The 72,089-nt window shown below is 38.3% G+C and overlaps 2 protein-coding genes across 2 annotated transcripts; both read left to right on the top strand.

Annotated features, from left to right (window-relative positions):
- The first annotated feature begins 10,545 nt into the window (after positions 1–10,545).
- LOC139138023 (sortilin-related receptor-like) lies at positions 10,546–42,663 on the top strand. Its single transcript, XM_070706243.1, has 11 exons — positions 10,546–11,165; positions 11,953–12,023; positions 12,480–12,632; positions 13,755–14,079; positions 24,323–24,393; positions 37,585–37,774; positions 37,968–38,179; positions 38,658–38,804; positions 39,771–40,046; positions 41,050–41,127; positions 41,783–42,663. The coding sequence occupies exons 1-11, from the start codon at positions 10,783–10,785 to the stop codon at positions 41,821–41,823; spliced, it is 1,947 nt and encodes a 648-aa protein (XP_070562344.1). The 5' UTR covers positions 10,546–10,782; the 3' UTR covers positions 41,824–42,663.
- A 135-nt stretch (positions 42,664–42,798) lies between these two features.
- On the top strand, positions 42,799–58,566 carry LOC139138788 (uncharacterized). Its single transcript, XM_070707317.1, has 8 exons — positions 42,799–43,044; positions 50,508–50,589; positions 50,973–51,161; positions 51,689–51,873; positions 52,693–52,839; positions 54,035–54,308; positions 56,722–56,799; positions 56,962–58,566. Exons 1-8 carry the CDS (start codon positions 42,955–42,957, stop codon positions 57,132–57,134), a joined length of 1,218 nt encoding a protein of 405 aa, XP_070563418.1. The 5' UTR covers positions 42,799–42,954; the 3' UTR covers positions 57,135–58,566.
- Positions 58,567–72,089: the final 13,523 nt, after the last annotated feature.

Raw genomic sequence — 72,089 nt, forward strand, 5'->3', positions numbered from 1 at the left:
TAGACGATGGTTAAAACATCTTTTACAATTTTTACAATAGCTGCACAAAACCTACGGCATCATGCAGTCCATAGGGCGCCACCTCTCTAAATAGTAATCGTACCCAATGGATAAGATTTAAAACGTGCCAATCTTCTTGGTACTTTTAATGCATGCACAGAATATGCCGTAGGTACTATGAACAGTTTTTCCCATGATTTCAATCTATTTACAATCCAGCTAAGTTTGTTGTACTTTTCAAAGTTACTTTTAGCATCTCTGTGACATTTCATACAAATAGTATACACACAAAGGGCTAAACGTTGCGTAGGGAAAGGTACTCTGTAACGGTACTCAAATTTTGCTCGATTTCGACTATTAAATCACCAATGGCATTATCGAACACGTGATTTGAAATCTCACAAAAGTGTCAACACACAGCATTGTTTGTTTGTTTGACATCATTTCCTAACTTAGAAATAGGTAGTCCTTTTCCAAAAGTACATCTTTATTCCTTTCCATTTTCTTTCAAGACATAACATATAAAAACTGTACACCTAGTGTACACCTAGTATATAGAGGAAGCTGTTGTTGAGAAGTGAGTTGCTGTTGACATCACATAAACTAGTGAAATAATTATATTTAAGTGTACCCATATAATCATTTTGGTCTACAGTTATGCTTTCATACATGTTCCAATTGTGTGTGACGTTGGTAAGACTTTTCTTGACTCATTTTACAATCAAAGTGCGAGAGGCAAGTCTGTATTGAACAATCGCTAGAAGTACCATGGATTGGCTAAATATTCGTGGTGTATAAAAAAAACAAAAAACAAAAAGAATAATGCCGGTGTACAATTTTTGATGACTGCTGCAGTTGTCAGAGAAATTTTGAAAACTTAGAGAATCAATAGAGTGATAAACGACTCACAATCATACCTTGGATTCTTCATCCTGTGCTGGCTGTTCGGTAGGCGTCATTTTCATGAGGCAGTAAAGCTAATGGGCGAAATAGAATGAGCATGGCCTTCTGTTTGTTTCGCGAGGCGTGTCATAGAATGAGATCTTATTGGATGGAGATTAAAGTACACGTCCCTTGCAATACCTAGATATCCAAACTCTGTGAACGGGCTCCAAATATTCAGCGTACTCTCGTCATACCATAACAATCCCAATATTGTCGCGATCTGGGTTTTATTTCTCGGGATTACTTTCATTCAATACATTCAATGAGAAAAACGCCCATCGCCCTGGAGAGATGCAAATATTTACTGGATACTTTCATTCATAAATCCGATCAAGTTGAAATTTTTAACACTGAATGCCATCTTAACCAATCAGACATACAGATTCGGTCACATGAACTTGTCAATAATTGTCTCGCGCTGTCCCGACGCCAAAGAAGTCTGCATCGGCTGACATGGGTATTTCATGGCGCTAGCGCCTGACAGCTATATTTTCAAAAATATTTATGCATTAAATTCAACGACAAGATCGAAACAGTAATTCTTATTCCAGGAGGTGTTTTGGCTTCAAAATCCATAACAAGCTTACAATCTTGAATTTGCGAGCCTGAAAAGTTCCGTTCGATGGCACCCACTGTGACCAAAACTAAGTATGTGACTACAACGGGCCGTCACCAACGGTCTCTGCCGGTGTCAACAAGCCAATTCCGTTCGTCAATATTTATGACTTGCGAACTTTGATGTTTGCATTGACACATATTTCGCCGGTAGATAGCTACAGATTTTGTCACTTGACGGAAACTCTCTTCTGTTGTCCGAGTCAACTTTCGATGATACACATCCATAGCTGCACTGCATTGTTCATGCTACATCCCTCTGACGGCAGCTGATGTCTCCGCTATAGGGTAGGGTCAGGATGCAGATTGCGATCGAGAATTTACGGAATTGTTATATGATGAAGGAAATATATCGCTGTTCGTCGAATGATTTGATATTTTTAGCATTCTATATCGCTTTTCAAAGATCATACGGTAATTATTTCTCCCGTTGAACCACAGGGATATATTCAGGGACAATAAATACTAATATGATAAAAACCAAATAAGTTTCGTTGTCTATAAATTATTTTTTCTGTCTGTCTTTCTCTTTACTTATATGCTCTGCTCGCTTGAGACGTGAAATCTTTGATAGCACATTTCAGTGGCCCTCCTGACAAAAAAGGCAAAAAAACTGCAAATATACACAATTGAAGATTTCATCATAATTGAACATATCACATTAAGATCATCCCTGAGAACATGTCAACCTAAGCTATTAGACGAGTACTTTTTTGAGAAACAAATTTTTTGACCAAAAAGGGCAAAAATTGTCCTCAACATACAAAATTGCAGATTTCATTATTATTTCAATACATCATAAATAGGATAAGCCCTAGGAACCTGTATACCAAATATCAAAGCTATCAGACGAGCAGTTTTTGAGAAACAAATTTTTTGACCAAAAATGGCAAAAATTGCCCCAAAATACAAAATTACAGATTTCATAATTATTTCAATGCAGCATAAAGTGGAAACCTCTAGAAACCTGTATACCAAATATCAAAGCTATCAGACGGCCGGTTTTGAGAAATATATTTTTATCAAAAGTGGTAAAAATTGCCCCAAAAATATAAATTGTTGATTTCATGATAATTTCAATACATAACATGTAGTTTATCTGTAGGAACCTCTATACCAAATATCAAAGCTTTCAAACAAGAAATTTTTGATATTCTTGCATATATCACATTTTGATTATCGCTATAAACCTGCGTACTAAATATCAAAGCTGTAGGACAAGTGGTTTTAGTGAAATAAATTTTTGACCAAATATGACAAAAATTGCCCCAAATACAAATTTGAATATTTCTGCCCAATTTGAATAAATCTGAAATAGGTAATTACTGGGGACCTCGAAGCTATCTGGGTTTTAAAGAAGACGGTTTTTAAAGATTTTTTGACCAAGAACGACAAAAATTGCCTTAAAAATACAAACTTGCATACTTAATCATAGTTTAAACAAACCTGAGTCAGGTCATCCCTGGCGACCTGTATACCAAATATTAAAGCTGTAGGACCAGTGGTTATGGAGAAGAAGATTTTTAACAAGAATGGTTTCTTTTGACCTAATTTGCATATATTTGACATAATCATTAAAATGAAAAATAATCGATAGTTCCACATTCCCCAATACAACTTCACACAAATGTAAAAGTAACTTGTGCACCACGTTTCAAATTTATTGCAGTGGACGCACGGCCGGAAGTTATACAGACAGACATAGGAAGTGGGCTAATACCCATATATACCATCCTTTTATATATATATATATATATATATATATATATATATATATATATATATATATATATATATATATATATATATATATATATATATATATAAATGGTAGCTAGATGGCCAAATGGTTTCAGAACAATGAGTGTATGAAACGGAACTCAGTCTTTTTCTCGCAAATATCCATCATTGTGGACGACCAAGCGTGTAGCTCAACTGTGACAAGCAAGTACAAAGTATCAAAGTTACAAAAATCATCTTCTCTCAGTTTAAAGTCGAAAAGGGTCCAAAATGTATCCGTAAAAAAATCAGGTCAGTCACTGTTCCTTGTTTACGTACGTCAGATTGGTAAAGTTTGCAAGATCGATGAGACTATCTCTTTTCTTTATTAGTCTGTCGTAGGGGCCTGTCCAGAATTGAAAATCAACGAATACCAGGGATTTGCACAGTAGGAAGTGAGTATCACGATGCCTTAGAAAACTTCAAAAATCTTTGTCATAGATTATAGGTCATGTGTTTTGCTGTAAAAGCTTTTAATAGTACGCCTTGGTGGGGGGTTCATCGATTGCTCTAAAAACCAAAATATGAAAGTGATAGAATGGGAGTCCCAACGTTTTATAAAATTATTGCCTAGGCCTTTCTTTTGAATCCTTGCACATTTGATGAAATATTGGACTTTTAAAGAGACAGTGTAACATTACATGGATGGCGATATTCCTTCCACGCTGCTCAGGGTACGATTAAAATAACTGCATATACTCAATAAAGATTTACAGTATCAAATATCAAAGATTATGCCAGAGATCCTACATTGATTATACCTTGCGAGTTTTACACCATAGTAACAGTATAGAATGCCTAATCCCTTTGTAGCAGAAGTCCACAAAGCCATGTGGATAATGTAAAAATATGTTGAAGTAGCATTCAGCGTTTCATTCAAATCATTAATGGCTTTTAAGAGTAGCTGAAAAAATTATCGCATCTTTACGGTACATTGGACATTTTCAGTTGCCCCAAACATTTCACGTAAAAGCCCCGGGGAATGAAACAAAGGCCTGTAAATAAAACCTCCTACCACTGCGATCAGTAGTTCAGTATCCTTCTGACGATGGCCTCCACCGTGCATCCCGCACAGAGCGAAGATATAGAGGTAAGATATCCCATCTTTTATAATTGTGTTATTTCTATTCTTGTGGAACTTCGATAATTACACAAGAATGTGGAAGTGTATTAATGATTAAAAACTTGACGATTCGAAAAAAGCAATGTAGACACGTAATTTTCTCATTACGCCGACCGACTTCTTTCGTCAAAATGAATTAAATTTGATTTATTACCACAGTGCTAAATATGAAAGGTCCGTTGGACAGGTTGGTTTCAGGATAAATGATGTTATTATTATTTTTTTTCAAACTAAAAGGTTAAATGGTGCAGACTCATCTGTGCAGACATACTATATTCTTGTAGCTAAATACTTTGTACTGCACCGGAGAATTGTTTCTCTATCCAGAGCTTTCGACAAATCACGCCGTCTGTTTTCAATGATGTTGATTAGCACCACTGCGCATGCGTGATCTTAAAACATTATCCCAGATGTGAGGTAGCTCATACCGTCCACCATCCCGATTCAACGTTGGTTTATGTGTTCTTATGTGTATCACTTCCTTGATACCTCTCTTGTGCCAATCCGATTCCCGATCCAAGATTTTCACATTTTCTACCATGAAATTATTACCCACGGAATCATTGTGAATGTGTTTAGTTCTTTCACTCGGGCTTGCAAGGATCGTTCTGTTTCTCCGACATAGTCCATTTTGCATTCATTATCTCCACAACCCTCCCATCGGATGTGATAAGTAGGACCATATACGCCTTTCGACGATATGGGATCATTCAGAGATACCAGTGGTTGTCTAATGGTGTTAAAGGGCTTAGCGTGTAACTGCTCACCATATGTTCTGAAAGTGCATATTTCTGTGAGGTTTCTGGTATATGGAGCTGTTATATGCATTTTCTTTTGATTTCTATTCCTCTGTACTGAGTTAGTGTGGACCTTCTCTCTGGTACGGGTTGCCTGCTTAATTGCTAAGGATGGATAACCACAGTGATGAAGGGCATTGTTGATGTGGGTTTTTTCCTCCAACCTATCAAAAGGATCGCTGCAGATGAGATCTGCCTGGCGATGGAGGGTTCTAACTACCCCCATTTTATGAACGAGAGGGTTATTTGAAGTGAAATGTAAATATTGGTCAGTGTGTGTTGATTTCCTAAATACCTTGGTTTTTATCTGGCCATCTGGGCGTCTGATCGTCTGAACATCCAAGAACGTTGATGCGTTATCGTGCTCCTTCTCCGTTGTGAACTTTATGTGTTGGTCCAAACTGTTGATATGATACGTAAATTCATCAGCCAATTTCCGTTCTAACTTTGTGTGTGTGTCATCTACATATCGGCACCACCACGACGGCGGATTAAGCTGTTGTCAGAGCTATGGATTCTAAGGGCTTCATGTAAAGATTGCATACTATCGGAGACTGGAGATCCCATAGCTGCCCCATGACTTTGCTGATAGAAAGTCCGTTAAACGTAAAATATGTACATTGAACACACAGCTCCAGTAATGTGATAATTTTAGCCGGGATCATGGATTTACGTTCGTGCACAGTTGTATCACTTTCCAGGCGTCGACTTATAATCGGAAAAGATGACATGTTCTGATGATACCACAAAACTGTTTGGAACTATTCACGTGATGGATAGAAGTACCGACTAGTGGTGCCAACACATCCGCTACGTGCTTTGCACAATTATATCGAATGGAACCAATGCAACTTACTATGGGTGTAAGAGCTATTCCCTCTTTATGGATTTTCGGCAAACTTACGTCCCCGAAGGATCCCACACCATCAAAAGACGTATGTGGTCCTATTTATCATATCCGATGTGAGGGTTGTGGAGATAATGAATGCAAAATGGACTATATCGGAGAAACAGAACGATCCTTGCAAGCCCAAGAGAAAGAACATAGGCGTCCAAAATGCGTCACTTCGTAGGTTTCTAAACATATTCACAATGATTCCCCAGATCATAATTTCATGGTATAAGATGAGAAAATCATGGATCGGGACACAGATTGGCTCAAGAGAGGTATTAAGGAAGCGATATACATAAGAACACATAAACCAACGTTGAATCGGGACGGTGGACGGTATCAGCTACCTGACAGCTACCTCACATCTGGGATAATATTTTAAGATCACGCATGCGCAGTGGTGCTAATCGACACCATTGATAAAGACGGCTGGCTAGATGTCGAAAGCTCTGGATGGATAAGTAATTCTCCGCTGCAACGTATTTAGCTACAAGAATAAAAGGTTCAAAATACATCTTGTAAATGTTGACATAAAACTTGACAGAAATTAATTCCGTGATTTTTCTGAACCAAAAATGCATTTCTTACTTAACATGCAAAGACAAACCCACCCGTAATAACTGAACCATAAACCAATGGCGTTAAAACGTGACTCTCAGAAAACATATGAACATCTTTTGTTTCGCATAGGAAGTTCAAAGACTAAGTCCAATGTTCAGATGTTATCAATCCGTCGTCTCTCATTTCAAGTTGTTAACATCGTATAGTAGCATAACAACTGGCCTTTGCTCTTTCGAGGGACGACCAGTGTGTTGATGGTTACGTTGTATGATACGTTTATATTATTTACTCGCAAATATAGAAGTGATCTTCATAATTGAATAAGTAAACAGGCTGGAAGACTGCTCGAAAGTTGATTTGGTTAGTTTTAAGATTGAAGAGATCCTGTATAGGATAAATATACTCAGAGATATACATTGAAAATCAAGGATCCAAGAAGAGATAAACTTATGTATGAAATGACACTACTTATAACTGTAACTTGTAGATTTTCCACATCAAAGGGAAGGCTGAAGAAAACGAAGGAAACGTGACAATGTATGGATATACGCTTGAGTATAGCAAGAGTTGGTAAACAAGACAAATTCATTCTACCTACCGTTGTGCAGTAGATAAATTACTTGACTAAATGGCTCGATCTCTAAAAGCAATTGTACACTAGGATAAAGATATGTTATTTAACTCACTTTAATATGTTTATAACATATTTCACACATATTAAACATGCATAGTCATGCCACTATGTAATTAATTTCTCTCCATCCTTTACTTTGAGATGCCTGATGAAGACAAGAAACGAAGGAGAAAGTTAGCATTTATACTAGGTTCGGTGGGTCTGATCAGCGCCGTCACAGCCATTGCAAGTGCCTCATCTTTGGCGACATACAACGATGGCACACCGACTGAGCCTGGTAGCCTCTTTCTGAAAAATATATTAACCCCCGCAGGTAAAGATGTCCGAAATATATTAGTATCCATTCTTTGCAGCAGGTATATTCACCATGAGAAATTTTAGCAATAAGGGAAAGGTTGGCATTCATGATATGATGACGTTATCGGGCAGGTTTGCAGATACTGTATTTCAAAGCTTAGAAAAAATTGCAAACTTTCTACCCTTGTGCCTTTTTCGTATAATACGTTTATTATTATATCACTACAGAATCAGATTCTTCTGCAATGAGAATTCTTAACTACTTGCTTTTTGCAAATTTGAACTATTGCTCTATTCCATCGTATTTCAGTTCCTGACAAGCGCGACATGCAAACATTCAACACGGACACTTCTGACCACAAGAAATTAAAAAAACATGTGCACAATTTGTTCAGCAACGATGAACGTTCAGTGATAAAGTATCGCATATATCGCTTTCTTTGCATATTACCGACTGTTTTATGCAGGGACACACAGGCATACATACATACATACATACATACATACATACATACATACATACATACATACATACTTAAAAACGATATACATACATGAAATACGGTGGTTTCAATCGGGTTCGAACTCACAACGTACGGTACCCAGTCACCTAGCGGAGAAGCTACAGACAAAACCGCTCGGCCAAATCTCATAATAGATTGGTTCAGTTGTCGAGCTAAGTTGATATATATTTTTATAATTACGTATTTCGTATAGAGCCTACCCATGTGACAAAAAGTTCACCGATTCCCTCTGAAAATACAACTGTCGGAGTTTCGAGTGAAGACGAGCCTATAATGACGACAATTAACGATATCATGGTCACCGAGGAGAGTACAGAACGTATAACAGCAACGAATCCAAATGCAGCGTTCACTGTTTCAAGGGTACCACCAACCATGACCCTTATGACCACAAATCAAATGAGTACAACCAAGATAACGACACCAGGTTATATTTTCTAAGAAATCATCTCAGCACAATTTTGTTTTCATAAAAATGTGACTTAAAGGTATACAGTCACCTGTAATCTAAATATGCCCATATACGGTCAAAGGGGCGTTCCTTGGTATTCAAAATGCCCATGTGAGGGCGCTGTTTTTAAAAAGCGGCCACCCGCTTAAAATCTGTGATTGGTTAGATTTTCTCTTTCCATGGTAACTGTGGCAAAATTGGAACGGGTGACAGTATACCTTTCAAGGAAACAGAATCGCCAGAAAATTATGTCTTCCTCAAGAAAACAAGACGGGTGTGATGTGACTTCTCTGTTTACACCAAAGTCCATATCAAAATTGATGGCGAATTTCTCGCGGATCTACCTACCAAGAATGTTTAGTGTTCGGTTTTTTTCCTTGATCAGGCCTGCTTAATGGCTTCAAATACGACACATTTAAAGACTCGGCGATATATTTCATATGATGCATGTTTGTTTTTTTTCTGCTGAAGCTCCGTATTCCTGTGATATTGACAATGGAGGATGTGAACAGATTTGTGTCCAAGAGAGTCATCATGAAAACACTTGTTCTTGTCACGATGATTATGAATTGAACGAAGACGGTAGAACTTGCAGGCTTATTTGCCAAATATTGGAAGGTGGGGCCAATAATGATTCCAATGAATGACGTTGATTGGCGTTTCATCACTTCTTAAATAACAATGTACCTTATTGTGTGACTGTTTCAACCTTCAAGCATTTACGCACATTCTCAATGAAACACTTGACCTCCTGTTAGTCACTTTTCATGTCTCAAATGAACAGAAGTTACAACTGAATTAAATGTTTGTTTTTTCTTCTGAGCAGGCAGGTTTGAAAGTGTGCATCAGAAGTGTTAGTCAATTGTAATGTCTTGCGGTCGGGCGTACACATAGATTAACGACTTGTAATCATGCATGATCGAACCGAACAGAGTTGCGCACGAGATGGAGTTTAAATGAAGACGTAATTGCTTTTCATGTTGGACGCTCAACATTTTGAATTCTGCCAAGGTTCCACATACATCATCGCGTTCTACTGACACAATTTTTCGTTGAAGTATATAATAGTCAATGTGCGGTTCATATGAGGTGGTGTCAAAGTAAATGGAACACTAATTTGTTGACAAACAGGCTGATATAACTTTGTACTGAGCTGATTTTAGCTTTTGTTCCTATGTACAATTAGAAGCATTGCTCATGGATATGTCATGTTTCTATAATTTGCACCGGTACTGTAAATCTTCATTCTAATAATTCGCCAAATTTCAACATTTCGCCACTTGGGCTTGAATTTCCACGATTTACCGGAGGTGTAATTCTTCAAAATTGGCGGCAAATTTACATTTTCAAGTCTCTTCTGTTTAAATTCAATGGCAGCGCCATTCCAGGCACCCGCATGTCTCGTGAATTCCTATGATTATGCATGAAATGTCTCACGCAAGGTTGGACTACATTGTCTTTCTATTGTCCAACCTTGCGTGAGACATTTCATGCATAATCATAGGAATTCACGAGACATGCGGGTGCCTGGAATGGCGTTGCCATTGAATTTAAACAAAAGAGACTTGAAAATGTAAATTTGCCGCCAATTTTGAAGAATTACACCTCCGGTAATCGTGGAAATTCAAGCCCAAGTGGCGAAATGTTGAAATTTGGCGAGAATGAAGATTTACAGTAACCGGTGCAAATTATAGAAACATGACAGATAAGTCACTCCAACTTGTTTAAATTGGTTATAGCGCCCACGAATATTTCTTGTCAGCCGTAAATTTCCACAAATTCATATAAAATGGTATCCTGACGCAGTGTGTATGGTGTTCAGCACTGTGAACAGTAATTTGCCTAATGTCAATCATAGTTCAAAATGTTTAGCAATTTACATGTAAATTCTGGGCAGAGTGTCAGAACTTCGTTAAATATTCGTTCATCTGTATGGAATTACATCTTGCAACTGGACTTCACTGCACACATTTATCAAAAAGCAATAACTTGACAAACACGCTTTTGTGTTCATCACAAGCATAGTTGGTCTAAATCGCCTCTCGCAATTCCATCGGCTAATTTGTGTGACATAAATATAACGTAGCTGAGCAGATAATTACCTTGAATAAAGGAAAACATATACAAATTTGCATAGAGCGTGTGCTTCATACCCGGGATATAGATGACACAAGTTTACCTAAAAGTTACTCCACTATCTCGTCCCACTTGTATGTTAACAGTTCAGCCACCGGCTGTCGTTGTGAACTGTAGGCGGTATGTGTTCTTCGAGCACCTTGCATCCTGGTCAACGGCAGTATCGAATTGCCAAGGTTCAGGTGGCGTTCTCTGGAGCATTATGGACGAGGTAACCGCTCAATGCGTCACTGCCTTGATCGACCGTGCAGGGACAAGTGATGTCTGGGTTGGACTAAAGTCGAATGGCACCGCACACTTTCCCACAAGTTATGTATGGCTAGCAAACGGGCAAAATCTACTGAATGACAGCTATCAGAACTGGGTATCCGATGAGCCTAACCCTGGCGATCAATACTGTATGCAACTGTGGCAAGTACATATATTTCGTAAAACATGAACATAACTAACCGTCATCATCATACTGTATTTGTATCCGATGTCGTATAAATCGATTTGGGTTTTCCCTGGTCTAAATGATATAGTTATTGTTAGGTTTGTAAATATGGCTGCTGCATCTACAACGCAAAAGTACATTATAATGGAAGCGATTTAAGGTTGTTTCCGGGGGTAATATATCAACTTGTCTCCCTGGGCCCTGTGCTCAATCATGGAATAGATTACACCTATTGCATGCATCTAAGTCTACAAAATACTTTACCTTACATGAAGGTAGATTACTCCACAGTTGTTACGGGCTTACCAGCCGTCAATAATGTTTGTCGAGCTGTATCAACTTGAACGACGAAGAAATCGACGTTTAAAACAAAAGTTTTCTTTCAGTTTGCACTGTACTGATATGATATTTCTGGTGGTGACAGCAACTGGAACAGCTGCCGTATGTTTATATTATCTTATACGTAATTGGCTTCACTTCAACCTTTCCTTATTGCTGTATCGATTTATTGTGAAAGTAATTGGGACGACGATGACTAAACTGTCAATTCGAAATAACTCCTGTAAACAATAATGGAAGTAAAAATAGATAGGGTTACGCGGTTTTTTTCCCCTATCGTCTTTTCGTACTAAATTTCAAGGCAAACATTGTTGAACGCTATGCCGAACAAACCATGGAAGACAGACATTGTGTTTCAGTAAAACGACAATTTATTCATTGGTTGTGTTACACTGGTCTAACAACTTAAATGACATTTTTCAGGGCCGATATGAGTTATCAATGGGACAATGATCATTGTGTCAAGACTAAAAAGTACTTGTGTGAATACCAAGGTATGATCGGCTTGTTTTAAAGGATTTTTTCAAATACACCTTTGGACGACCAAGACCTAATCGAGGTTTTTACTGTTGACATTACTATATTGTTCTTTTAACCATTTTCAGCGCCGCTCGTTTTTACCTTTTTGTGACATCAAGAAAAGTAACATGGATGTCTGATTGAGCTGTTCGTTGTGCAACATGGTGTTATACGGGTTCATGACCGGACAGCAAAATGGCGTCCCTCACTGACTCTCATGTTTTGAAACTTTTTAAGGCATACTTGTGCATTCACTATTAAAGGTATACTGTCACCTGTTCCAATTGTGCCACAGTTACCATGGACAGAGAAAATCTAACCAATCACAGATTTTAAGCGGGTGGCCGCTTTTTAAAAACAGCGCCATATGGGAGATATAAAGACTGGGCGATATATATCATATTATGCATGTTTGTTTTTTTCTGCTGAAGCTCCAGCTCAGTATTCCTGTGATATTGACAATGGAGGATGTGAACAGATTTGTGTCCGAGAGAGTCATCATGAAAACACTTGTTCTTGTCACGAAGATTATGAATTGAACGAAGACGGTAGAACTTGCAGGCTTATTTGCCAAATATTGGAAGGTGGGGCCAATAATGATTTGAATGAATGACTTTGATTGACGTTTTATCATTTCTTAAATAACAATGTATCATATTGTGTGACTGTTTCAACCTTCAAGCATTTACGCACCTTCTTTATGAAACAACAAAACATGACCCGCCCTTAATCGCTGTTCATGTCTCAAATGAATAGAGATCAAAAATTGACTCATTGTTTCTTGCTTCTGCGGTCAGGTTTTGAAAGTCTGAATCCGAAAGAAGTGTTTGTCAATTGTAGTTTCTTTCGGTCTGGCGTACACATAGATTAACGACTTGTAATCATGCATGATCGAACCGAACAGAGTGTGAGCACGAGATGGAGTTTGAATGAAGATGTCATTGTTTTTCATGTTGGACGCTCAACATCTTGAATTCAGTCAAGGTTCCACATTCATCATCACGTTCCACTGACACAAATTTTCGTTGAAGTACATGGAAAGGGTCATTTCTACAACAGTATCTTGTCTCTTTCATAGTAAATGTTCGCTTCATATGAAGTGGCGTCCAAGCAAATGTAATACCAATTTGTTGACAGAACGGGCTGATATTTAGCTTTTGTCCCTATGCACAATTAGGTGTATTGCTCATAGATTGTCCACACAGTTGATTTAAATTGGAAATAGCGCCCACGAAGATTTCTTGTCAGTCTTAAATTTCCACTTATTCATATAAAATGGTTACCTGATGATTCCCTCTATCAGCATGTATGATTTTCAGCACTGTGAACAGTAATTTGCCTAATGTCAATCATAGTTCAAAATGTTTAGCAATTTACATGTAACTTCTGGGCAGAGTGTCAGAACTTCGTTAAATATTCATCTGTATGGAATTACATCTTGCAACTGGACTTCACAGCACACATTTGTCAAAAAACGAAAACTTGACAAACACGCTTTTGTGTTCATCACAAGCATAGTTGATTTAAATCCGCTCTCGCAATTCCATTGGCTTATTTGTATCACATACATGTGCACGCAGATGAACCTTGAATATTTACCTTGAATAAAGGAAAACAATAATAATACAAATTAGCATAGAGCGTGTGCTGCATACCCAGGATATAGATGGCGCAAGTTCAACTAAGTCCCACTTGTATGTTTACAGGTCTGCCACCGGCTGTCGTCGTAAACTGTAGGCGGTATGTGTTCTTCGAGCACTTTGCATCCTGGTCAACGGCAGTATCGAACTGCCAAGGTTCAGGTGGCGTTCTCTGGAGCATTATGGACGAGGTAACCGCTCAATGCGTCACTGCCTTGATCGACCGTGCAGGAACAAGTGATGTCTGGCTTGGATTAAAGTCGACTGGCAGCGGACGCATCCCCGCAAGTTATGTATGGGTCGCAAACGGGCAAAATCTACAACCTGACAGCTATCAGAACTGGGCACCAAATCAACCGTCTGGCGGTGGGCTACAATGTTTGCAACTATGGTAAGTATTTCATACATCATGAACAAATCTAATGTTTTAAGAAATGAATTCGAAAATGCATCTTGTTTAATATATAATACTTCATCGACATCTTATATCGTATAAATCGATTGATTTTTTCTGTCTAAGTGATGTGGTTATTGTTCGGGTACTTTGTAAATAGCCTATGCCTGCTGCATATAGGCCTACGACACAAAGGTATAGGCTAAAGTATAATGCAAATGTTTCAAAGTTGTTTCAGGCGTAACACCTGTTAATAACTTTGTAAAGGTATATTTACTCGTCGGTCTCTCTTAGTCCTGAGTAGTTAATGAGACGGTAATGAACACTTGGGTAAGTTAGGGGGTCTTTTTAGAGGGGAAAGATATAGAACAGTTGGGTAAGTTAGGAGATCTTTTTTATGAAAGATATAGACCACTGTCATGCATGATCGACTGGTACAAACGTACGTCTCCTTGGTGATGGAAAGACCCCCTAGCCTAGTGAAAATAGATATAGACCCCTTTGGAAAGAATAGACCACTTTGGAAAGATGTGGACCACTTTTTGCATGGGCTTATAGATCACTTTTGAAAAGATATAGATCACTTTTAAAGAGTATAGACCACTTTTAAAAAGATATAGATCACTTTTTATCTTGGCTTAAATATCACTTTATAAAAGATAAAGACCACTTTTAAAAAAGATATAGATTACTGTCATGGCCGCCTGGTAGAAACGTACGTCTCCTAGGTGATGAAAAGACCCCCTAACCTAGTGAAAATAGATGGACTCGATCACTCTGTGCAGGAGCCTGCTGTGTATATACGAGTGTTTTTCGCGGAGCAGCACAACTTCGAGCCGAACAAGAAATGTAGCAATGTGGCACATAGGTTATTTGCTTCAGAAGTTGAAAAACTTGGGAAAGTAGCGCACTACCTGGTCCTCATTTGATGAAGATAAATCCTATGGCTGCTTTTACAGCAGGGTAGTGATGTACACCGTACGTACGGCAGTCACATTGGATACGAGCGAGTCTTCCCGACCTTGCTGCAAATAACAGGGAACAATTGACATTCTTTGCAGTCAGCATGGACGATAAGATGTCAAGAGATATGTGGTAAGTTCATTTACTATATATTTAATTAATTTCCATTTTCTTCGAACTAATACATGTATTTTTTGTTCTATTTTTTTTTATTCATTACCGTGTTCACAATAATGACATTGGCTCAGAAAGAAAGAGAGAAGGGGAAGAAAATGTATAACACTGAAAAGTTTTCAGATTCACTTCATTCACATTAGCTCAAAAGTAATTAAACTTTCTGACTGAAAATCTGTAACAATTCATTCATGTATTTTGCAACAACATGAACAATGCAACTGTCAGTACATGACAAAAAGTACTTAAAAAGAGAATCATTGTCAAAGCATTTTAGCTGGTTCTGAATGTTAAAAATTATTTCTAAGTAAATTGTTCGTACAGTTTGTGCTGGTTTACTTGGACATAATAAAATACAATGGATTTCATCACCAACACCAGAATGACAAAGGGTACAAAGTCTAAGATGTCTTGGAATGTTTTTAAAACGACCAATTTCTATCGCAAAAGTATGATCAGAAATTCTTGCCTTTGTCAAAGCAATTCTGTGAAATGGAGACTTAACAAGTGATAGATAATTTTCACATTTAAACATGTTTTTAATACTACAGTATACATTTAATTTGTTATTTTTTGACAAGGCATTTTTCCAGGCTTCCTTAAATTTAGACTTTAAAGACTTTTTCACAAGTTCGATAACTGTTGAAGGTTTACATTTCTCACAATTCAAAATGCTAGAATTGCACAGTAGAAGAACAGACTCAACAAAATGTAAGAAACACGAGAAACCTTTCTTGTGTAAGCTTTTTTCGAGTTCAAATGCAGTATACAGCATGAACGGTATCAGTTGGGTTACTTCTAGTGCTGCTTGCAAAATGATGTTATTCTATCGACTAACGTTATGGATATGTCAGTTCTCTTTAAAATTGATAGATTTGATCCATTGAACTTGAGAAATTACAAAATTAAACACTGTTTTCAACCCCTTCCTTCAACTCGTATTCGTCGCTAAGTGTAATGTGTTCACGGACAACATGCACTGTATCATGCCTCCAGTGGCCTGCGCTAGCGCCGCATATACTGGACGGTGCAGTACAGTACGGCATCGCTCCTTTAGTTTACATTTTAAAAGGCAAAATTTCACATTTCTCACACTACCTACTCCTTTATCGAATGTTACACAATGATAATATATCAATACAACTGTTGAAATCGTGAATCTATATGCCCCCCCCCCCGCTTCTTTGATAGACGAAGCCAGGTCGGGTCGATACTGCATATCAACATAGAACAAAAAATACATGTATTAGTTCGAAGAAAATGGAAATTAATTAAATATATAGTAAATGAACTTACCACATATCTCTTGACATCTTATCGTCCATGCTGACTGCAAAGAATGTCAATTGTTCCCTGTTATTTGCAGCAAAGTCGGGAAGACTCGCTCGTATCCAATGTGACTGCCGTACGTACGGTGTACACAACCTAGTCTGGCAGAGACCCTGCGATTCGCGTTCTTCCCTGTTGGAACACGCGCGCGCCCTTCATAGACGCGACGCGAATCCCAGGGTCTGGACGTTCTTGCAAGCGACCGGTCGGATTTCTGCCTGATCCGGGTACTTTATAGAACTCCACTTATCCGTAAAGGCCGAGTTACACGAGGCAACTCGTTGAGCAACGCGACGAGCAACACGACAGGCAACGCGAGTTGCCCGCCGTGTTGCTTCGTTTGTATGATATCGTCGCGTCGCCCGAGGTGGTCAGGCGACGTCGCCCGGAAAACCGACATGTCGGTTTTTCAGGCGACGCGTCGCCCGTCGCTTGGACGAGTTGCCCCGTGTACACACTGCGTCGCGTCGCCTGAAGAAACCTTTGACCTCTACTCATGCGCAGAACAGTGATCCTGTTTGCGCTCATCGATTGTAACTTGTTAGTACATATAAGGGATGGACCATTAGACCTTGGGAGGGGGGGTGGTCACAATGAAATTGTGAAAATTTTTTTTTTACTATTGTAAATTTCTGAATTTTTTTTTTCCAATTGAGATTAGCTGTGCAAATTTTTTTTTCAGAGTAAATTTTCAGATTTATAATTTTTTTAGTTCGTCGCTGTCTGAAGATAAAGAGGGCAAAGATGTGGTGCCAAGCACCACAAGCGGCCACGCAAGCGGTCACGGGGGGGGGGGAGGTCAGGAGAGGGGTGTCCCCCTGCTGCTGTTGGAGCTTTTGAAAACTAGAGATTAAAATGGTGTTATTTGGTGGCACTTGGGGAGTATTTTTGCGGGGGGAGGTCAGGAGGGGGGTGTGCCGTTGGAGCTTTTGAAGAATAGAGATTTAAATGGTGTTATTTGATGGCACTTGGGGAGTATTTTTGTGGGGGGTGGTCAGGAGGGGGTGTCCCCCTCCTGCCGTTGGAGCTTTTGAAAAATAGAGATTTAAATGGTGTTATTTGATGGCACTTGGGGAGTATTTTTGTGGGGGGTGGTCAGGAGGGGGTGTCCCCCTCCTGCCGTTGGAGCTTTTGAAAAATAGAGATAAAAATGGTGTTATTTGTGGCACTTTGGGAGCATTTTTTTCGGATTACACATCTTCCTCTGAAACATGGTCTTCTTGCTCCTCAGTAGCTTCCTATAGTTTTGAAAATTGACTATTTTGGTTTCCTGGCTTCCCTTTCTACTGCGTGGTGAAATGGCTACATGCACCCCACCAAACATCATGCATCTCATGATTCACAATTGATTTTGACAAGCTGAGAAGCTAAAATAAGCTAAATAATATAGTTAAATTTGCATATTTGTGTTTTTAGAGCAATTGTTGCCCTTTTTGATCAAAACATCTATTTCTCTGTAGCAGCATGTCCAAATTGATTGGATGTGTATAGATGTGTTGATATTTCAATATTTGTCTTTTTAGGGCAATTTATGCCATTCATGGTCAAAAAATCTGTATTCTCTGAAAGGGCTTGTCCAATTTCTTTGAAATTTGCTACACAAAAACGATTATTCATGCAGATTTATTCAGTATTTGCTATCGAGAAACTTTCAAAGTTCAACCCCTTTTGTGTGTTTTTGTGTTGGGATTTGTTGGATAGATGGCATTCTGCGTAGTGTATTGTTGAATGTTAAAACATGTGTTGCTGTTGTTTTTTGAGGCTGTTTTTTGAGAAAAAAGAATTGAAAATGCCTTTTTAAAAGCAAAATAATACATAATGACTTGATATGTTGTTTTATCATTATTGACGTGTTTCTACTTGTTCACCCATTCTTGCAGTCATCATTGCAATGAAATGCTGTGAAAAAAATGAAACTGATGTGGCCTGCATCTGTTTACCTTGATCTTAAAAGGCAAATACAACTTTCTGTCTTGACAACCATACCATAGTTTCAATGTTTTACCAGTATACCTGCTTGGTTTGTACGCAGGAAACAAGTAGAAAACAGGTTCTATAATTTCATAATTTTCAAGTGATCAGAATACAAAAGTCCTGAAAAGATAAGATAATCACAACTTCCAGTATAAGGGATACAGTCACTCTAAATGTATAAATTAAAATTAAAAATGTGCCGGGAGGATGTACTAAAAAATACAGAAAGTTGCTTTCTGTCGGTAAAATCTAAAAAAAATTCAAAATTTTAAAGACTTTTGCAGATTTTTTTTTTTTACGCCTTTGTCTTCTTATTTATTTTTTTTTATTTTGCAAACTAGTTTGAAGATTTTTTTTTCCTAACTTTCAGCTCTGAAATTTTTTTTTTCTGTTTTTGACCACCCCCCCTCCCAAGATCTAATGGTCCGTCCCTAAATTTACAAAACTCGAACAGGAAATAAACTATAAACTGTAAAAAACAATGAACCAATCAATATGTCAATAAATCAATAAATCTATAGACAAATCAAAAAATATCCACCCTCTCTATCAACTCTACTTCAATCTTCGGTAAACTGGTGAATAACCGCTTCAATATAAGATAAACTGCTGAACGATAATTTCTCCTGAGGAGCCATCAATATTCTCCGTTGTCCTTATATATGGACTGATATTTACACGTATCGAAAGCATCGATCAGGTCGGGACGACACAGAGAATACAATCAGCACAACGAAAGACAATGTCGAGCGTCGTCACCGTGACGTCATCGTAATATAAGTATTTTCCTCTTAGGCCTATATACATCAAAGAAAAATGTCAATATATTTTTCTTAAACCAAAGAATTAATCAATTAATCGAAATTATTTCATCCCTAATTTACCGACGAGCACATATAGACATGCCAGGCTCCAATAGATTGTACACTAAAACGGACAATTTGCGAGATGTTTTGCGAAACGACGAATGTATCAAGTGTTATTTTGCTTGCGCCTACACCAGGTCATTATACTTAAGAGAACAAAAATTGCCTTTTTTCAAGGCAGATAAGTGGAGGCGGTAGCAATGGCGGTAACCATAAACAAAATTGCGAAACGTTTTTCCAATTTCACAGAATTTCACACGGTTCAGATTTTTGGAAAAGTGTCTGTCCTTCAACTGAATGTAAGTAAATCTGAAGCACTATGGCTCGGTTTATGGAAAAATAGACGTGACACCTCGAGTGGTTTGAATTTGGAATCTTCATAAAAAATATCAGGGATTTACTTTGTTTATGACCGTTTCTAATATTTACTTTGTTTATGACCGTTTAAGACTTCTACTTAACTGGGAGAAAAAAAATCGAAAGGCTTAAGACCGTTTTGAAACTTTGGTCAAAGCGTAAGCTAAGTCTGTATGGTAAACTCACTATCATCCAACTAGTAGCTCTTCTAAAACTGTTTGTACGTATTGTTAATTCTTGGTGCTTTTAATGAACTTTTGAAGCCGATCAATCAAGCAATTTTCAAGTTTTTTTATGGAATAATGGACCTGACAGAATAAAAAGACTCACATTGCTTGGAACTTACGAACGTGGAAGGTTCAAGATGCCCGACATCTTTGCCCTCCATGATGCATTCTATGCTTCATGTATTCGTAGACTGTGCGATTCAACGATCGCTCACTGGTAAGCTGAAATTGCTAGAATAATGAACATATGACCTATTGTTCGACAATATTTTGTACCCGTTAACCTTAACCATGAGCTGATAATTTGCATTTTAATAACTTAATATATATGCAGTTTATTAATTCAAATTTTATTCGGAGCGTTTTTCAAAGTTCCCCAGAATAAAATATGCCATCATTCACACGATTGTCACTTCGGGTTACGTGTTATAAGAACTTTTGGCAAACCTAAAAATATCTAAGCTATTTTTTTTATTTATTTAAAAACTATGTCCTTATTTGGTGCATTAATGATGACTGATACGCATATTCCAGGACGGGCTAATAATCGATACTTCTGTCATTGAACGCATTTGACGACACCCGTCCCTAAACACTGCACCGTTGCATTGCACCATGATGTGTTACAAAGTATTCATCGTTTTTGTGTTGCAGAACAGCTAATACTCATGGTTTTTACATGTCTGAAATGCACCGAAAATGCCACAAAATGACACCATTTCAATAGCCAAATTTTCAAGTTTCTACAATGGAAGGCCGCGGTCGGCGTGACCACCCTCCTCATGACCACAAGCTAGCCTTTTTACAGTGTCGCGGAAAAGTTGATTTTGAAATTTCTCATTCTGATTTGAGCTTATTGCTGTTTCACTGTGCCGTCAAATTTTAATCTTTAGATAAAATTAAATCACATCATTGTCAATACAGAGAATTTGTGACGTAATTCCCCAGATAATTACTGATAAAATATCCAAATGTCTCGTATTGTGGCCTCAGATGTTTTATAAATTCCCTGGTAATGCCAAAACTATTAACCAAATTAGTGTACCCCCTGCAGGACAATCATGGACTCAAGTAAACTTTTCACTCCATAGTGTACTCGGCTTTTTGTTGTATCGTACATTATTTTGTACAAAGTTTTCTTTCCTCCATTATGGCTCGGGAGGGGGAATACCATTTTCCCGTTAATATCGAATTATTAATAATTCTTAGAAAATAATAATTATCACTTTTATATATGTTCTGGCATTAAAATCAAGACGGGAGGTTCATGACTTTAGAGGAAGGCCACAATTTCGTATGCAAGTTTGGAGGAGAGTCACCATTTTCAAGGCAACCAGTTAATATTTCAATCGCACCACCCTGCTTCTGTTAATTCTGTCCTTACCCTATGTTACCAATCAAGCATACCCGTGAAGCCATCTCGACATGACAATCATGTCTCTATAAGAATATTCGAAATAATTCTAGCTGTACAATTATTTAGTTGGCGTTTTTATATGTTTGATTATCACATCTAGTAAGATTTTTCGAAAATATCCTTCATTAATCCGATTCGTAGATTATTTAGTATGAGTTTCCTTTAATTCGACGAAATATTACTATTTTTGTGGTCGAGCCATATTGCCGTTTGTCACGATCTAGAGGACCGTTTTGATAATGGGCCGCCACGAAACACAGTCGCGTCCGCTCTTCAAGCATGCGCACCGTAATCTTTTGTAAGGAAACTGGCGACAAGTTGCCTAACGAGTTGCCTCGTGTAACTGTTCCAGTCGCGTCGCTTGATGCGTTGCCTACCGCGTTGCTCGTCGTGTTGCTCGGCGAGTTGCCTCGTGTAACTCGGCCTTTAATCAACAAAAAATGACAAGTACCATAGCCAAATAAAATTAAAAATGAAAAATAAAACATACTGCGTATATAAGTCTACCAGCTAATAGTAAAAATTTTCTCCGCCCAGTTAGATAGGTGTTTCTCTTGACGACACTACCCTTATGAATATTCATATACTTGCAAGAACCGACAGTCGCTGTGTCTGGCAGCGCGTGCTCACAGCTAGCACAACGTAGCCTTCGAATGGAGGCCCATCGTGGGCGCGCACAAAACAAGGCACAGCGACTGTGGAGAGTCTAATCACTACCCTGCTGTAAAAGCAGCCATAGGATTTATCTTCATCAAATGAGGACCAGCCAGGTAGTGCGCTACTTTCCCAAGTTTTTCAACTTCTGAAGCAAATAACCTATGTGCCACATTGCTACATTTCTTGTTCGGCTCGAAGTTGTACTGCTCCGCGAAAAACACTCGTATATACAGCAGGCTCCTGCATAGCTGTGATATCGCACATTTGTGGTGTATATCGAACGCGATCGGGTCATTGGGGTCATCGCCACAGTCCCGCTACGAGCCAACGCATGGGCTTCGTTGGAAGTTTACTATGACACCGACAGGTGTCGTAGATTTAGCTCGCAAAATAATGAACTATATCAGCTTTTGAATAAATAAACTTGTATCATCTTTATCATTGACTATCTGAGACTCATTCTGTACGCCTGCTAACTACCTTGACGATAAGAACACGTAATTTCGACCATTTCCTGTGAACCGTCGACGGTTTCTGCGATGTTGGCCCGATCGCGCGTACAACGCACTGCAAATTCGAGCAGGAACTATCGACGGCTCACCGAAAAACCGTCGAAAATACATGTTGTCACAGTCAGGTTCATTAGCAGGAGTAGAAGATGAGTCGTAGATAGTCAGTGATACAGTAGGTATAATTTGATTTATTCCAAGCTTTATCTATTTTATTATTTTGCGAGCTAAATCTAGGACACCGGTCGGTGTTGTAGTAAATTGCCAAAAAAGCCCATGCGTTGGCTCGCAGCGGGACTGTGGCGATGACCCCAATGACCCGAGCGCGTTCGATACATGCCACAAGTACCGCTGCGATATCACAGCTAGCTCCAATCTCCGGACAGAGATTGTAGCGGCGTGGAAAATTATAACCTAGCTAGGGAGTCTCAGCAGTAGCCACACTAATAGGCCAAACCGGAATTCGAATCGACCACGGTACAAACAAAGCCATGTGCGCAAACGCGCATAGACGTACGTGTATTTCCATACGCGTTAGAACACATGTGGGTTTGTTTGTACCGGCATCACGTGATTATTTGGGCGTACTGAGTCTGTAGAATGCATCGCGTCCTTTTTATTCCGGAGTAGAACCATTGGTGGGGGCGCGCGGTCAACGGCTCGGAGACCCTCTAGTTTGGTTCGAATGATCCACGCCGCGCTGCTGCCCCACTGCGCTTCAATCTCTGTGAGGAGATTGAGCTAGCTCCTGCACAGAGTGATCGAGTCCATCTATTTTCACTAGGTTAGGGGGTCTTTTCATCACCTAGGAGACGTACTTTTCTACCAGGCGGCCATGATAGTGATCTATATCTTTTTTAAAAGTGATCTTTATCTTTTTAAAAGTGATATTCAAGCCCAGATAAAAAGTGATCTATATCTTTTTAAAAGTAGTCTATATCTTTTTAAAAGTGATCTATATCTTTTTAAAAGTGATCTATAAGCCCAGGCAAAAAGTGGTCCATATCTTTCCAAAGTGGTCTATATCTTTCCAAAGGGGTCTATATCTATTTTCACTAGGCTAGGGGGTGTTTCCATCACCAAGGAGACGTACGTTTGTACCAGTCGATCATGCATGACAGTGGTCTATATCTTTCATAAAAAAGACCCCCTAACTTACCCAAGTGTTCTAAATTTTCCCCCTAAAAAGACCCCCTAACTTACCCAAGTGTTCTATACCGTCTCATTAACTACTACTGTCCTGCATTCCATTTTGTACAAAGGATAAGACTTGTTGCGACATCTAAATATACAGAACACCTTACCTTACATGGAGATAGCTTACTCTTTCACAGTGTTGCTTCGGACATAACACCTGTTAATAATGTGTGAATTACGAAGAAATCAATATTATGAGCAAAAGTTGCTTTTCAATTGTTCACTGTACAAGTATATCTGGCGTTTTCAGCAACGGAAATACGTACCGTGTGTTTACATATTTGTCTTCTATATAATTTGCTTCAGTTCAACCGTCCTTACTTGCATTTTCCACTTACACACGTGAAAGTAATTCGGTCAACAGTGACTAAACTATTTATTCGAACTCCTCTGAACAATACTTCAAGTCAAAATAGATAGGGCTACGCGTTTTTTCCTTTTGTCATCTTTTATACGAAATTTAAAACAAACTTTATGAATGCTTTGTCTAACAAACCCTGGAGGGCATTTACTTTGCTTCATCTATTGGTTCTGTTATATTTGTTTAAGAACTGAAATGACATTTTGCAGGGCCAGTAGGAGTTATCAATGGGACAATGATGATTGTTACAAGACTCAAAAGTATGTGTGTGAATATCAAGGTATGATTGGCTTCTTTTCAGGGATTTTTTCAAATACACCTTGAACGATCAAGACCCGGTTAAGTTCTTTACTGTTGACCTTACTCTATTGTTCTCGATACCATTTTCTAAATGTTGAATATTTGTGAAGTTGATCGGTGTACAGAATGACGACCGTACATATCTGCAAATGTGACAATTTTACGGAATACAAATAGATGATTTCGTTCTTGACCGTCAGACAAAAATGTTTCACTGAATGTTTAATATTGTCTATCTGCAAGAAGAGTCGAGGTTGTGCATAGTTGATTAGTACTCCAAAAGTCAAACAACACAACTCACTTTTCATATCATATCAAAATTAATTCATGAAAAAAGATAAAAAAGAGCGACTTTGTCCCTATAAATTGAATACTTATAAACTCATGTTGCTATGATTAACCTCCGGGTGTCTGGCTCCCAGAAAATTAACATCCTTTGAACAATTTGGTCAAAAGTGAGTATGATAATTCCAATATTCCTAGTCCGAATTTTTTCACATTACCTATAGATAACCAATTTAATTTCGAATCTTAAGAGCAGATCGGTAACCACGTTTACATGACGGAGGTCTGGTCCGATATTACCGCCAACGAATATCGTGGAATTTAATTAGCATTATATTGTGCTTGAAGGTGGCCATTTTGCATAGAATTAGCATAAAAAAATAGTCGCACTCAAAAAATCGGCACAAGCCCTTGATTCAATTTGGATGAAAAAATCATACAACAGACTTAACGTCACGTGATATAACAATGACGTCATAAAGAACTTACAGGATAATAACAATAAATTTATTTCAGCATCTCTTCGGATAGTATGGACTCACAATAGATCATTAGCATAAGAAAATGTCTGATTAATTTGTTCATTTGGCGAAGGACATGATATTATATTGGCTTGTAAGTGACATCTATATAACGTATTCCTTTGATATGTGAAAAAAGTAAAGAGAATCGAAAAATAACGAAGATCCATTCAGCCGCCGCCAACTCGCATTTTCTGTTTTGTTTCTTTTACAGACTGCTAAAAAGGTCCAGGGATGATTGCAATGAGATCGATGCTGATCGTGAGAGCTTGTGATCAATTTAATAAAAAGTGACGCAGAGACAAAAGGGTGTTAAGGTTTGCTGACATTCTACCTATTATATTCGCAGGTAGAACAATCAAGCAATAATTTCGCCTCGGATGGGTTTAAACGATATTTGGCACAATGCGCTACATACATCACACGTGACTCCACGTTTTATAAAATCATGCTATCGATCATTGATCTCATCTCTTCGTCGTTAATATCCAGTAAAATAGTGCATCATAACTTTTGTAATTTTAAACATCTATACAGATAGGACATTGCTTATGAGAGCTCAGAAAATCGTGCTCTCTTAAAAGAATTTGCATACTGTCGTATTGTTACGACATCTGTACTCCGTATCTTAAGCCGAGTTGGATAAGTTATCTTAGCAGGCCTCAGAACTTTTAAATCTGAATACAGGCATTATAGCATGTATGGTGAATTTTATAGAACATCCTTGCTTATTCTTGTTTTTGTGGAGCCTTTCGTGGAGCACTTCAATTCACTTGATTGTTCTCTTGCCTATGTAAGCTTGGTGTGAATGATTGTCTATTCAATATCTTTAAAAAATCACAAAACTTGTGACAATGATTGAATAATTTTGCCAGCCACACAAACGTATTTAGGAGTTGTAATATTTTGTTTATCAGGAAAAAACTTTTAGTATAAAGGTACATTATTGAGTGCAGAGATTGTTTGAGTCAATAATGGGCGAGGAGGGAGGACATTATTGCTTCCATTTCATAGTTTTAGCGATGCCAGGGAATAATAGAGATGTAGAAAACATCTGGGGCCACAATATTGGATAATCGGATATATTATCAGTAAGGGTTCCAGAGGCGCATCCTACCTTATGTCGCTACTGACCAAATTTCAAACAGGTTTGTATGAAATAGGAGACACAAGAGAAACTGTAGCAAATTTCATTTTTTAAACATTCACCGACTTGAACCAAGTCTATGGTTTCCATTCACCACCCCTATTTCTATCATACCCTTGATACAACTGCATATTCTTACCAGAAGATTGCTAGAATTACACCTAAATCATTTTCTTGTTCTTTGGTCGGATAGTTTCTGAGCGATCAACCCGGCACAGCGTGTAGCTTGGTGTTGTGTTTAAGGTAGAATGCGCCTCGGCAGATATTCGGAATCTCAAACTTTTCCAATTCTTTTCTGACATATCACTTGTGGGGATCATTTTAAAGCTCTTGGTGTAAGAAAAAGTTTCACCGTCTTATTATTTTTGAATATCGAAATTTGCTTTTTGTCCATAGAGTTAACACAGTGATGGCGGCCATTTTGAATTTTAAATATCGGAAAATCTTAATCTTAATGTTCACGAAACTGAAAACAATAGTATTTTACAATCATGGCAGAGAATTAGAAACATAAGAAAAAAATCCAACATTTCATCATTGACAACCAACAAGTAGAACAACTTCCGTTATTTACCTATCTTGTCTCTAAAACCGATGAGAAACATAACTGTAAGGAGAATATGATCTAAAGGTTCTTTATACTCAGCAAATAAAGCATAAATGTCGGTATACGCATGCATTCGTGGTTCTATACATCTACACTGCATTGAGGGTCTTTTTCAATATGATACTGTTTCCTTGTTCGGATATCTTTTTGTCAGATATAAAATGAGATTGATGAAAATTCTAATTGCAGCGAGTTAACTTGTAGGAACTAATCTGTAAAAATCTTAGGGGATTATTAACCAGGCCAGTCGCAGAAAAGGCTTATCGATTAAGGATGACACGTCACATCCACTAAATGCTGTTTTCCAGTATTAGCTATCCTTCAGACCGTCTTTTACTTGTTTTAAAGATATATTTTATCCCATCAGCTACAGCTAATTATGAATATATTGCAGAGAATGTTTTTAGGAAATAACGACTGCCACCTGTCGGTGAACTTTGTACTCTATGCGCTGTTTCGTGTATTGTGTGTGTTTTTTGTGTATTGTGTACATTATTGTAATCTTATCCCATTTTAGTGCTGTTCGTTTTAGTGGGAGCCGCATGTGAAAGATAACTTTTGTCTATCCATACTTGTATGGACAACTTATTATTGTTATTATATCGATGTTATTATTATTGACTTACCATGGTTGCCTTTGAACGCAGCCTTATAGAGATCAGAGGGCATTTTGGGAACAGGGGATTGGGTTTCTATAGTGGTCAAAAACGACTGACAGGTGCAAATTTTCCAGGCTTTGGAGGTACCAATGCCAGTGGATGCACATACAAAATCAATGGTCTTGCCGAAATTTTAGGACCAGTTGCTTGAAGCTGCTAATTTCATGCCATCTTCTCCGTGGCGACTCTCCACTGATGTGTACGGGTCAACAGTTTGTCACTAGCAACAGCGACCTCGAGCACTGTTGACCATCGAACTTTTTTCCAGCTGACCAGCCATCAGATCCAACATTGACGCTGTCGGCTTCAAGCAATTAGTAGCGTCGTCTTCGAGCGAGCGACAGAAAATAGTACTCGCTATTACACTGCCTACGTATAATTGGCATTCTCTTGTATGCTACTGCTTTGTGTATACGAGTATTAATATGGAGTTAATTACCTCCACGGCATTAAGAATGATAAATGAAGAGTCAAAATTTTTCGCTACCAGGCTTCCGTTACCTGTTGCTTCGCGAAAACTCATTTGCATAAAAATCAAACCTGATTTTGAGCTGTAGATGAGTAAAAATGTAAACTGATATGAAAAAGAAGGAAATAAGCGAACAGTCGAGAGGAGAACAGAAACAGTTAACCCACGGTCCGGACCCTGGGGAGGGAACGAAGTGCCGCGAAATTTTTGTCTGCATGGAGGTAGATAATTGGTTAATCAGTTCAGTACACAAAGCAGCGAATCATAATGATGCACTCAGAAAATACACACTGACCAACGCAAACGACCAAGATATGTGTGGAGTGGTTTTCCCCTTATTTCCCCGGGCTGTTGTAGAATTTTCAAGTCGTCAAGCGATTCGATTGGCTTTATCATGTGACCCGGTCTTTAAAGTCATGACTTTAAAATATGATGTTTGCCTTCTCTGATTGCAACAAACTTTAGAACATGAACATTTCCGCATATCCAAATATCGAAAGAGCGTACGAATAGTATAATAATCGTGTACTGGACAGAAGATGGAGGTTTTAGGGGAGAGGACAGTGGTGATGCCGCTGCTGATAGTTTTCAGTGTACTCTGCAGGGGAGAGAGAGAGAGAGAGAGAAAGAGAGAGAGAGAGAGAGAGAGAGAGAGAGAGGTGTAGAGGTTTAAGTAGGTGAATTTTCAAAAAGTAGAATCATTTGCAATAGTTGCTGTCGCGTCTTTCCTACTCCATACAAACGTATTTGAAATTCGGCTACACAGGTCAGGTTTTCACAGCGGTCGAACGCGTAACCTTTGAGTCTGCGCAGTAGTTAGTTTCCTCCGGACAGATTCCCGGATGAAACTCTCCTGTATGGGTACACCCAACTCACGCGTTTCATAAGAAAACAAAACACAAATCATCACGTTCACCCCACTCAAACATTCACAAATCACAGACTTAAACTACGCCAGAGAGAGAGAGAGAGAGAGAGAGAGAGAGAGAGAGAGAGAGAGAGAGAGTTATGTGACGTGTGAATTGTGAAATGAAAATCCGCAAGAGAAATATGAATCGTTGAGTGATTCTATGTTATGGATCCCGTTCGTCCCTCGTCATCACACCGCCGTTAGTTTGTTTTTATTACGTCATCATTGGCGAATACGACCCTTGCGACCAACTCGAAAAGCCGTCTTCTCATTTGTCGGGCGAGTTGTACTACCATCCACATTGTTTTGTGTGACGGATTAAAATTTGCCAATGTAAATGGCCTCAACCAATTAGCTTTGACCTCGAAGAAAATACCAGTATGTAAAGATGAAGATTACTTAATCTGTTAGATAAAAAGTTTGTGCATACGGTTAGCAGCCTTCACTTTGCTAGCGTACCCTTGACAAACTTAAAACGAAAATGAGACATCTTGCGGTGTTCCTGGCTATTGCAACAGCAGTTTGTTGCCTTCACAGTGCGCTTGGAAGTCAGGTAAGATGTTGTTGTCCTTTTTATTAGGAGTGGAGTCTTGCAAGGACTTGGCCATGACCCAGAAGGTAGACGTAAAAGACATATACACTGGTTTGGGCACAGATGATCCTGGTCTGCGCTTAACAATTGAAAATTCGCAATATTTACGAACTCACGATAACATCGTAGCAATAAGTGGTGTGTCAAATATGCAATATTAGTATGAGAAGAATACTTATCCTTTGAAGAGTTAAGATGGTACTTTTCATGAAGAGAGCATTTGGCGAGAGTCTAACATTTCATCTTCAAATTTGCAACTTAGGTCATGGCAACGCGAGTCACGCAACCGGACGAAAATTCCGACATAAAGACTATGGAGCTCACAGCATATTCGTCATATAATACTCATAATTTGTTGAATTGATATAACGGACGATTGTGCGAAGTGTGATGGTGATGTTGTGGGAAACATCATTGTGAACCGACTTTGATCTTGACTTTGATAGAGGAAACAATCTTAAAACAGTTCAGGGAGGATTCATTCGGGTTAGATTTGCGTGTGCCAGTGAGTGCTTCATTAACTCTACAGCGTTTGGAGGGGTCGAGGTAAAAAAATTGTATTTAAAACTTAGCTGGGTTATGGAACATTTTATGTGTGTGTGTGGGGGGGGGGGGGGGTGTTAATTAGCCGAACGGATTTGATTGTGATATCTTCGCTCGGTGACTTGATGCCGCACGCTGCCGGTGCGAATCCAATGGAGATTTTACAGAATTTTGCAGCAACATAGATATTTTAGCTTTAGTCTCCATGCTTTCGGTTTTGCATGTCTGAAAAGATCACAAATTTTGCAATTTCGTCGGCAACGCATTTTTTTAATCAAAAGTACACTAGCGTGTATGCAAGCAAAGAAAATTGCGACGGTAGCTTCTGGCAAGACATGAAGTGACTATTCTCCTATGCATGGATGTAAAAATAGACATCCATGTCCTATGTAACAAAAGCGCTGATCGCAAATGACGTCATTTTCTCATTAACATGCAAAATTAAATAATTTGTCAGCATTTTCAGCGATGGTGACGAAATAAAACCGCTAGTATTACAATGCATACAAAAAATCACACCATTTATGGCTTAGACTACAAGCTGCAACAACAGCCGCGCATGCAACAACAAAATTTGTTAAGTAGGAGTGTCCAATGTAGACTGAAAGATCCGTCGTTCGAGGGCGCTCTGTACGCTCCGGAGAGGAGCATAGTGAGTGACGATATTTCAGTCTATGTCCAATGTCGCCCGCGTGCAGCTGAATACCGTGCAGCATAGTGTTTTGAAGGGTCTATGCATACAGCCACATTTAATAACCAACCTGAAATCGCGATCAGCGCTATTAGCCCACCTACGCCGCTGTCCTCCTTTACTGTACTTGCAAAGTGTTGATGTGCTCAGCGCGACTATGACTGATGTCTAAACCACTAAACAAAAAATTCTAACTTTTAGTTTTTCAAAGTAAACACTTAAGGCTATTGCGCAATTCCAGTAACTTCTAAGTTTACCAGGTTGTTGTAGACATCACGAGGTCCGTGAATAGCATGTTTGAATGCCACCATACCAGATTATTTTTCCAATGATCGACTTGAATAGGTCAATTCTAGACATCTTCAAAGCAGATCTTAAAGATAATAGAGAATTGATCTCAGAGATTATGATTTGCCCCACCCCGGGGAAATCTCATTATATAGAAATATGCAAATTATAATCATCGTTTTAATTGATATGAGTGAGTTATAGGGGCAGACCCAATTTCCAAGCTATCAGACAAGCTCAAAACACGATTTTTTTCAGAGCGGCATGATGAAAAAGATAATTTTATTTAGAGGCTTCTATGGTCTTGCTGACAGCAACAACTTGAACTTGAGATGGCCTCTGTAATTCTAAATTCTTATTCAGATTATCTTGCATGAAAATAAAAATGGCATTTTCATTCTCATTCCTACATCAAGACGCATTCTCAGAACAGTAAGTGAGCTAAAACATTGCATGCTACGATTTGTCTATTATGGCCGTGTTGTTTTTCTGTTGTCGCAATCTCGCAGCGTTATCGCCTTCACCCTCGCCAGTTTGTGATATTACGCAATACAAAGGTTAAATTTGACTTGCCTATCGGTCATTTTGCCCAGGGTTAGGCGATTAAACTGATATTGATCGGAGATAAGACCTACCGATCAACAGTAAAGCTACGCTCTATAAATACACGTTTTCTTATTCTATTGGTGGTGATATAAAATATCTAAAGGCCCGATGACCATCATCTCTGCCATGGGATGTAAGCCTACCACAAAGTTGATTTTGAAGATGCCAAAGGACAGGTGCACGGGGATGCCGGTTGACGCTTAACACAACTGATTGCAAAATATCCCAAATTATGCAACATGTGACGTAATATGACGGCAAACGATTTAATGAGATTGGAACACGGTCCCTCTCTCACTGTGATTAAAACAACGTCGGAAAAGGCGCCCATTTTGTTAAGGTAGTTTCAACAATTCTCAATAGGGGCTCTAAAATTGTTGAATCGAAAGGACCACAGTGCCTACAGAGAAAAATCAAATTTTCGATTTTCAAAAAAACTTCAAAAATTTCACGGTCTTAGTTTTTGATTTTCAAAAACTAAGATGGTGAAGCTTTTCCCCACTCAAAGAGATTTAAAATGAGCCTTAAATACAAATAACCCCTTGGCGTCCGTGACAACAACATCTCGCTTCTCCATCGAGTACGACAATTGTGTTAAACTTCCAGTTGTAGGCCTTCAATCATAAAAGCCGACTCATTAGAAAAGTAATTCCTCAGTTCAGGGGGAAGGTAAACCCCAACACGTTTTGTGTCCGTCAAAATCGCAATTATAATTCTGCCTTTAAAAAAATTAGACCATGAAACCAAAACAAATACGATGGAATCACTTTAAAGCCACGACCCCGAGTAATGACGTCACGGTGTTGGTTGCCCAATTATGAAACGCCTAGTAATACATGCATTCGTACCATGAAAAATCTTGTTAGATCGACACTTTCTGGACAATCTTTCCGCGGTTCGCACTTGTTACGTAGTACTATGAAGAAAGTCACATTTATTTCGTTGTAAAACAACATTTTTAGGACGTTAGAGTACCAACATATAGCTGCCAATGATGTCGAAGACTGATGTAGACAGGCATAACTTGATTCAGCCCGAAAGAAAAGCAGAACGGTAGAGAGAAACTCGACAGAAGGGAAAGAATGACATGACAGACACAGGACACGTATTCGTCCGTGCAGGTGTAACCGTATGGATTCAACTAAATGTGTATGTTTTTACGGCTCCGACGCAGTATTAGCTTCGCGTTGATCGAGAAAAAATTGGACACAAATTACGACAACCTAAAAAACAAACAAACACATTTTAAACTCTGATAGCAGAAAATAGACTTTTGAAGTTGAAAAAGTCTTAAGGTGTATTTCGTACGTGTATATATATATATATATATATATATATATATATATATATATATATATATATATATATATATATATATATATTGCAGAATATCCGTGTTGAATACAAGTTTCCATTTTCAATATATAACAAACAACATCGTTTTCCTGAAACCAATTTCACATTAAGGGGTTTCGTTTTTAAGGGGAGGGGTGACACTATATTAATGAATTACGTTTCTAGCGTATCATCTTTATGATCAGCGACCTCTAAGTGTTCACACGTCAATTCTTTCAGTTTATGTGTTCTTGGTGGTTTTTGTCTTTGTTATTTAGTCAATTAAATTGATGATGGCCAACGGGAACTTTCAAAAGCAGATAGGGCCACCATGTCAAATGCATCTTCTTTGTCATCGAAGATAGAGTTTACGTCCTATTTTTGTCTCCTCAAGTACAGATAGTACTGGTCGAGATGTTAGCGGGAGACGGGGGGAGGGGAGACCAGGGGATATCACTTCCGTAGACACATTACTTCCGACAAACTCTTGCGTCCAATTTCTGCATATTCTATTGTGTTTTTTGGGGGGCGGGGGTTGGCTCAGATTGCGTTACCGGGAAGTATGTCTACGGAACTTTGATCGATTCCATCATAGAAAAGAGGACTGGCAACCACAGTCTTTTCTCTGATGTAATATTGATTATAATCTGAAAATTCAATTAAAGTCTCACACCCTGGACGCGCCGAGATTAGAGGGAGTGATGTTATAGAGAGCACTGATGTGCAAAACAAACAGCCTTGTAAACTACGCATGCGCGCGGATCGACTCTGCCTCAGCGTAAAAAAAAAAAAAAAAAAAAAAAAAAAAAAATAAACAGCTATATTGCTTGCAATCTCGATAGTCTTGGAAGTCGAAATGGAAGCTTTGGAAAATAATTAATGTGTATTTTATTTCACCTAGGTCATATACTTATCGTAAAATGAACCCCGATTTGGGTTAGGAGAGTGTTTATATAAAGTTTCACGCGTTGTTACATGTAACCGTGAAGTTGAAAAAACCTACACGCCACGGCTGCAACACCAATGCTGGCCGATCTAGTTCAAACTAAAAAAAATCTTTGGAGTTTAAAAAGGTAAAGTTTGACTCCAAAAATGTGCTTGTCAAACCAAAAATGTACACAACAAAGAAACCAAAACTAGGAATGTCACGTCATGTCATGTCGTGTCATGACATGAATGTCATGTCATGTCATGTCATGTCGTCAGGTCAGCCAACGAACAATGCACTTTTAAAGGGGTATTATGATAAGGTATATTATACAGGGCAAGTAATCTGAACTGACTAATTATAAGTCCAGAGGGTAATTAATTAGCTGTTTATAATTTGCTGTTCAACTGAAAATGTTTCGACTTACCCGCAAGCACTCAAACTGCGTTTTTTATCTACTCCCCACGTATTTTTGCCTGTACATTTCCCTTCCCCATTGTGAATTGTTGAAGCTCCCCTGCCATGTTGCGAAAAAAAAACTTTTCGATTTGCCCTGCCCTGGAGAAATTTCCACTTAAAATTTTATCATTGCCCTGCAGACAGAACCTGCCTTGTGATAAAAAACCTGTCGATATTCCCCTGTCCCCGTTTTACAGGTAACTTCCCCTCTCCTCGTTTTTTCCCCAAATTCTGGTCCCCAGGCCAATCAACCGATATCTGCCCTGCCCGACAAAAACCAAAACCTGCTCCCTGCCAGCTATAAAAATATGTCCCCTGCCCAAGCAAAATTAAAATTTCCCCTGCCCTCAAAAATATTGATCCCGGAATAGCTTTTTCGATGAGTAGCTTCGTTGGCTGCACATAATGTCATGTCATGTCATGTCATAAACTTCTATGTAAATGAAGCTAAAGTACATAGGACTGCAAACAAGTGTCTATAAACGGACAGACATCTCGTTAAAATGACAGCCGATCGAGATTTCGACGCATAGTGAAATTTTGATCAGCTCTATGGGGGTGAAGTTCAGCTCATTCCAAAATCAAACTTGTCCAGTACAGGAACGATACTACGAAGGAACAATAACGAAACATTTTACGAGGCGTGAACCAAAGTGAAAAATGTGAAAAGACCGGGAAAATTACACGGGTGCATGGTGCAAGTAAGTACAATGTGTAAACTATAGCCGGTCGAGTTCATGATTTAGATAGTCATAAAAAGGTGAAATATAATTTACTTTAAAAACTTGAAAAAACCTACCGGTCCAGTCAACGAAACATGCAATTAACAAAGGGTCAAAATATAATGTCACACGTTTTTTACCAAGTTGAAAGACATGAGGCGACCAGGAAAATTATACCGAAACGACACGGAGAGGTCAAGAGTATGTACACTATAATGGCTGATCAAGTCTAAGACGCGCAGACTCAGTTCGGGTTTTAAAAATGTCGAGTTTGATTTGCAAGAAAAAAATCTAGTCAAGTACAAGGAAAATATTATATATTATTGCCTGAATACATGGGTTTACGTGCCCGAGAGCGGGTAACAATTTGTCCGACGCCAGGAGGGCAAATTGTCTCCTGCTGCGAGGGCACACAAACCCATGTATTCAGGCAATAATATTTTTATTACATGCCTCTTCACAGTTAATGATATACGATATTTAATTACATGCAGGGCATTTTCAAACAATTTTACCATTATCGACCAGTATCAAACAGATTTAAACGAAAGTCAAAATAACAGTGCGCGCATGAATATTTTACATCTAGCGTTAAGCGTCTACTTTGACGTCGAAAACGTTGAAGGGCTTCACTGGACCGGGTAACCATGGAAACCGGTCAGTACATCGTTCACCGGCCCGCTAACTCCCCGGATGTTCCTATTCAAAACAATGCACTGATTTGCACTGACATCAAGGCATTCAATAAACATAGAAGCTTAGTTTAAACCGTCTCTCACTGTAAACGAAGCAGAAATATGTGAGAGTGCTGGTAGAGAAAATATGTCGGTCCAAATATAGCAATACAGCACATTGAAAATTCATTTCTAGTATGTTATTGTTTTCCTTCTTTATGGTCTTTGTATTTTTAATCTTTTAATTTTTTTTAATCAGCCCATCATCTAACAGGTGTTAGCTCAATTACAGGATGAGGTATGCATAAGCCACTAACCTCAAATAGAGCACTGAGGAGTAAAGTGCCTTGCTCAGGGGCACAACACCGTGCTAGAGTCTCGAACTGAGACTGTAAGGTGTAGAGCTCTAACTAAAGATCTGAGAAAAGTGAACTCATCATATTGGGAAGACATCGTCGCCATCACGGAAAGTCACAAGTGAACTTATCGCTGGCCGATCTTCAAATAATATCCATGCATTACTTTGATCGGAAGGAAGTGCTTGCGACCTAGAATTGACAGTTGTTTCTTCACTCTTTCAGGATGAAACCAGACCAGCAAGACTGTCCAGGAAGGATTTGTATATACACACCTTCAAACGTATGCTGCGGTTATTAGGTTTGTGAACAGCTCAGACAGCCATACTCATACCGAATATCTCGAACAGTCACCCTAACCTGGCCCCGGCAACCTGGCACACTAGAGATCATTGCTCAACTTATCCATTGGCATCCCGGAAAGCAAATAAGAGGCATTATAAAGAATATTTAATATGCACTGTGTATGAAATAGAATGTTTGAGGTCTAAGCGACTCTAAACTTGTATATTATATGACCGCTCTGTTTCCTCTTGTCGGCTTTCTCTCTGTCCTTCTATGCCTATCTTTTCGTCTGTTTCTGTTTTTCTGTCCGTCTCTTTGTTTCAGGTGCAGCCAACGGAGCTATTCATCGAAAAAGCTATTCCAGGAGCAATTTTGAGGGCAGGGGAAATTTAATTTGCTAGGGCAGGGGACATGTTTTTATGTGGTAGGGGAGCAAATTTTAGGTTTTTTTTGTAGGGCAGGGCGGATATCGGTTGATTTTCCTTGGGACAGGGCTTGGCGAAAAACTTTTTGAGGGGAATAATTTCCAGGGCAGGGAAATTGGCAAGTTTTTTTTTTCGCTACGGGGCGAGGGAGCTTCAAAAATTCACAGTGGGGAGGGGAAACAGGCAAAAATAAGTGGGGAGTGGGTAAAAATGAAGTTTGAATGTGGGAGGGTAAGTCGAAAAATTTTCTGTGGGAGGGCAAATTATGAACAGCTAATTAATTACCCTCTTGACTTAAAATTAGTCAGTTCACATTATTTGTCATGCACAATATATCTTATCATCGTAAGGACCTTTTTAAAAGTGCATTGTTCGTTGGCTGCACCTGTTTGTTTCTCCCTCCCCTCTCCCCCTCTCCCTTCCTTCCTCTCTTTCTCGCTTCCCCATCTCAATTCTCCATCCTTCCTCCCTCCGGACACCCCCCCTCTCTCTCTCTCTCTCTCTCTCTCTCTCTCTCTCTCTCTCTCTCTCTCTCTCTCTCTCTCTCTTCTCTCTCTCTCTCTCTCTCTCTCTCTCTTATATTTGGTGAAGGTATACATGTATGACCTCACTCCGGGATACCACTAAATGATACGATAACGAGATTACTATGATCATTTCCATGTCCAGGTAACGGCGCGTTCCACGATGCCTCGGGATGCGCATCTTGGTACCCTGACTTCACCTACCGCTGTGCTGACGGCAAGACGTGTGTCGCCGCTAGTAAAATATGCGATGGCAATGCTCTCTGCAATGATGGCAGCGATGAAGAGGACTGTCCTCGCGACGAAGGAGATGACGGAGAAGCTGATGATGGTCAGTCGATTAAACCCTTTTTGTGTACAAAAAAGCGTTAATTTACAATATACGGAGTCTCTCCTGGGTCTTTGAAGTGGAATGGCTTTCCGCCTTATGTTTATCCCTTTTTCGGCTCAAGTTTCAACCAATTAATTCATTTTATCGTAATTTAGCGTAACAGTCTAGTGTTTCAGTGATCTCTCTTTGGCTTCCAGGCGCTGTCGTTTACGATTCAATCGGCTGTGCCGCTTGGTTTCGGACCACCCTTACAGATGCAGAGACGGCTCTTTGTGCATTCGTGAGGGCGCCATATGTGACGGAAGCGAACTGTGTGACGACGGAAGTGACGAAATAGGTTGCCCAACTGTACTTGTCGTCGAGGAAGATGATAATGGCGACGACAATGGCGACGCGGACACTAGTTCTAGTAAGTTTTGGCATAACAGAAAGTCCGACTAATACCGTCTTCAAACTATCGATAACACTTAGCCAATCATGTGACATAATCGTCAAGTGATTCTGGTAGTCGTAAATATTCGGATTCTCATGAAATTGCAGTGAAACCACTTACCACTGAGCTAATTTTCAAATACTATAAGTTTTATATATTATTCACCCGTTTTTGACTACAAGTTACAATTTCTTGCTATTCCCCTAATATGCTTTTGTTCGACCCTTCAGTTTAAACTTGTGTGATTTTTTGTCCAATATAATTTTGTGAGAACAAAAGTTATGAAAATATTATCAAAAGTTACCATTTTAATCCCTACACGTCAAGATATCTTCCAAGTTATGATTGTTCCCGGGCCCGCCTTCGACACTGTAATACGATCAGTGTACACATGCACACGCCATCCATATTCATTTTATCTAAGATTCAATTGAATTGGTATTGCTTTCTGCAGACAAAGCGGAGTATGACGAAGACGGTTGCGCCACCTGGTATCCACAGAGTCCCTACAAATGCGCTGATGGGTCTCTCTGCGTCAAAGAAGGGCAACTCTGTGATGGCTTTATTCATTGCAGTGACGGCAGCGATGAAGTTGACTGTGGTAAGTATGAAGCAAGCAATGGAAGCCATTTCATAGATTTCGGAGTTTTCCATTGGAGACGGGGCTGTCCATTTTTATGCTCTTTCTTGTCTTTTTTGTCCTCTCTGACACTTTGGAATGATTTTGGAGCCTAAATTGCGAAGCAATTGTTTAGTTTCAAAGTTGATAGATCAAGAAGCGGAAATAATTGGCTGAATCACCTCGTACGAATTAATAAGAATATGATCGGGAGGTAACAAGAAGGAAAGGGGCTTAAAATTTCAGAAATGTGGGCTTGTCAGGAGAGGACTATAGTATTGATGTTACAAAATGCTGTATTACCCAAAAACTTGATCTCAAAAACGCCGACGTTACCAAAAACGTTAATTGTGATTTTTATCACACTGAACGATGCAAGTAAATAAAGTAAATACACGCCACAGGTAACTTTTATCTGCAAAATACCAAACTTCATACATCGATGAAGCAAGACGTTGGAAAGCCACTTGCCATATATAGCAGAAGGTTAAATAAATCCGTTAAAGCCGTCGACAAAAGATAAAGGGAGTTTAAAAACTGCAGTCACTGGCTGGCTAGAAGTGCAGAATCAGATTTTGGACATATAGGTTTTCATCAGGAAAAGATTAATGTGCAAAGAGGCTGACATTTACAAGCAAGATCAGGTTTGGAAAAGAACGAATAAATTGAAAACACAAAGGGTGTACACTGTACAATACCTTACAAATCTCCCAAACACAGAATATCATTTTCGATACAAATACACTCAGAGCAATGCTGGTTGTGTGGGCATTTACAAGGAGTGGGGAAAGGGGTTATAAATTTTTAATGTGTAATAAAAAGAATGTCAAAGTTTCTAGCTTACCAGGATTATTTTTGAGCTCGGCCTTATCGACATCTGTGGACATTTTAGGTACCGGGCAATGAGAAGATGCGGTCAGAATTAACTTATAAGTGTAAATTTTCCAGGTTTTGGGGAGACCGACGGCAATGGATGCACTAAGCCGAATCAGCGTGGAAGCAACGATCTTGCCGAGATTAAAGGCCAGTTGCTCGAAGCTCACAACTATTTTCGTTGTCTCCATGGCGCCTCCCCACTGAGCGACCAGGACCAGCAGTTGGCGATTGCGGGTCAACAGGTTGCCGATGAGAACTCCAGTGAGGGAAAGTTCCGACACAGCCATATTTATCCTTATGGCGAAAACCTCGCTAGGATAAGGTTGCCATCGGTTGAGAGCGCTTCAGGTTTGTACGTTTGGTCGAGATAATGCACTGTTCTAATGCCATGCTGACGTATTATTATAGAAATAACGGGCGACGCGTTGACCATTAACGTTTATTTATGGGCAAGGGCGAGAGGAAAGCCAAAAATTAATGGGCGAGGCTGGGCTTGCCGAGCCCATTAATTTTATGTTTGGCTTTCCTCTCGCCCGCGCCCATAAATAAACGTTAATGGTCAGCGCGGAGTCTGTTATTTCCATTATATTATCAACAAACCCCTAAAAACTGTCAAACTTCCCGTGCGAACGACAACGGGGCTCCAGAACCTGTCAGTGAGTAGTGCGCGCGCTGCAAAAAATTTGCATATCCGGAGATTTTTGGAAAAAAGCGTCTAAACTTGGCCCACAAATGCTCCATTTTATTTTGTGGTTGATTATGATCTTGTACAAATCACAATTTTCGTTTTACCCGTAAAGTTACTATGTTTACGATATTATTCATATTCACGGGTATGAAAACAAACCATTACTGTGTATTTGTGGGCAGTCACGTGGTTCAGCTCGACCAATTAAAACGCGATGAACAGGGCGTGGTAATATAATGGGGTTTGATGATGACTTCTCCTTCTAACTGAACACAGTTAATATACCTATGCATGTAATTAGCTGAACAAGCAAGTGAGATTGTGTTGAACATGTGATGTTTTTAATTGTAAGTTACGTGAGCAAATCTTGAAAGAAAAGGAAAGTCAATTTTACTGACAAGCACACACATGGTGAAATACCGGAGTATTTACAGTTTACGTGTGGTTATAATGCCGTTGCTGCGGCTAAAGAGCCACCTAGGCGTTTTCCCTACAATGTTTTAGGAAAGGCTGTACATGCAAACCCTTCAAGTGTTCCTTTTGTGATACGCTAGATCCCGATACACGGAATGTAATTTTGTTAGGAATTACAGCATTTGGGTTCTGAACATGTAAAGGTTTATCTTTAATATTCATAAGATACCTGTGATCGTATTTCCATAGGTTATGGTTTCGTGAAGATGTGGTATGATGAAATCCAAGTATACAATTTCGACAACCCAGTAGCCGCTCAAGAGACTGGTAGGTAACAGCTTTTATAACAAAACCTACATGCCACTCAGCATCCTCTGTTGTTATATCATTATGGTAGAATGCGGTTAGGGGATAGATGTTCGGACTCTCAAACTTTTACAATCCTTTTCTGATTTACCACTCGTCGAGGTATATTTTTAATCTCTTGGTGTTAGAAAACTATTCACACGATTGGAACTAATTTGGGATAATTGATCTTTATAAATTTCAAATTTATCAAAAGCGTTTGGTGCCCTATAGCTGAATGTTGAAATATTACAACTCATAAAAACAAGTATGTAACTTAAAAGAAAAGCAGATGCGCTTACATTGCAGATTAAATCGACATTACTTCACTATCCAATTATCCCAAATTAGTTCCAATCGTGTTTTAATTCATCGTCTTAGTTTTTTGCGAAATCTTGGGTAATTTGTTTCTCCAGTACCAAAGTTGCACTGTGACCCTTCAAATCTTATTCTTGATTGTGAAAGAGATGGTTGAAAGATTCCTTGAGGAAATTTTGAGTCAAAGTATAAGTCTTTCACTTTTGAGGCGCATACTAATCATTTTTACACAGTTATCCTTTACAGACTTGATTTCAAGCAAGAATTTTCGTGGGTATATTATACCATTACCGCCCAATGTTCTCTTTTTTCTACACAGAACATTTCACTCAGGTCGTATGGTCTAGCAGTCAAAGCTAGGTTGTGGCGTCGCCCAGTTAGAAGGAACATTCAACGTGGCTTGTGAATATGACCCAAAAGGCAACGTGGAGGGTGACCTCGAAGCCAACGTATCTCCACCCTTGTAAGGGATACACAAATACGATTAACATGACTGGAAAGAAACCGTGAAGATCAGAGGAAGGGTTTCAGACAGGGACAGCAAACCGATTGGTTTTGAGAAGCTGTGACGAGATTTTTTTACATATGAAAATGCTACTCTAGCATACTGCAGAATATGTCTTTATGCTAGCATCTTTCTCAGCGAATTTAGCTAAGTCTGACGTTTCGCTAATTTACAATGCCGCAAATCTAAACTTTTCTCCTTGTTAAGCCTTTAAGTGCTGTAATTTTTCCCATCAAAATTTTACTGCCACATTTTACCAATCTATAATGAATTTTTCTGATTTTTTTTATAATGTTAGACCAAATGGACATCATATTTATTGGCTACAGTTTTTTATCAAATTTTGGCAAAAATCTGAGAAAATTCGACTGTGGTGTATTTTATAAGGTCAGAAAAATTGACGTGGGCGCTCAAAGGGTTTTAACTTTGGTCAGGGTGTCTCCAGCCAAAGCTGTTGATTGCAATTAAAAGTCTGTAACCACTAAAGCATGCAGCTAATTCAAAGTGTCTAGCATAATTTTGAACATGATTTAAATATGTTGGGAGGGGTTAAAGATGCTCACACAAACATAATTTCTGCTGCAATTTCCCCTTCTATCCGATTGTTTCTTTTTGTGCTTATGTAACAACCTATGTGGATTGAGGCGCTTCAATGAAGTGAAGAAGTGTCCGATTAATAAACAATCAAAATATCATATTATAGAAATTGAGTCTATACATCTTTCACTTTTTGTCGAGATTCGTACATGATTGTTTTGTGTCCGTGTCTTTTCTAGTACTATTATCGTGCTTCTCATATTGTGTAACTCATTCAAACTGTTCAAATTTGCTAATGCGGTAATTTGCCAAGAAGGAATACCCTTTGACCTCGACGGAAATGTCCAATACATAAGGGAACAGGTTACCTGTCAGATCAGATAAAACGTGCAGCTGGCATAACTACACCGTACACGTTGTTGGTGTGGTCCTGACAAACTTGAAGGAAAATGCGGCCTCTCATGGTGTTCCTTGCCGCTGCAGTGGCAATTTGCTGCTTTCACAGTGTATCAGGAAGTCAAGTTGGCCATGTTTCCGAGGTAAGAAGTTTTTTTGTCGTGTTCATTAGCAGCACAGACTTACGTGGACAAAGGCTTAGAAGGTGAACACGAAAGACACGGAGAGAAAATAACAATGGTTCTCCTGATAAGACATGAAGTGATTGACTGTGCTTCCATGTTGACAAACACAAACACAGCTCAACATGCACCAACATACATCAGGTTGGACTTCATGCAAGATTTGTAATGAAATCTTACTTTGTGATGCCTTTTATACAGATAAAGCTAGCAGCTTGGAAGTGTTTATTTTTCAATTCTCTTCAGGGTCAAAACGAAATCATCTGTTGGCATTCAGCAAAGGGGTAACTTTTTCACACTTTACAGTTATGTGCAGTCGTTGTTTTGTACACTGAGCGACCTGTGCAAGTATTCCATGTATTTTTTTGATATCACGAAAAGTTGAAAAAGAGCAGCTTCGTCTTTATAACTACAAAGGGAATGAAACTGCAAGTTTCCCTGGTAAATACAATCAGAACTTCAACCACATTTAAGACTGCCACTATCATAATCTTTAGTAGTTTACCCAAAGGCACATGTTCCAGTGTCGTATCAGCATGAGTGTCATTTTGTCACGTGTCAGATACGTGACGAAGTCGGGTGTCTGGCGTGGTATAAATGACACGAATGCTGATACAACACAAGGAATAACCAATTACGTATTCCAATTCCAATAATTTACAAACGATAATAGAAACCAAAAAATTCGTGCTCAATTTCAGTTCCCCAGTGCGCATAAAGAAGAAGTCAGCACAAAATTAAGCACGAGAATTCCTCTTTATATGAACGAACATAGTAATAAAATTTAAACAGGTCTCAAAAAAGTTGAAGGCTTAGAACTTGTTAAGGTGTGGTATGTCATTAAAATCTCTATTGGTCCACAATTTTTCTCTGCTTCAAAACACTCTCGATTTCGACTGCACTCGATCGTCACGGTGGTGCAGAGCAGAAAGTGCTAAGAGTTGCCATGTCAACACGTGTCGCGCGCACGGTCTCTGCCATTTAACGCCGGGCTCACTACCCATGTTGAGGTAAATAGTACTGTATGACTCTTAAATGTTTACAGGAATTTGGAAAAAAATGACAAGAACTTCATAATATATGCCGTTGCAATGCGATATTATACACATACTACTACTGTATTTAGCCTCCAAATATCCCTTATCCTAAGTCTGTCTAAAGTTTATGATGGCAACATCGCATCGATCGAAGATGGAGAGCGTCAACCGTTTTTTGCTCACGTGTTGACACACGTGAGCATATGTCGCAGCGATGTCTGTCTGTCTGTGTGTCTGTCTGTCTGTCTGTCTGTCTGTCTGTCCGTCTGTCTGTCTGTCTGTCTGTCTGTCTGTCTGTCTGTCTGTCTGTGTGCTCAATATCTCAAAAACGGCTCATCAGATCAAAATCAAATCTAATACATAGATTCAGTTTGCAAATGGCAAGAACTGATTAGTTTTTGGTAGATGTGGCTTGCTTACTTTTTGCTCATTTGCATAATTAATGATTTTAGAAAAAACGGATATATATTGACAACGACTGCACATAATTTGATGAGATTGTTTACAGACGGAAGTAATCCTGGTGTTTGGAGAAGTCACAGCACGTCATCATGTAAATTGGCTCGTGCTACGCACCGTTGTGTCACTCAAGGGAGATTATGCAAATAGCGATGCAAATATGTCCACATTGTTTACAAAAGCTCCCCGATTTAACCGGGATAGCCACGTGCATTTGTTTTGATTTTTAAAAATTGTGAATCACACGGAAACCATTCCTTATCTTGAACTGGCGACACATCTCAATTCTAGGTCTTACTTCAAGGCGTATTCTCAGAGAATTTGAAGATTTGACAGAAAAATTAACGATTTGGTATTTAGCTACCTTAATCACACCAAGATATATCAGCTGTGAAAGTTATTAAGGGGTGACGTGAAAGATAATTACTAATTTGTATATTTAATGAAATCTACTAATAGGCATATATATCTGAATTTACTCGATCAAAATTGACGAAACTTGGTAAGCATATTGAGGATACTATGATTTAACATTACTGAAAGTCAATAAGCATTTTTACTTCATCCAAATCCTAATTTGCATATTTAATGACCTTTTGAAATTAAGGATATATATTTGAATTTACATGACCAAAATTGATGAAACTTGCTATGTACACGAAACTGGTTATGTACATTAAAGATACTATGATAGAACATTATTGAAAGTCATTAATCATTTGAACTTTAGCCAATTCCTTATCTGCATAGTTAATGAACTTTCATAATCAGGGATATTTATCTGTATTGACTAGACCAAAGTTGACGAAACTTGCTATGTACATAAAGATACTATGATACGATGTTACTGAAAGTCATTAAGCATTTTTACTTCATCCAGCTCCTAATTTGCATATTTAATGAATTTTTGAAATTAGGGATATATATTTGAATTTACATGACCAAAATTGATGAAACTTGCTATGTACATTAAAGATACTATTATGCAGGCTAACATTATTGAAAGGCATTAAGCATTTTTGCTTCAGCCAATTCCTAATTTGTGTATTTAATGAACTTTCCTAATTTGGGATATATACTTGGATTTATTTGATCAAAGTTGGCATAACATGCTATGTACATTGATGATTATACCAGGTTATACCAATATTGAAAGTCATTTCGCACTTAAGTTTTCGTGTCAGCTAATTTATAGTTTGCATATCTAATGAGCTTTCAAAGTTTGGAATATATAGTTTGAAGGACTTGACCAAAGGCAATTACACTTGCTATATAAAGTGGTGATACAATGACAGCAGTCAAAGAAATTAACTATTTCTATGTCAGCTGATTGCGTACGGTATTTGAATACTTAATGACCTATAAAGTTAATCTGTGGTGAAGATTGTTCATTATGTTGATCATAATACTTTCAATGAAGTTGCAAACATGTGGCAAAGGTTCAAATTTACACATAACTTTAATATATAATGAAACACGTGAGCATTTACAGTTCATATCTGGTTCTTTCAGTTTTTAGTCACAGTGCTACATCGTTGGCATAATTTTACCATTCATGACATAAGGTAGAACGAGCAGCGGGAACAGATAGTCAGACTCTCAAACTTTTACAATTCTCTGACATACCACTTGTTGGGGTTCATTTTAAAGCTCTTGGTGTAAGAAAACTTTTAATCGGCTTAGTTTTTCGAAATTCGAATATCTTATTTTTCTCAATAGAGTTAACACAGGGATGACGGCCATTTTGGATTTTAAATCTTAGTTTATTTGTCCCTCTATAGTACCAGAATTTGCACGGTGACCAACTCCCACCATACATGGTGTTCTTCGCATGAGTTGTTTGCTTACCGAATACGATCGATCATGCTTCACAGCAGAATCGCCAAACGCCAATTTTCACTATGACGATTTTTTCCTCTCCGGATACTGAAATTACATTTAGCATAACCATCAAGCAGCCACCAAATCCGTACGTTGATGTTTCGGTATATTTGCTGGTTGCAATACGGGCACATTACTCAAATATGACCAGATATCGACCAAACTCAAAGTGTAATAGCCCATAGGTGTTGAGCTGATGAGCATTCCATTAGAAAATCATGCCCGCTGAACAGCTGACAGATGGAAAAAAGCAGTAAAACATCAACTGCAGCGTTTGAATGGGACGCAATGATAGCTGCGAGTGTTGAAATAGCAGAACAGTACACTGTTGAATAATCCCAGTCTGTGCAAAATCAGCCACTTTTCGCACAACTGTTTTGCTCTCATCCGATGTCAATAGGCTTCTTCAGGTAGAATAATTTACGCCAGCTTTTGAAAGTTGACAAACTATAGGAGGACTTTGGTGCGCAATTTCTTGAGAAACGCAATACAATATGCGATACATTAGTACAGTTTACTGTCTTTCACAGGGGAATCGCCATGCGAGAGGTCGTCGGGATGGATGAACAGAGTTTAGAGGGCTCTCCGTTTTTCAAAGTTAAAGTCCGTTTATTTCATATCAGTTACAGGTCTTCAGAGATAGAGGTAGCGCGCGCTCTTCCTCTCTTCCGTGTTTCCGAAATAATCGAAATCTTGGGTTTGTAATACAATACATAAGAGGAGTGGTTTCAATCATAATGATTTAAAGATAAAGCAATGCAAACAATCATATGTTATATTTATTTATCACTGGAAAGAAATTCGAAAATGGAAAAAAATTTATTCCCAATAACTTAAGAAACAAAACTTGCGTCATCAAATATTACTCTACAAGTGACCTACACTCGATTGGCTACAATGTATGCGGTTAACGGCTTCATTTAGGACACGTATTTAAACAAATACGTTAGAATAGAATAACAATTCCACGGGTTTGGAAATTGGCGTTAGAACAACCTTAGCGGCAAAGTAAAGGAGAAGTTTCACATAGACATACTTGAAAAGAACACTTTTATGAATTCCCAATTCTGCGCGTGATAGCGGACATCCTGAGGATAATTGGTAAGTTAGATATTCCCTCGAACGATGTCTTTATTTTTCATGCATTGCTTTGTAATCTATGCTATCATTGTCGCAGTCTCTCAGCGTTATCACCGTCACCGTCGCTGATTTGTGATATAATAATTACACAACGCATACGTTAAGGGTGAGTCACCTATCGGTCATTTTATCTGGAGTTGGGTCATCGAACTTAAATCGATTTGCACAACGACATACCAATCAACCGGTAATGGTTCGCTCCGCATTAAAAATGTTCTTCGTATACAATCGCTTTGACAAAACAGCTTCAGGCAGAATAATCTTTTCCTCAGTCAGATATAATCGTTCAATAAAGTTGGTTCCAAATATGCCAAAAGTTAGCTGCGTTTGAGATGCAAATTGACTTCGAACTCAAATAGCAAAATGTCCCGGATAATGCGACAGGTGACGACAATATACAATCACAGCGCTCCCAAAACGAGGGCATATTACTGTCTCTATAGAGACAGCTTTTCAATGCACACACGCCAAGTGTCATGTTAGCCTACATAACGACGATGGCAATATCAAGAAATAAACGTATTATTGACGATTATATCATACCAGTCTATTGATGGTGCAAATACAGCGATCTGGTTGGTCGAGACTCGAAAAGAACCGTGGTATATTGGCGATATACCACGGCTGGCATACGCTCGTGCGCTCAGCTTGAGCAAAAATCCGTTTATGACATTGCACGCCAGAATTTCAATATACTGTTATCATATAAATGCAATAAATCACTCCCAGCGACGGTATACCACTCGATTTTGACCAGTTCACTTCATATTTGCACTCGCTATCGCTCGTGCATATATGTCGTGAACTGGTCAAATCTCGTGGTATACCATCGCCGCGTTTGATTTATTGCTTAAATATTATATGCCTCGATGTGAGTCCAGATCAGTGCATTGATTTGAATAGGACTCGGAACATCCGGGGAGTTAGCCTGCAGTGTGAACGATGTACGGACTGGTTTCCATAGTCACTGGACCAGGTCAGGTGAAGCCCACCGACGTCAAGGTAGACGCTTAACGCTAGATGTAAAATATCAATTCGCGAACTGCTATTTGATTTTAGTGAAAATCTATTTGATAATGGTAAAATTTTTGAGAAAGTCCTTATGTAACTAAATATCATATAGCGTTAATTGTGAAGAGGCATGTAATAAAAATAGTATTGCCTGATTACATTAGTCTATGTTACCTCACAGCGAAGACAATTTGACCTCCTGGCGTCGGGTAAATTGTCTTCTGCTCTCGGACAAAGATGGCACGGACATGATGATAAATTACTTTAATCTTCACAAGACCTATAATGCACGGGCGTTACGTTCATTGCGATTGTGGAACGACCATCGTGTCCGATGATGGAAACGTTGTATCTTTCACCTGGTAATGAAGGAGATCCAATTAACCCTTTTTTTTAAAACGCTATCTGCTCCTGAACCATCGCTCGAGCTCTTCTTCAGGGAAATTCAAATGCTGACAATGATAGGGGGAGGTCTTCCCAGTTTTAAGGTAGAATGCACCTCGGGGACAGATACTCAGATTCTCAAACTTTAATTATTCTCTTTTAATCTACCACTAAGAAGGGGCTCATTTTAAAGCTGTTGGAGAAAGGTAACTTTTACCCTCTCAGTTTTACGAAAATTGAAAACACAAAGATGGCAGCCATATTGAAATTCAGATATCGGTAAAGTTTAGGTTATTTTTTTTCCAGTACCAAACTTTGCACAGTGACCCGGTGATACGGTTAGAGAAAAGCTGAAATTTTTATCGAGGAAAGTTTGAGTAAAAGTATATCTTTCACTTTCGAGGCACATACTACCTTAACAGAAATGCATTGTGGGATTGTAATAAGGCTAAACAGTGCGACAGCTTTTTGAGTATTTTTAATAATGTTATCAACTTGAAAGGCTCAATATTAGGCATTTTCTGGGTTTTTTTACAGAAATTTTTCGTAGTAGTTTCATGTGAAAAATATTTCCGGTAGAGCTACATCTGCCGTCATAGCGTTTGTTTCGACCAATTATATCATCTAAACATCCAATGACACAGACTTCTGATCTTCAACTGTTCAGGCGAAATATCACTCATATACTGCAATCAGGTTTAGCTCCCACTGTGTTGTACCCCAATCCCCGCGGCGATCACCCCTGTCTGTCCGTTTGTCTGTCCGTAAACTCTATTTCTCAAAGACTACTAGATTTCAAATGAAGTTTGACGTGCGGGTTTAGTTACCAAGTAAAATATCTGTAAAGAATTAGTTGGCCAGGACTTGCTATCGAAAGTTCAAAAAAAACTTTGTAAAATAATTATTCGTCTCTTAGAATTATTAGTCTGTCTTTCTTTCTAAAATCTATGGCATCTTCAGTTCATACCAGGATGTGTTCAAGGTAATATGCACCTCGAAAGTGAAAGACTTAAACTTTTGCTGAACTTCCTCGGTGAAACTTTCAACCATTCTCTTACCAAAGCAAGAATAAAAAAATCAGGGGTCACCGTGCAAACTTTGGTACTAGAGAGACAAATAACTTGCGATTTCTCGATATTTGAAATCCAAAATGGCCGCCATCCCTGTGTTAACTCTATGGGAAAAAAATGAAATTTTCGATTTTCGAAAAACTAAGACGGTGAAAACTTTTCTTTCGCCAAGAGCTTCAAATGAGCCCCAACAAGTGGTAGGTCAGAAGAAAATAGATAAAATTTGACGGCCCGAGTTTCTGTTCTACCTTAATAGGGTGTAGATAAAATCAAACACGAACGTGGTCAGAGAGGGTAGAGTTGACTCTCAAGAGCCTCCTAGACATAGAGATGGCTTTATTAAAATTTGAGAGCTTCTAACAATCATTGCCTTTAATAGTTGAAAGGAAACTTACTTTCGACACCTAGACGAGAATGGACGGTTGTTTCTTCTCTCTTTTAGACTTACCGTAACACAAGACCGGCAAAACTGTCCAGGAAGGATTTGACCGTATACAACTTCAAACGTATGCTGCGGTTGCGAGGTTCGTGAAAAGCTCAGACTGTTACACTATTACGTCGACAGAATGAGTGACAGTTTCCTAAACCTATGGTTGTCATCGCTCATCTTATAAACTGAGACGTACAGTAAAAGAGAAGAAGAGTTCTATTGTACTGTATTTAATATGCTTGGTGTGTGAAATTGAAAAGACAATTGTAGTTTTGAGATCTGACAGACTCTGGACTAGTCTATTATACGGCTGCCCATTTCACTTCTCTATCTCTCCCTATCTCTCTATCACTGTCTTTCGCTATTTTTAGACATGAATATCTTGAACGATGTTCAGTGTAAGAGGAGTCTCACCTAAATTTTCTGATACTCAAAAGGATGCGATAACAAGGGTGTTATGATCATTTCCATGTTCAGGTAACGGCGCGTTCCACGATGCCTCGGGATGCGCATCTTGGTACCCTGACTTCCCCTACCGCTGCGCTGACGGCAAGACGTGTATCGCCGCAAGTAAAATATGCGATGGCCGTGCTCTCTGCAGGGATGGTAGCGATGAAGATGACTGTCCTGGCGACGTTGGAGACGACGATGAAGCTATTGATAACGGTTAGTAGATTTAACTCCTTTTGTGTATAAGAAGCTGATTTTCAACAGGGGTGTCTTCATTATAACTTATCGTGAAAAAATGGTTATTAAAGCGAAGCCAAGGTGTGGGTTTTGTTTCACCAATATACTGTGTTTCTTTCGCAGCGTCTGCAATTTATTAGATAACGCACGTTATTGCTTTTGCATTTTATCTTGTTTCTGATAAAGTAAGTGGATTTGTCAGTTGTACTGTGAAAGTTTTGTGTGTTTTCACTGTTGCTTGAAACGTCAAAGTGATCTACACTTCAAGTCGGGTTTACAGGATTCGTGTTCACGATGATATTTTCGTTCTTTTAATAATTGACGATGATACGAAATGAAATACAATAAATTGTCGTTTGGTCGTCGCCCTGATCATTATCATCATGATCATCATGATCATGATGATGATGATGATCATCATCATCATGATCATCATCATTATCGTTGTCGTCGTCGTCATCCAGTGACGTGTGTGAGTGAATCGATGTTTTGTCTTCGACTTGCAGGCTCTGCTGTTTACGATTCAATCGGGTGTGCCGCCTGGTTTCCGGATCACCCTTACAGATGTAGAGATGGTACTATGTGCATTCGTGAGGAGAACTTATGTGACGGAGACAAGCTAGTGCCGACGGAAGTGACGAAATGGGCTGCGGAACTGACGTCAACGAGGAAAGTGATACTGTCGAGGAAGGTGATACGGCGACGAGGGCCAAAAAGTTTTTGTCATCACAGAAATATCGTCCTTAAACTTTAACATTCAGCCATATGTTGCATAGCCATGAAGCTATGATCGCTATTCGGTTCTCCTAAATATTTGCATTCAAAAATAGTGAAATTGCGCTGTACCTAAGAACGCTGAATTGATGCTCAAGTACTACGTCATTTTATAACTTATTTACTCTTTTCTGTCCGTAAAATTCAGTTTCTTTTCCTTATTATGCCGAAATGCTTAGTATGTTCGACTTCTCAATGTAGACTTGTGTGTTTATGTCCAATAGTATCACTTAGGGTAGTATGCGCCTCGAAAGTGAAATACTTAAACTTTTGCTCAAACTTTCCTTAAAGAATCTTTCAACCATTCATTTTTCAAAATCAAGAATACAAATCGGCGGTCACCGTGCAAATTTTGATACTAGAGAAACAAATAATCCAAGATTTACTGATATTTATAATTAAAAATGGCCGCCACCCTGTGTTAACTCTACGGAGAAAACTAAAAATTTCGACTTTCGAAAAACTAAGCAGAAGAAAAGTTTTCTTACACCAAGCACTTTAAAATAAACGCCAACAAGCGGTAGATAAGAAAAGAATAAAGTTTGAGAGGCCGAATATCTGTCCCCGAGGCGCGTTCTACCTTAAGAACAAAAATTATGATAAGATATCAATAGTTACCGTTTCTATCCATATATGTCATGATCGCTCCAAGTCATGATTTTTCTCTACCAGCGACTCGCGCACCATCCATGCCCTAATTGCTTAATTTTAAATTAACCTGGTATGCTTTCTGCAGAAAAAGCGAAATATGACGCAGAAGGTTGCGCCATCTGGTTTGCTGACAGTCCCTACATTTGCGTCGACGGGTCTCTCTGTCTTGGCGAAGGCCAGCTTTGTGATGGCTTTGTCCATTGCGGGGACTTCAGCGATGAAGTCGAGTGCGGTAAGTACAGAAAGCAGTTATTCTAGCCATCCCATTCATTTCAGACTGTTCCAGTGGAGAGGTCTAAAGCAGCGTGCTATTTTTCATCTTTTCCCGTCTTTTCTGACTGTAAATTTCGAAGAAATATTTTGTTCTCACTGTTTGTGGATTCATTAGCGGAGTGTATATACTAGCTGGAATAACTTGGTCAAAGTTCATGCTTTCATCTCCAGTAGACGTAGGGAGAACATAGGGGGACTTAGAAAATCGGGCATGTCGGAGACGAGGGCTGAAATGTTGATGTTACAAAGAGGACTTTAAAATGTGATGACTTTGAACTCGATGTTATATCAACAAAACTTCTTTGCAGTTAAATAAATGAATAGCGAAGCGGTCACCGTGTTTCATGCAAATACTCTTGAAGGGTCACTGTTTTCGTCTTTTCAATGAAACATTGCCTCTGTATTTTTGCCTAGTCTCTTACGTTATGGTAGTTATGACGACTCCAAATTTACTATGAATGAGCAAGGGGTATTAAAATTGTGGATTGTCAGTGGGGAATGCGAAGAAGAAGAAGCTGTAACTTTCTAATCTACAAGGGTTGTTTTGAAGGCAGATGATCATAGGTCACTTTGTGGCTTAAAGCCCCAATAGCTGCAAAGTTTATGCGTTATTCTAATGATATTATTTTCAAACCAAAGCTGCTTTGTGTAAATGAGCTAACTGAAGGACAAGTATCGAAGTATCACTGCTCACTGTTTTGGACGATACCTACACGTTTGTAAATAATAAACGGGTGCCGCACTTATTAAATGGCGCCCCCACGGAAAAGTACAAAAAATGCGGTCACATTTCCTGCAACTTACACATCGTGATCATAAAGAAACAAGCATGATGCCATTCACTTGAAAAAACAAAACACTTGGCAAACATTTTGTTTTGTAATCTTTATTTTCTCTGTCATATGATTAGTTTTTGAAAGAGGGTGGAAATCTACAATGATGTTAAAACATTTGAATTTACATGCCACTGTCCACACTTACGACAGTATTATACACTTTTTCAGTCTTTAATGGGTCTTATTCTGAGAATATTTTGAGATCGTTTATTACACATTCGTAGTTATTTGGACTTTAAGAAGAATATGGAACGAAAACAGAGAAATAGAAAGTAACATGGGCTGGTGAAAACAACTGACATGTATATAATTTTCCAGGTTTTGGAGAGACCGACGCCAACGGATGCACTATGCCGAATCAGCGTGGAAACAACGGTCTCGCCGGGATTTACGACCAGTTGCTCGAAGCTCACAAACTACTTTCGTTGTCTCCATGGGGTCCCGCCACTGACCGATGGGAACCCGCAGCTGACGAAAGCGGCTCAAGAAGTTGCCAATGAGAACGCCATGCAGGGAAGGCTCAAGCACAGCTCTTATCATTATGGTGAAAATCTCGCTGTGTCACGATTGTCATCGCTTGATAGCGCTTCAGGTGTGTGTATCCCGTCAAGATACTGCAGTGTTTTATTAACATGCTGACGTTGATACAGTAAAGCCCCCTTACAATATCTGTAACATTTGGTGTTTATTATTTGGACTCCATAAAGCAGAATATAATAGAAATAACGGACGACGCGGTAACCATTAATGTTTATTTATGGGCAAGGGCGAAACGAAAGCCAAAAACTAACGGGCGAGGCTTGCCGAGCCCGTTAATTTGGCTTTCCTCTCCATTTTATTTGCTCCATTTTATTTTGTGGTTGATTATGACCTTTGTAAAAATCACAATTTTCGTTTAAGCTTCAAAGTTACTATGTTTATGATATTATTCATATTCACGGGCATGTAAATAGACCATTACTATGTATTTGTGGGCAGTCACGTGGTTCAGTTGGACCAATTAAAATGCGATGGACAGGGGATGGTAATATAATTTCGCTGTTACTCTCTAAGAGTAGATCAGAATACCAAGTACTGGCCGACAGAACAAGACGAATTGGGTTCAGTTTTTCATTATTTTGACGTATGAGCTCTTTCCTTGAATAAATATCGATGTCAGCAACAACACGTCACCTCACACATTATACAGAAAGTGTTGACACTTGAACTCTGGGCGTCATGACTTGATTTGATGTGTAGAACAAAGGCTAACCAAGTGTTTCAGTATATATTGCAGTTGTCTGTGAATTTAAACTTTTGCCACATGTTTGCAAATTTGTAACTTGCTAATGTAAAAATGCTAAACGGCTGTCATTGATATCTCACCACATTTCTTCTATGTACACAGCAGATGTCATCAACATTTATGAAGTCAATCAAGATATATCCCTGATTAGAAAAGTTCCTTGAACATGCAAATCAGTAATAAGATCTTTTAAAAAATCAAAACCGACCGTTGTTAATATTATATTATAGTATCAATATACATAACAATTTTTGTCAACTTTAGTCAAGTCAATCGAGATATCCATCCCTAATTAGGAAACTTCATTAGAGACGCAAATAAGTCATTAGCTAAAATAAAAATGCTACATGACTTCAATAATGTTATAACTTAGTATCTGTAATGTTTATTGCAAGTTTTCTCAACTTTGGTCATATCGTCAATCCGGATATATAACCCTAATTAGGAAAGTTCATATTATATGCAAATTGGAAAATTGATTAAAGTAAAAATGCTTATATGACTTTCAATAATATTGATTCATACTATCTTCCATGTACATAGCAAGTTTTGTCAACTTTGGTCCAGTCAATGAAGATGTATAACCCTAATTAGGAAAGTTCATTACATGCGCAAATTAGAAATTGGCTGAAGTGAAAATCATGCTTAATGACTTTCAGTACTGTTAAATCATAGCATCTTCAAAATATATACCAACTTTGATTAAGGTGGGGCTGCATGTTGCCAACACAGTTTTTTTCAAAGCAATATCTCTCATCAAAGATGACAAGGAAACCCCCTCACACTATATATTTTCAAAGAGCAGAGACTCTAAAGTTTAGTATGGTAGCAGCTGTCATGTTTGTGAATATATGAGCTACTATCGTACAGATGTCCTTCTGTCTGTCTATCGGCACGATATTGGAGAATATTCATCGGACGGGAATCAAAAATGTTGTAAAGATTCTTTTTTTTAAGAAATGGCAAGAACTATTGATTGTTTGTTGTTGTGGCGTGCATCTTGAATGCTAATTTTGTACATTCAATTATACTCACAGAAGTCACATTCTTTTTCACATTCACTGCATCAGATCTGACAAAACATGATACAAACATTGATCAAGTTTTACGTCCATGAATCGCTCACTGTGCTCACTTAACGATCTCTTTTTAATCATGGATAAGATGATAAAGCTTGCCATGTTTTGATGACAAAGATTTGACATCAGTGTAGGACTTACAGGAGTTTAATGTCAGCTAATCGCTTATTTGCAAATTTTGACCATATTTTCGATTAGACGTACACATCGATGATGACCATGTACACAGAAATTTATGCAATGTTTCAGGGAAGGCTACACCATATTTGAGAGTCGTGTGATGGTGATTACAACAAGACGTGGGCAAAAATGGAAGTCAAATTACTGGAAAGTACACTCATATCGTGTAGTGAAACAGAATTTGAGCATTTCAAGTTAACATCTGGTTTTATCATTTCTGCTGCTACTACAACCGTAGAGTTACTTTCCATTTATTATAAGCGTCTTAAAATTATCCTAAATTGTTTTAAGAACGGCAGGAGGTAAACTCTTTCCTGTTCCGCATTAGTGATGGGGGAACGTGACACATGAATATTTGGGTTGGTAAGAATTACAGCATTTAGATTCTAAATAGTGCGTGAAGTAACTTGTTAGCTTTAATATCCATAAGATAACAAACATCTATGATCATCTTTTCACAGGATATGGTTTTGTAAAGATGTGGCATGACGAAATCCAGTCATACAATTTCGAGAACCCCGAGTTTAATTCAGCTGTTGGTAAGTAACAACATTGGCAAGACTTTCTTTTCGACTGAACCCAGTTGTCTCTGGCTATGCTCTACAGTAATCTCGTTAAGATATAGACTTATTACAATAATTTTCAGGGGTATTTTTTAAGCTTACCACCAAACGTTTATGTCTTTTTTCATTTATACACAGGGCACTTTACTCAGGTTATATGGACTGAGACTATAAATCTAGGTTGTGGCGTTGCCAGATGGACGGAAAAGTCTACGTGGCTTGTGAATACGATCCACGAGGCAACTATGCCAAGAAGCTCGAAGCCGACGTACCGCCGCCCCTGTGAAAACAGGCAAAATATCGATGGATAGAGTTGAGATGCACAAATATAATCGACATTCAAAAAGGATACACAATCAGAGAAAACCATGAAGATTAGAGGACAATTTTCCGACAGGGACAGCCAACCGACCGTTTTTGAGAAGTTATCACTAGAGGTGTTTTATATGGAAAAAAACATGATACTTTGACATATTTTTGGACAAGATTTAAAATTTATCGGGAAGTGTTGCGGCTGTTTTTGTGACTGTTGGCAAACTGAGATTTTGAAAATGTCCCGTCCCCTGCCACCCGCTGGCGTCTTTACCGGGATGCATCCTCTTCACCTGTTAAAACAAGGTTCTCGCAATCGCTCACTCATAACTTACAAAAACTCCTCACCACCAAATGTCTTTGCTCTCCTCGGTAACTAACACCTGAAAACAATCGACCCATGTGACATGTCCACACGTTAGGTTGCTTCAAACTGCTGCAGCGTGAAAGACTGAAGTTTACACTCCCATCTGTTAGCGACTGATACGAGTCAACTACAAAAGACCGCTTGTGAAATTGTCGTTTTCATCGAAAGCTTTGTCGGTTGTCCCTGATCAAATTTCATTCAAACATTAATTGACGTCACAATCTTATTTTAGTGGAATGAAGCTGTTGGCAATCACAGGCATGACATTTGCAGAGAAAAAAAAACAAACGAAAAAAGAGACTAAACGATTTAAACTGTCATTCGAAAAGAAGTACACAAAGGTTTTAAAGGGCCATTATTTGTAACTTTTTACCATTTTTTACCTCGGAAAATTCCTTGTTGGAGGCTCATATTTGTTGCAAAATGTTGTTTTACGAAGAAACAAACATGATTAGTGATGTTATAGCCACATAAAACTGCTAATTTTTGTTCAAACGTGTTGCCCTTCCGAGCTCGTTTGTTGACGTCTGGCATGCTCAGCGTGCTGGGGAAAAAACGCAGATATGGTGACGCCGCGATCACGCCAGATGTACAAGTTCACGTTTATTGCGGTATCAAAACAACATTGCGTCGTGGATTGCCAGACATCTGGCTACGCAACGTGCTCGGACAATGGACTACGACGTAAGTACGGGCATAAGTAATGAATATTTATTTTGAAATTGCTGTAAATGGCTCGCGCAGGTGCAGAAGAATGCCTACGTTGCAATCCGCGTGTCAACAGAGTTTGTATTTCTGTCCGGACAAAAATTGAAATTTTCGTTGTAAAATCACATGTCATTTAGTTGTAGGGCACGTAATGTTTCCGAATAATATGCGATTCTCTGTTATTTGACTGGCTATTTAACATGAGCCAGTGATCATTTCAATCAAAACTAACGGAAAAATCGCAAGAAGATACAGCTAATGGAACTTTAACGCTAAAACGTACAGATAAGCTTTATACATAACAGCTATATATCTATAACAGTCATTTCAAGATATCAGATCAATAAAAACATCAGATTATTCGTCGCACATTGACTCAAATACATTAACCTTTGTCTTTCCTCAATTAGCGGTAAAATTATCTCAGACTTCGTTACGTCTATCAGAAGACGGACGCATTTAAATTCATTTGGCATTTTGTTCAGTTGCTGCTTTTTCACACTGCACAGTCAAATATGCTCTGATATGACGAACTTCATAGATTAAGAGGTTTTAACCCAGAGTACAAGTATTGGATCAATAAATAATCGAATGGTTCTCTTACAACGACTGGACCTGTATATATCTCTGCTTGTCCAGATCTGTGCACGTTTGTTAATTCACATGTCTTCAACGCGTGTGTACAGTATCTCTGTCTTTCCGTGAGTCTGTTTCGTGCATCATTTTCGTGTCTGTCTGTCTGTCTGTCTGTCTGTCTTGTATGTACGTTGTGTTTATATATAACACGATTGGAACTGGTTTCGGATAATTGGATGTAGTAACATTAGTTTAATCTGAAAATGTAAGCTCAGCTGCTTTTCTTTTTTTCCAATACAATTGTTTTTATGGATAATTTGTAATATTGTAACTTTCAAATACTTTTGATGAATTTGAACAATTTAAAGATCAAATTCTCCCAAAGTAGTTCCATCGTGTTATATTTATAACTCAAAACTCTTGGTTTTGTGTGTTTATATATACAATTTAATTTCGTGTGGCTCGCTCTTCGTTTTTTTATTTCCATTATATATATATATATATATATATATATATATATATATATATATATATATATATATATATATATATATATATATATATATATATATATATATATACACACACCAACTGAGTTGATCAGGATAATCTAAAATATTACATTTCCACTACAAATTTGTTACAACTCAGTTGTGTATTTACCTCTACTCGAGCACTCTACTCCAGCTGATCTTGAACTAAACAAGTATATATATATATATATATATATATATATATATATATATATATATATATATATATATATATATATATATATATATATATATATATGTATATATGTATATATATACACACATATATACACATATATATACATATATATATAATATATATATAATATATATTATATATATATATATATATATATATATATATATATATATATATATATATATATATATATATATTATGGAAAATAAAAAAACGAAGCGCGAGCCACACGAAATTAAATTGTCGGTCCTATCCAATGCAGCGCTACCATGAGATGTAACCGGACTGAATATCATCGATGGAGCACAGGGATATATTCAGGGACAATAAACACTAATATGATAAGGTTTCATTGTCTACAAGGTGTTTTCTTTCTGTCTGCCTTTCTCTTACCTATACGCTCTGCTCGCTTAAGACGTGATGGACTGCGTACTGTGTGTCTGTGTGTGTGTAAGTGCGTGCGTAGTTTGGCTGCACTGTGCTAATGCAAAGGTCGCAGGGAACCAGATAGACTCTCCACAGTCGCTGTGCCTTGTTTTGTGCGCGCCGCGATGGGCCTGCATTCGAACTGAAGGCTGTGCAGCTGTGAGCACGCGCTGCCAGACACAGCTACTGTCAGTTCTTGCAAGTATATGAATATTCATAAGGGTAGTGATGTCAAAAGAAACATCTATCTAACTGAGCGGAGAGAATATAAACAAGTAGCTGGTAGACTATATACGCGGTATGTTTTTATTTTTCATTTTTGATTTTATTTGGCTATGGTACCTGTCATTTTTGTTTTGATTAACGGATGTGTGGAGTTCTATAAAGTACCCGGATCAGGCAGAAATCCGACCGGTCGCTTGCAAGATCGTCCAGATCGATAGAGGCAGTTCCCGAGATAAGGAGACAGGCCGTTTTCATTGGTCGCAAAGATAATGCCCAGGGCTAAAGCGTTGTAGGGCGCATGCGCAGATTATTGCCATGCTGCCTTACGTTTTGAGAGGACGTATATGTAGTAGGCGACGCTCCCTGCGTTTGATTGATTCTTCAGGAATCCTGTCGAATCACGTTATGTTACAATTTTTCAGTGTACGAAATGTTACCCAAGCAGCTGCACGTCATGAAATCGAAAAACTGTATACGATCTTTAACAACGGACCGCAAGTGTAATGTAAGCTAGCAAAACCCACAGGTAAGTGGAGTTGCCGTGTACGCTTAGAGACACGCTTACGGTCCCCACATTTGTGGAGGGACCGTGATAGAGAAACTACTACACGGCAACTCCACGTACCTGAGGTATAACCAGGGTCCCTCCTCAAATGCCATGAGACCTTGCTATAACGTTGTGCTACATCGATTCTCAGAGTGCTGTTCTGCGCGGTAGGGGGAGAGAAGCGGTAACATTTGATAATTTTTAACATAATGACCGTAGGTCATCAAGTTATTGTGATGGGGTTGAGTGGATGTCGGAGAGTGAAAATTGTCCGTAAACGACAAGAAGTCAAACACTGCTGAACAGACTGTGTTGATATTTGGTACAGATGTTAGGACCATGTTCAAGGTTCCGATTCCTCAAAATGGTGCCAAACGAATATTAATCAGCGGTTAGATAGATATGGGAAATTGTTGACCCTCTTTTTCTACTAATTTATTTTAGGGGCCTTCCATATGTGTATTTTTGGAAGGTACACCAATACTGCACTTTGGACTGTTTTATGAATTATGGAATAGAAATGAGTGTTAGATGAATGCTAGAAACATGCAGGATGCACTGAATGGAAGTATCAGAGATTTCCATGCTCTTTTAGGCATCAAAAGCGATAAAAATAACATATTTCATATTTTAGATTCTCACATTTGAGACGACCCTAGGCATTTGTCATATTATCTCATATCTGCTCACTTCAATCTTCAGTAAACATCCTTGAGTCAATATACAGACTTTGACATTCACATTCTAGAGATTAGCCTGTTCACCCACAGTTCCCTGGAAACAGGTCCAAGATCACCATTCTGATAAAAATTAGAGGAATGTTGACAAAGGTTAACTTCGGAGACTGATTTTATGTTTTGAGAGAATGGGCGATTCTATTTGGATTTTCTTCAATATATTCTTACTTCGAACACTCTATTAAATTGTCTATACGATACAAATGAATGTTGACAAAAGTGGGCTTGGAGACAGATTTTATTGTTTTTGAGAGACTGGGCCACTACAGTTGCAAGAGCCATACCCCTGTCTTTTCAAATTAAAGTGTTGTTTTTGGAATTTCTTCAATATATTCATACTTCAAACACTCTAATGAACTTACGTTGGTAACAAATGACAGGAGTGTTGACAAAGGTTTGCACTGGAGACAGATTTTATTGTTTTTGAGAGAATGGGGCATTATAGTTCCAAAAGCCATGCCCCAGTCTCTTTTCAAATTAGAGTGTTGTTTTTGGAGTTTCTTCAATAAATTCATACTTCAAACACTCTAATGAACTTATGTAGGTAACAAATGACAGGAATGTTGACAAAGGTTGGCTTCGTAGACTGATTTTATTGTTTTTGAGAGAATGGGGCATTATAGTTGCAAAAGCCATGGTCCTGCCTCTTTTCAAATTAGAGTGTTATTTTTGGAGTTTCTTCAATAAATTCATACTTCAAACACTCTATTGAACTTATCTAGAATATATATGACAGGGATGTTGACAAAGGTTGGCTTCGGAGGCAGATTTTATTGTTTTTGAGAGAATGGGGCATTATAGTTGCAAAAGCCATGCCCCAGTCCCTTTTCAAATTAGATTGTTGTTTTGGAATTTCTTCAATAAATTCATACTTCAAACACTCTATTGAACTTATTTAGGATACAAATGACAGGAATGTTGACAAAGGTTGGCTTCGTAGACTGATTTTATTGTTTTTGAGAGAATGGGGCATTATAGTTGCAAAAGCCATGGCCCTGTCTCTTTTCAAATTAGAGTGTTGGTTTTGGATTTTATTCAATATATTCTTACTTCAAACACTCTATTGAACTTATCTAGGATACAAATGACAGGAATGTTGACAAAGGTTGGCTTCGTAGACTGATTTTATTGTTTTTGAGAGAATGGGGCATTATAGTTGCAAAAGCCATGGTCCTGCCTCTTTTCAAATTAGAGTGTTATTTTTGGAGTTTCTTCAATAAATTCATACTTCAAACACTCTATTGAACTTATCTAGAATATATATGACAGGGATGTTGACAAAGGTTGGCTTCGGAGGCAGATTTTATTGTTTTTGAGAGAATGGGGCATTATAGTTGCAAAAGCCATGCCCCAGTCTCTTTTCAAATTAGAGTGTTGTTTTTGGAGTTTCTTCAATAAATTCATACTTCAAACACTCTATTGAACTTATGTAGGTAACAAATGACAGGAATGTTGACAAAGGTTGGCTTCGGAGACAGATTTTATTGTTTTTGAGAGAATGGGGCATTATAGTTGCAAAAGCCATGGTCCTGTCTCTTTTCAAATTAGAGTGTTATTTTTGCAGTTTCTTCGATAAATTCATACTTCAAACACTCTATTGAACTTATCTAGAATATATATGACAGGGATGTTGACAAAGGTTGGCTTCGGATGCGGATTTTATTGTTTTTGAGAGAATGGGGCATTATAGTTGCAAAAGCCATGCCCAGTCCCTTTTCAAATTAGATTGTTGTTTTTGGAGTTTCTTCAATAAATTCATACTTCAAACACTCTATTGAACTTATCTAGGATACAAATGACAGGAATGTTGACAAAGGTTGGCTTCGTAGACTGATTTTATTGTTTTTGAGAGAATGGGGCATTATAGTTGCAAAAGCCATGCCCCAGTCTCTTTTCAAATTAGAGTGTTGTTTTTGGAGTTTCTTCAATGTATTAATACTTCAAACACTCTAATGAACTTAAGTAGGTAACAAATGACAGGAGTATTGACGAAGGTGGGCTTCGGAGACAGATTTTATTGTTTTTGAGAGAATGGGGCATTATAGTTGCAAAAGTCATGCCCCAGTCTTTTTTCAAATTAGAGTGTTGTTTTTGGAGTTTCTTCAATATATTAATACTTCAAACACTCTATTGAACATATCTAGAATATATATGACAGGAATGTTGACAAAGGTTGGCTTCGGATGCGGATTTTATTGTTTTTGAGAGAATGGGGCATTATAGTTGCAAAAGCCATGCCCCAGTCCCTTTTCAAATTAGATTGTTGTTTTTGGAGTTTCTTCAATAAATTCATACTTCAAACACTCTATTGAACTTATCTAGGATACAAATGACAGGAATGTTGACGAAGGTTGGCTTCGTAGACTGATTTTATTGTTTTTGAGAGAATGGGGCATTATAGTTGCAAAAGCCATGCCCCAGTCTCTTTTCAAATTAGAGTGTTGTTTTTGGAGTTTCTTCAATGTATTAATACTTCAAACACTCTAATGAACTTAAGTAGGTAACAAATGACAGGAGTATTGACGAAGGTGGGCTTCGGAGACAGATTTTATTGTTTTGAGAGAATGGGGCATTATAGTTGCAAAGTCATGCCCCAGTCTCTTTTCAAATTAGAGTGTTGGTTTTGGAGTTTCTTCAATGTATTCTTACTTCAAACACTTTATTGAACTTATCTAGGATACAAATGACAGGAATGTTAACAAAGGTTGGCTTCGGAGACAGATTTTATTGTTTTTGAGAGAATGGGGCATTATAGTTGCAAAAGCCATACCCCTGTCTCTTTTCAAATTAGAGTGTTGTTTTTGGAATTTCTTCAATATATTCATACTTCAAACACTCTAATGAACTTACGTTGGTAACAAATGACAGGAGTGTTGACAAAGGTTTGCACTGGAGACAGATTTTATTGTTTTTGAGAGAATGGGGCATTATAGTTCCAAAAGCCATGCCCCAGTCTCTTTTCAAATTAGAGTGTTGTTTTTGGAGTTTCTTCAATAAATTCATACTTCAAACACTCTAATGAACTTATGTAGGTAACAAATGACAGGAATGTTGACGAAGGTTGGCTTCGTAGACTGATTTTATTGTTTTTGAGAGAATGGGGCATTATAGTTGCAAAAGCCATGGTCCTGCCTCTTTTCAAATTAGAGTGTTATTTTTGGAGTTTCTTCAATAAATTCATACTTCAAACACTCTATTGAACTTATCTAGAATATATATGACAGGGATGTTGACAAAGGTTGGCTTCGGAGGCAGATTTTATTGTTTTTGAGAGAATGGGGCATTATAGTTGCAAAAGTCATGCCCCAGTCTTTTTTCAAATTAGAGTGTTGTTTTTGGAGTTTCTTCAATATATTAATACTTCAAACACTCTATTGAACTTATCTAGAATATATATGACAGGGATGTTGACAAAGGTTGGCTTCAGAGGCAGATTTTATTGTTTTTGAGAGAATGGGGCATTATAGTTGCAAAAGCCATGCCCTTGTCTCATTTTAAATTAGAGTGTTGTTTTTGGAGTTTCTTCAATATATTCATACTTCAAACACTCTATTGAACATATCTAGAATATATATGACAGGAATGTTGACAAAGGTTGGCTTCGGAGGCAGATTTTATTGTTTTTGAGAGAATGGGGCATTATAGTTGCAAAAGCCATGCCCCAGTCTTTTTTCAAATTAGAGTGTTGTTTTTGGAGTTTCTTCAAAATATTCATACTTCAAACACTCTATTGAACTACCTGACGCCCTCACGTGTGCGTTATATGTGTTGTTTCCGATAATTACTCATTCTAAGTGGCGATATAGAATCTAATCCCGGGCCATAGTCAACTAAGCATTACAGAGACAATGTCTACCAGGGTGCAAGAACTGTGCAGTCGCTTGATATCACTTGAAGAATTGAACACTGACAGCGGCAAAACCGGAGAAAATGATGATACGATAAAAGATATAATGGATGAACTTGGTACTATGAAATTGTCTATCTCCGGTCAAATAGAATCCCTTTCTGATGAAATAAATAACAAAATAGGACAAATTGAAGCTGAAATGATAGAGGTCAGGTCAGAGCTACAGCGGAAATGTGAACATGTTAAATTACTCAGGTATGAAACTGAACAACTACGAACACGATGTTTAAACTCGAATCTGAAGCCGACTGTACTACATCGCAATCAAAACGCAATGATTTCGTTGTTTATGGAGTTCCTGAGCCTGCAAACGGTAAAGAAAGCTGGGGTGATAGTGAGGAGAAAGTGGAAGCCCTACTGAAAGACGAATATAACATTGACGGTGTGGACTTTGAACGTCCTCATCGGCTTAATACCCCTTCCCTTCCGCGACCAATCATTGCCAAGTGTACAAGTTTTAAACAGAAGGAACAGGTGTTAACAGCTGCACGGAAATGCGAATACTCTAAAACACGATACCCTGTTGCTGAAGATTTCTATATCCGTGTTCGTAACATCAGAAAGAACTTATCGAAATTTGTTAGACAAGCCCGGCAAAACAACCAACGATGTAGGCTTTCTTTATATGATAGAATTATTATCGAAGGTAAAGTGTTTGTGTATGATACAATGTTAACGATGATATCAAACCAAAAGGTAGATCAAAAGAGGGTCTAGGCCAAGGTCTAAAGTGTAATAAAATAAAAAATACCGCAATTATACGGTGTCGCTCAAATTTGATCAGAATTGGTATATTCCAGTATGGGTTACCAATGATCAACAATAAATGTTGTTTCTATCTGTTCAGTGGAGGAAAATTCTATGTTGATGTTATGACAATGATTTCTGCACAGTACAACCAGAAAAACAACAAGAAATATTTAAACCAGAAAAACAGGAATGACAAAAGTAATTAAGGTCTGAAACTTTAGGTACTGGAGGTCAACTTTAGCAACATGCATAGCAGAAACAAGCCCCTCTTAGTTTGAGTATAGACGGTCTTCGCCCCTCTACTGTCTATGGTTTCATCAGGTCTGTTAATATGTAACAGTTCATAAAAAATGACAGGAAATGATTCAAGATCAGTGGAGTTGGCCTGTTTCTTACTGGCCTGCACATTTGCAGGATTTCACTTTTTCTTACCTCATTTGCACGTTTTTGACACTGATGGTCTCATTTGAACAAATTCACATCTCAACCCTACCTGTACACCAAATACTGAGACGGTAGATTTGGCGGTATGGGAGCCTTTGTGTGTGACGGACATACATCCGCACATACCACAAATCTACAGACATGCAAATCAGATGCAAATGAACTGATTCAGCTTTTATACGATAACCTCACATTGGTATACCAAATGTGAGCTAAAAATGATAAGGATGTCTTCTCTAAAACTTGTATCTATGAAAACCATTCTAATACTGCTATTGATATTTCGACTAATGTTTTGAAGACACTGACACTTAAAATTCGAGGGCTAAGGTTTTCGCAGATGAGTTTCAATCAACACTTGCAAATCACAATATCCTTGGATTTGTAGAGACCTGGCTTAGTGGATCTGATGAAATGCTATGTATTCCTGGTTACGTTGGTTTTAATATGCCAAAGGTAAAACGATGTAAACGAGGGCGCAGGGCAGGGGAGTTGCTGTCTATGTTAGTAATAATATTGTAGACGGTGTCACTCAATTGAAATGCAATTTGCAACATGTAATTGTACTACTGTTTCACAATGATTTCTTTCATTCTAAATCATCTACAGATATTGTTTACTTTGTGTTTACACTGCACTAGAATACTCGACTATATACCATAGTTTACTTGACGTAAACGGAATAGTGCTCCTCGAAGAGTGAATGTCAGATATATTGTCTGATCTGATGTAAATGAAATTTTAACAGGAGATTTAATGCAAGAACCTCTTCTGAGGATTGCAATATTTTAGATGATTCTATTGATTATTTATCATTGGAATCATATTCCTGTGATACATTTACCTTTCCACGCCAATCAAAAGACAAATTAAGTCATCAATAACTTTGGTAAGTCGTTTTATCACTTTGTAAAATATTTGATATTCATATCGTAAATGGAAGTTTCGAACCAGACATTCCTGGAGAGTATACATGTATCTCAAATAATGGGTGAAGCGCTGTTGATTATTTAATCATCTCTACTGATTTATTTAGAGCTGTAACATATTTTCAGTTATTGATATTGATCTGTCTGATCATTTTACCGATTGTATCAAACATTGAAGTGAATATGTGTCTTCCATAGAGTCTTCAAAAGCCCTCTGTAAATGAGTATGAGGGTACACGAAAGGCTGTCAAATCTAAATGAAAATTATCTGAAAGATATTTTTATTGAGCGCATGAGTGCCTCAGAAATGTGGGATAATGTACGTTTTGCGTTTGATATTTCTGATATTTCTAGCCGTATAAGTATATGTGTGATATTTTTGAACCTGTTGCTGAAGAAATGAAATACGAACAACGAAATTCATCAATATTCATCAGTACACATGCCCCATGGCTGGTTTGACCTGTGGTGTCAACAGCTGAAGTCTGTGAAAAACAAAAATCTTCGTAACTTTCGTTTACGAAATACAGAGTCTGATCTTTCTAATTACATAGAAAGTAAACGTAAATTCAAAGCTTTCTGAATGCAAAAGAAACAAGAGTATCACGATAACATTAAATTGTCATTACTGAAGTAAGGTAGATATAGCAAAACATTGTAGGATACACTGTAGGAAAACATTGCGAGACTGGAGCGAGAAAATGACGCTTTCTCGCAATTGGTGAGAGTCTCTTGTTATTCTCACCGCAGTCAGTGAGAACTTGAGCTGCGAGAAATACACTCCTTAGTGAGAATAAAGTATGATAACAGATTCTCACCGGTGAGACTGGAAATTCTCACCAAGCATGGTGAGAATATATCATACTTATCATTCACCAGTGAGAATCAACCAGACTCACCATTCACTGGTGAGAATCAAGTAGACTGAGTCTCGCTGTTCACTGGTGAGAATCAGCCAGACTCGCTGTTCACTTTACCAGTTAACAGCGAGTCTGGTTGATTCTCACCGATGAACGGCGAGTCTGGTTAATTCTCACCGGTGAACAGCGAGTCTGCTTGATTCTCACAGTAAATGATGAGTGATGAGTATTATACATTCTCATCGTGAAAATTACCATTCTCACCGTACTTGGTGAGAATTTACAGTTTCACTGGTGAGAATCTGTTGTCATACTTTATTCTCACCAAAGAGTGCATTCTCGCAGCTCACCGGTCAAGCGTCACTTTCTCGCAGTTTTTTCCTATAGTGATGAGTTTAAATCATTGAGTACAAAGTGTTTAAGCTCTGAAATCTCGGTAAATCAGTGGTTTGAGTATTTAAAAAGTATTTCAATCTTTGTCGGATGACACTATAGCCCCTGATTTATCTATGGACGACACCTATAGTGAATATAACTCGATATTAGATAGTATTATTACAGCAGACAAAATTCACAAAGCTATTCAGTAACTTAAAGCCAGGAAAACACCGGGTTTGATGGAATGCCGGCTGAATTTTTCAAAGCTACTGAGGATGTCCTCCTATCATACCTTGTTAGACTTTTTCATTTAATCTTTAATTCCGGTAGTTTTCCAGAGGAGTGGACTACGGGTGTTATCGATCCACTTTATAATTCAGGAGACACTTAAATGTAAATAATTATACAGGTATCACGCTTTTAAAGGCCTTTGTTGGCACCAGATTGTCTCATCAGAAAATTTACCCAAAAGATTACAATTTCAAAAGAAAATAAAAGGCTATCAAACCTCCATAATCCTCTTACAGACTAGAACAAAGACGATCCCAGGGATCGCAAACAGTGCCTTTAAGCAACTTTAGCAAATTATTTTCCATTATTTTGAATGAAATATTAACGAATGGGCCAATGCAGAAGGAAAACTGTCAGAGTGCCAAACAGGTTTCAAAAAAGGATATTCAAAATTATATATTTTTACTTTATATTCCATAGTCAAGAAATATCTTTGCAGGAACGGAGGAAGATTTTATTGTGTTCTTGTTGATTTTGTTAAAGCATTTGATACCGTAAACAATACGCTGTTATTTACGTTACTCCTACAAATGGTGTACAAGGTAAAATGCTTTTAATAGCATATATAATGATGTTAGTAGAACAGGTCAGCATATCACAGAAAACTTTGATTGTCTAATGGGAGTAAGACAGAGATGTGTCCTTAGCCCCTTTTTTGTTCGCTGCTTTCATAAATGAACTACAAAGTATTGTTGAAAACGCGGGTCACATGGACGTTCAGATAACACAAGAATTGTAAGATATTTTTCTTCTGCTATATGGATATGCGGATGATATAACTCTGTTTGCTGATACAGTAGTAGGCCTACAAAGACTTCTAATTTTACCCAATTTGTTTGCTGATAAATGGAAAAGCAAAGTAAATCTTGCACAAACAAAAATCTTCAGAAATGGTGGGATATTGAAAAAGACAGAACAATGGTTTTATAAAGGGGAAAAGGTTGATGTTGTATCGTATTATAAATATCTTGGCATTGTATTTTCTGGACGTAATGATTCGTTTAAGGCCACCAAAACTCTAGCAGACCAAACAAAAGAAATCCGTATTCATAATCGCTTTACCAAAAAGTTCGGAGAGAAATGGGACACAATTTGACATAATGATACTTCCGATTTTGCTGTATGATGCTGAGTTATGGGGATATCAAATGTATACATGTATTGAGACCGTACACTAATTGTTGTAAACGTTTCCTTGGTGTAAAACGTAACATTCCCACTGTTGCCGTACTTGGAGAATTAGGAACCCCTCTATTTATTTTTACCTATGTTAGATGCTTCGAATGGAGGGTGAAACTTCTGTCTATGCCGAATAGTAGAATTGCTAAGCATTCTTACTCGCTTTTAGTCGTTGGAGATCAAAAAGGGAAAACTAACTTGGTGACATATTTACGAAATATACTCTTAAGGTATGGCTTCGGTCATGCGTGGGTCAGCCAAGGTGTTGGTAATAAACAAAAAATTTTATCACCTTTATGAACAGAGTCAAAAACAACTGGCAACATGAATGGTGGAGAGGGTCTCGAATACGAGTCGTTTACACTTATTTCGTCAAATCAAACACAAGCCATCTTTTAAGAATTACTTTATGTTTAAAATCAATAGATATCGAAAGGCACTGTCACAGTCCCAGTTACGTTGTTCCAGTCACAAACTATTGATTGAAACTTGTTCAAGTTGTAGTAAATACTTAGTGCGATCAGAACGTTCGTGTGAAATCTGTGATAGGCCTACTCTTTCTATTGATGGTGAATTTCATTTTCTGTTCGAATGTAATCTTTACCACTGACAATCTACAGATTCAGTTTCTACCGAATTGGGCAATTAGAAACCCAGGTCTACGAAATGTAACGAAACTCTTCATGAGTAAAATTATATGTAATTTAGCAAAGTTTACCTATCAAGCTTTTGAATTAGGGAAAGAAGCCTTGGTATTATTTACGTAGTGGTGTAATCTGTTTATGTTTATGTAATTCTTTTATCTGTATTGATGTTATGGGCTGAAGGCCTGAAGACAATAAAGTTGTTGTTGTTAAAAGATGTAACATTTCTGGTGCAACGAATTTCTGAAGGCAGTGCATTCCACAGAAAAGGAGTACGTACCGAAAAAGCTCTGTGACCATAAGACTTATTAAAATAGCCGTGAGGAGGAGTTACACGCAATTTCTTAGAAAATCGTAGATCTCTTGTCGTTACATACAGGTCAATTGAATATTTCAAATAAAGCGGTGCATCGCCACTAACAATCTTAAAAGAAGTTATTAACTAATACGCGCTTTCACAGGTAACCAGTGTAAATCAATAAAAACAGGAGTGATGTGGTCATATTTATGTGTATCTGTGACTAGACGGGCTGCTGCATTATGAACAGACTGCAGACGATTTAGTTGGTCATTTGAAATACCATAGAACAAACTGTTACAATAGTCGAGTCTGGAGGTAACGAATGCATGGATGAATTTTTCAGTAGTGGGCTTGTCCAGTAATTTCAATACGAATTTTACCTAAAAGATAAACTACAACGTTTGATTAACATTCGAAGTGATATAAAACGTTGAGTATATGGCCTTCATTTTACATTTAGCAGTGATTTTACTAATTTGTAATGAAGCCATGGCAAAAATAATTTAATGGTCACGACCATTAATTCATTGTCATCATGGTTTATGTATCGTGTCTAAAACCGGGGTCAAATATATGCATGGTCACCCATTCATTATCTTTCAACATGTCAAACAATATAAGTAGTATGTTGCATTAAACAAACTTTATGTAGAAATGGCCGACTTTGTCCCTTTAACATTATATGGATACGTTCATATTCAGGCTTATGTAGCAAGAGACTGACAAGAGCAGAAGTGAAACGGAAGTGAGAGCGCCGCCACTGTTTGAAGTGTGGCAACGATGTCGGCCGGGCGACATCGTTACAGCGATGAAAACGCCCTGTCTCCTTATCTCGCGAACTGGTGTTCTGTTCAGACCCTTGGATTCGCGTCGCGTCTCTGAAGGGCGCGTGCGTGTTCCAACAGGGAAGAACGCGAATCGCAGGGTCTCTGCCAGACTAGGAACCAGAC

Source organism: Ptychodera flava, chromosome 8 (assembly GCF_041260155.1).
Source record: "Ptychodera flava strain L36383 chromosome 8, AS_Pfla_20210202, whole genome shotgun sequence".
Taxonomy (NCBI): domain Eukaryota; kingdom Metazoa; phylum Hemichordata; class Enteropneusta; family Ptychoderidae; genus Ptychodera; species Ptychodera flava.

Coding starts and splice junctions, on each gene's coding strand:
- LOC139138023 (XM_070706243.1), top strand. CDS start 10,783: ATGACACAAGTTTACCTAAAAGTTACTCCACTATCTCGTCCCACTTGT. Junction 11,166..11,952: donor CAATACTGTATGCAACTGTG/GCAAGTACATAT, acceptor GACATTTTTCAG/GGCCGATATGAGTTATCAAT. Junction 41,128..41,782: donor AGTAGCCGCTCAAGAGACTG/GTAGGTAACAGC, acceptor TTTTCTACACAG/AACATTTCACTCAGGTCGTA.
- LOC139138788 (XM_070707317.1), top strand. CDS start 42,955: ATGCGGCCTCTCATGGTGTTCCTTGCCGCTGCAGTGGCAATTTGCTGC. Junction 51,162..51,688: donor CGATGAAGCTATTGATAACG/GTTAGTAGATTT, acceptor TTCGACTTGCAG/GCTCTGCTGTTTACGATTCA. Junction 54,309..56,721: donor ATCGCTTGATAGCGCTTCAG/GTGTGTGTATCC, acceptor ATCTTTTCACAG/GATATGGTTTTGTAAAGATG.